Raw genomic sequence first — 72,089 nt, 5'->3', positions numbered from 1 at the left:
AGAGTTAATAAATCTGAACTAGCATGGCAGCAGTGAGTATGGAAAGCACAGGAGAGTGAGGAGAGATACAGTGTCCTGCCAGTCAGGGGAAGAGTCGACAATGTCAAATGCTGCAGAGAGCTCTAGCAAGCTGAGGCTAGAAAAGAGGACTTTGTTATTGGCTTTGCTATTTAGGAGGTCGGTGCTGAGTGTGAAAGCAATTAATATAGGCACAGGGAGTGGAAGCCACATTGCTCCCATCAGGAGTGCTTCCACTTTCTTAAAACTTTTATCAAGTTTCCTTAAAATGGCTAATTCATTTCAATGTATGACAAAAACCACTGCAATGTTGTAAAGTAATTAGCCTCCAACTAATAAAAATAAATGGGAAAAAAAGCATAGATTTCAATATGAAAAAAAAATGTTACCAAATTTTATCCGAATAATACATGAAAATGAAAGTATTAGTCGCTCAGTCGTGTCTGACTCTTTGCAAACCCATGGACTGTAGCCCTCCAGGCTCCTCTGTCCATGGGATTTCCCTGGCAAGAATACTGGAGTGGGTTGCCATTTCCTTCTCCAGGGGATCTTCCTGACACAGGGATCGAACCTGGGTCTCCTGCATTGCAGGCAGAGTCTTTACCATCTGAGCCACAGAGAAGTCCAAAATAATACATTTACAATGGGAAAACATAAAATAGAACCAAAGCGCTTTCCAGATAGCAGGCCCCTGCCTATTGCCTCCTTCCCTTCACAACCAACCTGCTAGAAAGCTAAGCCCCTCTTGACTATTTCTTGAGGTATTTTCACTTGTGTAAATAATAGACTTTCAGTGCTATTTCTTGGTATATGGTCTTCAGGCAACATTCCACTGATATTCTATTATGAATTATGAAGATTTAGCATTTTACATTACTCCATGCTCATCTTCTCTTCCCCACATACTATCAATATAATTAAATTATCTTTGTTCAAGTTTGTATTCAGCATTTGCCTTATTATAGCTATGTAAGTGTGGTTTTACTGTTGAGATGAGTAGTGGTTTCACTATGCTGATTATGTATTTCTGTGTACAGCTTTTTGTTTATCCTGGAGTTAATAACTGCTTCACTTTTTTTTTGCTCAATTAAAATAATTATTTTAATAAAAATTCATACTAAGATAAATGTATATGAATGTTCTAAGAAATAATAAAGGGTCTTCCCTGGTGGTCCAGTGGCTAAGACTCTGTGCTCCCAATGCAAGGGGCCTGGGTTCAGTCCCTGGTCAGGGAACTAGATCCCACATGCCACAACTAAGAGTTTGCATGCTGCAACTAAAGATCCTGCATGTCACAATAAAGATGAAAGATACTGTGGGACACAACTAAGACCCACCACAACCAAATGAAATAAAACTTAAAAATATTAGTAAAGTGGAGTAATACAGAGACAGCCCATGTAACCTTTATCCAGTTTCTCCCAATGGTAACATCTTGCAGAACTATAGTGTACAATCAAAACCAGTATTTTGACATCTACACAGTCAAGATACAGAATATTTCCATCACCACAAGGACCATTTGTGTTGTCCTTTTAAAGCCACAGCCACTACCTTTCTGCCTCCACCTGCTCCTTAACCTCTGGCAACCACTAATCTTTCCCCCATTTCTAAAATTTTGTCATTCTCAAGAATCTTAAATAAAATATTAACTTTTGAGACTGATATTTTTCTTTTCACCTGGCATAATGCCCAGGAGATTCATCTAGGTTGCTGCATGTATCAATAGTTTCAGCCTGTTATTGCTGAGTAGTATTTTATGGTATGGATATATCATTGTTTGTTTAACCATTCACTCATTAAAGGACACCTGGATTGTTTCCAGTTTTTGTCTATTATGAATAAGGCTGCTATAAACATTTGTGTACAGTTTTTGTGTCAACCCAAGACTTCATTTCTCTGGGGAAAATGCCCAGGAGTACAATTTCTCGGTTGTATGACAATTACATATTTTCTTTTCTTTTTTTTTTTTTACATATTTTGTTTAGAAGAAAGTGCTCTTTACCACAATGGCTGTTCCATTTTGCATTCTCACCAGCAACATGTAAGCAATCTAGTTTCTCTGCATCCTCACCCGCATTGGGGTCATTATTTTTTATTTTAGATATTGTGACAGGGGTGTAGTAATATCTCATTAGAGTATTAATTTGCAATTCTCTAATGGCTAATGATGTTCAATACATTTTCATGTGCTTATTTGCCATCTGTATATCCTCTTAGATTAAGTGTCTCTTCATGTCTTTAGCTCCTTTTTTAATTGTATTATTTTTTCCTTTGAGTTTTTAACAGTTCTTAATATATTCTAGATAGAAGTCTTTTGTTGGATATTGTACTCTGCAAGTATTTTCTCCCACTCTGTAGCTAGTTTTTTCATCTTCCTTAATAGGGTCTTTTGCAGAGCAAAAGTTTTAAATTTTGATAAAGTTTGATAAAGTCCTAGCTTGTTGTTGATCTTTCGTGCGTGCTCAGTCGCTTCAGTTGTGTCTGACTCTTTGCAATCCTACAGACTGTAGCCTGCCAGGCTCCTCTGTCCACGGGATTCTCCAGGCAAGAATACTGGAGTGGGTTGCCACGCCCTTCTCCAGGGGATCTTCCTGACCCGGGGATCGAACTCTGCATCTTCTGCATCTTCTGCATCGCAGGTGGATTCTTTACCGCTGAGCCACTGGGGAAGCCCCTTCTTGATCTTAGGAGGACATCATTTAGCATTTCATTATGAAGTATTAATATGATGTTAGCTATAGTTTTTAATGTAGATGCTCTAGATCAAGTTGACAAAAGTTCCTCTCTATTACTATTTTTCTGAGATTTTTTTTCATCATGATGTGTGTTGAATTTTGTCAAGTGCTTTTTTTGAATCAATTGATATGATCATGTGATTTTTCTTCTTTAACTTATTAATATAGTAGATTACGTTGATTGATTTTTTCCTAATATTGTACCAGCCTTGCATCCTGATATAAACTGTACTTGATCATGGTGCATAATTATTTTTGTGTGTTACTGAATTATTTTTCCTAATATTTTGTTAGGCATTTTTGCATCATGTATTCATGATGAAAATTAGTCTGTACAGTTTTTTGTGCTGTCCTTGTTTGGTTCTGGTATCAGGGTAATACTAGCTCTATAAAATCAATTGGGAAGTGTTCTTTCCTCTTCTGTTATCTGGAAGAAATTGTATGATATCGGTGTTAGTGTATTAAGTGTTAGTTGCTCAGTTGTGTCCAACTTTTTGTGACCCCATGGACTATACCCACCAGACTCCTCTGTCCATGGACTTCTCCAGACAAGAATACTGGAGTGGGTAGCCATTCCCTTCTCCAGGGGATCTTCCTGATCCAGGGATCGAACCTGGGTCTCCTGCATTGCAGGCAGATTCTTTACCGTCTGAGCCACCAGGTAAACTGAAATTGGTGTTAATTCTTATTTAAATATTTGGTATAATTATTCAGTGAAACCATCCGGGCTTAGAGATTTGTTGTGGGGGAGTTTTGAAATTACTAAGTCAATTTTGTTATAATGCCATTCAATTTATCTATTTAATATTGGATGAGGTTGTGTGGCGGGGCTTCCCAGGTGACGCTAGTGGTAAAGAACCTGCTTGCCAATGCAGGAGATGTAAGAGATGTGGGTTCCATCCCTGGGTTGGGAAGATTCTCTGGAGGAGGGCATGGCAACCCACTCCAGTATTCTTGCTTGGAGAATCCCATGGACAGAGGAACCTGGTGGGCTACAGTCCATAGGGTCACAAAGAGTTGGACACGACTGAAACGACTTAGCATGCATGCACACACAAGGTTGTGTGGCACTGTATTTTCTTAAGAATCAGCCCATATCAACTAAGTTGTTGAATTTATGTGTGTAGAGTTGTTTATAGTGTTCCCTTATGTCTGTAAGGTTTGTAGTGATATCTCTTGATTCCTTATACTGCTAATTTGTGTTTTCTCTTTTTTTGGTCATTTTTTCTAGAAATTTGTCAACTTTATTGCTGTTTCCAAAGAATCATCTCTTTTTTAATTGATTTCCTCCATTGTGTCTTTGTTGTCCATTTCATTGAATCTGTTCTTTATTATTTCCTTCCTTCTGATTTCTTTGGTTTTATTTTCTTTCTTTTTTTCTTGATTCTTGAGTCAAGAGCTTAGATTATTGATTTGAGACTTATTTTTTGTAATGCATGCTTTCAGTGCTGTAGATTTCCCTGTAAGCTATGTCCCACAAACTCGAATATGTTGTGTTTTCGTTTTCATTTATTTTAAATTATTTTTGAATATACCCTCAGATTTCTTCTTTGACTCATGGATTATTTAGGAGTGTGTTATTTAGTTTCCAAGTGTTTAAAGATTTTCCTGTTATTTTTCCATTATTTGTTATATAACTTCCTTGGTAGGTTAGTCACTCTTTTATGTCTGACTCTTTGCAACCCCATGGACTGTAACCCACCAAGCTGCTCTGTCCATGGAATTCTCCAGGCAGAAGGTTGCCATACACTTCTCCAGGGAATCTTCTTCACTCAGGGATCAAACCCAGGTTTCTTGCATTGCAGACAGATCCTTTACCATCTGAGCCACTATTTCTTTTAAATTTGTTGAGACTTGTTTTATGGCCCATGATATAGTCTATATTGGTATATGTTCCTTGGGCACTTGAAAAGTGTATGTGTCTGTTATTGGTTGTAGTGTTCTGTACATTACATTAGATCCTGTTAGTTGTTTGTGCTGTTCATTTCTACATCCTTGTAGATTTCCTATCTAGTTTTTCTATCAATTGTTGAGACCTAGAGTGTTGAAGTCCATTACCAGAGTTGTAGATTTGTCTGTTTCTCTAGAGAATGAGTTCTGTCTTTGCAGCTTTAAAATGAGTTCATCAGTTTTTGCTTCATATATTTTTCAACTTTGTTTTTTGGTAAATACACATTTGATATTGCTATGTATTTCTGGTGGATTAATCCTGTTGTCATTATGTATTGCCACTCTCTGTCTCTAGTAATTTTCTTTGCTTTGAAGTTTACTTCATCTGATATTAATGTAGCTATTCCTAGTCTCCTTTGATTAATGTTTACATGATATATCTTTTTCTCCTTTAACTTTTAACCTGTCTATATCATTATATTTGAAGTGAGTTTCTTATAGACATCATAAAGTTGAGTCATATTTTTACATCTACTATTCTCATCTCTGTCTTTTAATTGATGTATTTAGGCCATTTACACTTCATGTGATTATTGATATGTGAGGGTTTAAGTCTGCCACATTACTTTTTTGTTTTCTGTGTGTTCTGTTTTTTAATTTCTATGTCTAATTAATTAATTACTTTGCTTTTCTGTGGGTTACTGGAATTTTTTTAGGCATATGTTTTAACTGTTCCCCATCTGACCTTCACTCACACTAAAAGTATGGGGGTGATCTCATTACTGCTGGGCAGTGGTGAAAGTCCTGCCTCTCCTCTAGTCTTCCTCTAACACCACTCCAGTGGAGAGGGGGAGGGACATGTTATTGCTGGGAGTGTGTGGAAATCCAGGCATCATCACCAACCAAACAAGAATGAAATCCCAGCTCCCTACATGGTCTTCTTTTTATTTATTTATTTTTGGCTGTGCTGGGTCTTCATTGCTGTTGCATGGGCTTTCTCTAGTTGTGGCAAGTGGGGGCTACTCTCCAGTTGCAGTGTGAGGGCTTTTTATCGAGGTGGCTTCCTTTGTTGGGGAGCGTAGGCTCTAGAGTGTGCGGGCTTCAGTAGTTGCGGTGCATGGCCTCAGTAGTTGTGGCACACAGGCTTAGTTGCCCTACTGCATGTGGGACCTTAGTTCCCAGGTCAGGAATCAAACCCATGTCCCCTGCACTGGCAGGTGAATTATTAACCACTGAACCATGAGGGAAGTCCCTACATGATCTTCTTTGGTGCCATGAGAGTGAAGGATTGGGGGCAGTACCTTACAACCTTGTAAGAAGTTGAGGCTTCTCATTCAGCCTTTGCTGGCATAGGTAGGGGTGGGGCTACATTTTTTTCTGTGGTGCTTGACTGGAGCAGAGTGGTAATTGACTGAAAGTTTGTATCTTGGTAGCTTTCCTGGTCCTTGGGCCAATGAAAGCAGGCTTCAGTTTGTGCTTTCTTTTTGTTTACACTCATTCATGCTTCTGGGTTGCCAGCTTCTTCATCTCCAAGTCTGAGATATATGAAGCAAAAGAAAACTCAAGGAACTTGCCATGATGTTGTTCTTTAGCTCCTGAGGTCCCTAGCTAGTTTACCTTCTCTCCACCTTCAAGAATCTTCCTGTTTGTTTTATATGTACTTTCCAGGATTTTTAGTTGTAATTAGTGTAGGGAATAAGGGGAAATATATTTACTCCATCTTCTAAGAAGCAGAAGTTGCATGTTATTTTTTTTAAATAAAATTTATTTGCATAGTTTAAAAAGTTACAGAATATATGACAAAAATCTGCAGTTCCTTGCCCCTTCCTTGTGCACTCCTGGGTTTAATGTTTTGGAAACAACCAGTTCCAACATTTCAGCTCTTTTTTCTATTATTTACTTCCATGTTTCTAAACAATATGCTCACTCTGCTATTTACTGAACTAAAAAAATTTAGTATCTATTGATTTTCTGTGGTGGTAGATAATGATTTAGGTTTCTCATATATTTTACATCATTTTTGTGATCCTTTGAATATAGTTATATCACTATTTTTTTAATCAATTGGTATCAGTGATTATATCATTACAATAATGTCAATAGTATTCTTTAATTTTTCCCAAGTTTTTCCATCAAATATGCCTCACACCTGTCCTTTTCTCCTTCCTCAAACATTCCATTGTATTAACTCATCTATCATAATATCCTCTTTACTGAAAATTTCCCTCCTTTAATGTCCTTTTCTTTCTTCTTCCTATCTGGACTGATCACTCCCTTAGCTTGCTTGGCTAATTAGCCTATCTACCTAATTTTATACTTACCTACTTACCTATTGAAATTAAGCAAATTTAGCAGAATACTAGCAGTTGTTTAATCTAGGTGAATGATACATGGGTATTCCTCCTACTTGTCTTTCCCTTACTCTGTGTGTTTAACATTTTCTTTTTTTTCCCTTTTTTTTGGTATTTCTCTTTTTGTGAGAGAGGCAACAATTTTTGAGAGGCAACAATTCTCTTGTCCACAGAGGCTGTACCAGTTACATGTCCATCATTCATGTACCTGTTGGCCGTTTGTATGTCTTCATACAAATGAAGAAATGCTTTTTCAGGTCTTTTGCCCATTTTTACTTGGGTTATTTGTTGGTTTGCTATTAAGTTATGTGAGCTTCTTATATATTTTGAAGATGAACCCCTTATTGGATATATGATTTGCAAATATTTTCTCCCATTTCATAGGTTGCCTTTTCATTTTATTTATTGTTTCCTTTGCAGAGAAGAAGATTTTTAGATTGATGTAGTCACACTTATTTTAATTATTATTTTTGCTTTTGTTGCCTAATTCAAAAAATCATAGACGAGGCCAGTGTCAAAGAGATTAGTCCATGTGTTTTATTCCAGGAGTCTTATAGTTTCATATCTTATGTTTAAATCTTTAATCCATTTTGAATTGATTTTTCTGTATAGTATAAGATAGGAATTCAGTTTCTTTTTCTTTTTTTAAAAAATTTTTTATTTATTTTTATTAGTTGGGGGCTAATTACAATATTGTAATGATTTTTGCCATACATTGATATGAATCAGCCATGGATTTACATGTACAAAATGTTTTGAGGAAGAGTCCTATGCCATTTTGATTCTTATTCCTTTGAATGTAATTCCCCTTACCCTTCCTGTGTGAATCATGTATGAGTTTCCTTTTAGAAACTTTTCTCTTCTCCAGATGTTCTGAAGTTTCAGTGCTGTGCCCTAGGTTTAGGGTCTTTGAACACTCACTATGTTGGACCCTTTGTGAGCACTTTTAATCTGAGACTCATGTTTCTTGGGACTGGGAAATTCTCTTATGGTATTCATTTGATAATTTCCTATCCTTCAGTTTCTCTTCTTTCTATTTTAGGACCAAGAATTAAATATTTGGATATTAGATTTCCTGAATTGATTTTATAAGACACTAATATTTTCTGCTTTCTAACTCCTTATCATTTTGTTCTACCTTTTGTAAATAAATTTTATGTTTTTTTCCCTCAATTTCTATTGAGTGTTTATATCATGAAAAGATGTTGAATTTTGTCATATGGTTTTTATTTTTTATTCTCTTAATGTGATATATCACATTTATTGATTTGTGTAGATTGAGCCATTCTTGCATACCAGGAATAAATCCCACTTGATCATTGTGCATGATCCTTTTAATGTGCCATTCAATTTGATTTGCTACTATTATGTTGAAAATTTTTGCATGTATATTCATCAGGGATGAAGTATTCTTTTCTCACAATGTTTTTCAAAACTCTTTTGGCCACGCCATGTGGCATGTGGAATCTTAATTCCCCGACCAGGGATCATATCCTTTGCATTGGAAGCATGGAGTTTTAACCACTGGACTGTCAGGAAAGTCCCTCTCATAGTGTTCTTTTCTGGCTTTGGTATCAAGGTACTGCCAGTCTTATGTAATAGTTTGAAGGTGTTCCCTCCACTTAAATTTTTGGAAGATTTTGAGAAGGATGATCATTAATTCTTTAGAGGTTTGGTAGAGTTCACTTGTGAAGCCATCTGGTCCTGAGCTTTTCTTTATTGGGAGGTTTTTGATTAGTTTCAGACTTTTTAGTCATTATTGGTATGTTCAGAATTTCTATTTCTTTATGGTTCAGCCTTGGTAGCTTATACATCTCTAGAAATTTATCTAATTCTTTTTGTCCAATTTATTGGTGTATAATTGTTCACACTAATCTCTTATAATCCTTTGTATTTCCATAATATCAGTTGTAATGTATTCTCTTTCCTTTCTGCATTTATTTATTTGAGTTTTCTCCCTCTTTTTCTTGGTTAGTCTAGCTAAAGTTTGTTAATTTTGTTTATATTTTCAGTGAATCAAGTTTTAGTTTTCTTAACTGTTTCTGTTGTTTTCCTGTTTTCAATTTCATTTATTTTTGCTCTAATCTTTATTATTTCCTTCCTTCTGCTTACATGGGACTTAGTTTGTTCTTTTTCTTGTTCCTTGAAGTGTAATGCTATTAACAGGTTTTTTTTTGAGATCTTACTTTTTTCTTAATGTAAACATTTTTTAGCTATAAACTTCCCTCTTAGAAATGCTTTTGCTGCATTCCATAAGTTTTGGTAGGAATTTTTTAAAGGAAAGGAAAATATAACTTTACAATTATATTAACTCTATAATATTATATTTTCTCAAAGAAAAACTGCCACTCTTATAAAAATACCCAGTCAACAGTTTTGTACCCTGACTTTGGTGCTGTGCTGTGCTTAGTCACTCAGTCATGTCTGACTCTTTGTGACCCCATGGACTATAGCCTGCCAGGCTCCTCTGTCCATGGGGATTCTCCAGACAAGAATACTGGAGTGGGTTGCCATGCCCTCCTCCAGGGGATCTTCCTGACCCAGGGATTGAACCCATGTCTCTTGGGTCTCCTGCACTGGTCAGTCAGTTCAGTCACTCAGAATTTTGTGTATTATCTCATCAATGTCTCATAATAGTTCTCAGTGGTCAATACCATTATCACCCCATTTAACAAATGAAGAAACCAAAGCTTTGAGAGATAACTTGCCTAAGGCCATATATTAATAGCTAGTAAGTTTCAGAACTGAGATGTAAGCTGAGGTCTATCTAATGTCTAAAGTCAAGTATTTTGGCTTTCACTACATTAATTCTTCTAACAACCCCATCCTGATCAAGCTTAGCCTATCTTTTTTCTAGTTGCTGAAATGTCAGCTCCCTGAATATTGAATTTATTGTTCCAGATAGGTACCTCAATGGTTCCCATCAGGATGACTATACACCATCAAAACTACTTGCTCAATCTTAGTCTCCATTCTAATAATTTCCAAATTCTCCACATTTATTTTATTATCTTCTGAGATTTCCTTTGATTTCCCAAATTCTTCCTGTGTCTTCTTTCACTACAGAGTAGCTGCCAAGAGCTTTCACCACTTATAGAATTTTTCTACTAGCATATTTCCCTTTGGCTTCTATATTTATAACTTTTCACTTTGTCTGACTCCAGCTTCTCCGGCCTTCTGTGCATAGTGCCAGGTTGATTTCATCTGAAAAATATGTAACTGGCTACATATAAACCATCCAATTTCATCTTTACATTCTGCTTCTCTCACACATGGCATCATTTTCCATAAGAGAGGTGTGCGTGCGTAACAGACCACATAAAATGGTAGCTTTTCCTTGCTCTACTATTACATCAATTTCTTCCCTTACCCACCCATTGCTATGTGCTATCTCCTTCAATTTTATCAATAAATCTGGCATTTCATTTCTCTGCAAGAGTTTGAGAAGAAAATCATATACCAAAGGCTTTTCTTCATCCAGACACATTTTGCAGCCTTTGACATTTAAAGAATTTCAGAGAAATGCTAGTACTTGTCAGTCAAATATTGCCTATTCTTTGTTACTGTTTCCAGCACTTTGAGGAGTATGCATTCTGCCAATTTTAGCACTGTCTGCAGCTAGATTTCTTGTGTCACCTTGATGATCATTTCCTCTTCCTCTCAGGGGCCATTGAAAACAGTAGCCTTCAAAGCTTTGCTGAAGCTGCTATCCTCCAAAGTCATGTTGAACTCAGCAGTGAGGCTGGCAGGGCTGGGAGCATTTCTCTACTTCAACAACTGGATCCTGCTGCTGCTCACTTCTGGAGCTGTCATATCAGTTCCTCTATCAGCTGTCTCTTTCTCCTTCGATTTGGTGCCTCAACATCCCTTCTCTCTGCTCCTAAAAAATTCTGAAAAAACTCTATGATCCAAATTTCTCTTTTTGCACTGTCTGTCCAATTTGTCCACTAAGGCCACCACCAGCCAATATTCTTCTTTATTACTCACCCATTTTCAAATGTTCAGAGGTCCCACCTTTAGTTTTGCTTTAGCCTTTTGTTTTTCACCTATGTCCTTGACTCTGTGTATAACTTATCCTTACTTGTTCTTTGATTTTTGCCATTTTGCTTTTGTTCTTTCTCTCTTTGCTCTCCATTACGACACACCTGTATTTTGGAATTTGCATTTGACTCTATAAAGCCATTGGTTTGGCCCTTTCCCTTGGAGACTTTCCTTGAAATGTTATTTTGCAGGTCTCTCCTGTCACATCCTAAAACTGGCATGAAGCTTCTGAGAATTTATTCTGGAAAAAATAGTAATACATGTGCATGAAGATATAGATGTACAAGGTTTTCAGCACAATACTGTTTACTGTAAAAAATTAGGCATGACCAAAATTTATATCAAAAAGTTATTAAATAAATTTTGGTACTGCCTTACAATGAAACACTAAAAGTGCATTTGAAATAACAATGTAGAGCTATATTTATTGACATTGAAAACTTCTTCAAAAATTTTCGCGGGCAGGTTACAAAGTATCAATACACTATGATTATATATATCATATTATATATATATATTTTATATATATACATAGTATATTTGTTAAACTCTACTGAATCTAGTCAGGAAGATTTCATTGTGAATATCAGCTTGATGATTTATTAGCTGTCTGACTGAGAAAATTATTAACTTCCCTGTGTCTTTATTTGCACATTTGTGAAATGAGGATGCCCCTTCACAGATCACTGCCTTGTCATGGAGAAGGGACTTGCATAACTCAGTGAAGCTATGAGCTGCCATGGAGGGCCACCCAAGATGGATGGGTCATGGTGGAGTGGAGAGTTCTGACAAAACGTGATCCACTGGAGGAGGGATCACCCCAGTATACTTGCTGTGTACAAATCACCCCGGTATACTTGCCGTGAGAACCCCATGAACTGTATAAAAAGACAAAAAGATATGACACCAAAAGATGAGTCCCCCAGGTTGGAAGGTGTCCAGTATGCTACTGGGGAAGAGCAGAGGACAATTACTAATAGCCCCAGAAAGAATGAAGCAGCTGGGCCAAAGCAGAAATGACACTCAGTTGTGGATGTGTCTGGTGATGAAAGTAAAATCTGATGCTGCAAAGAACAGTATTGCATAGGAACCTGGAATGTTAGGTCCATGAATCAAGGTAAATTGGACGTGGTCAAGCAGGAGATGGTAAGAATAAACATCAACATCTTAGGAATCAGTGAACTAAAATGGATGGGAATGGGCAAATTAATTCAGATGACCATTATACCTACTACTGTGGGCAAGAATCCTATAGAAGAAATGAAGTAACTCTTCCCCTCTCAGAGGGTGAGATGGCTGGATGGCATCACCGATGCAATGGGCATGAACTTGGGCAAACTCTAGGAGATGGTGAGGAACAGGGAGGCCTGGTGTGCTATAGTCCATGGGGTCACAAAGAGTTAGACACAACTGGTGACTGAACAACAACAACAAAAATGAGGATGATAATAGTGTCTAACTCGTAGGATTTATGTGAGGATTAAATGATATAATTCATGTTAAGTGCACAGGACAGCGACTGGATATTATTTACAGTCCAATTGACTGTTGAACAATGCAGGTCCGCTATACATAGATTTTTTTCCGTAATAAATCCTACAGTACAACATGGTCTGATCCATGGTTGGTTGAATCCACAGATGTACAACTGGGGCTACAGAAGGCTGACTGTAAGTTGTACATGGATTTTTGACTGCATGAAGGATCAACACCTCTAACTCCTGAGTTGCTCAGGGGGACACTGTATTTGAAAATTAAATAAAAATGTATATGAAAGTGCGTTGAAGAGCAGAAAGTGACTGAAAGGTGATTGATAAATATTGAAACGCATTATGGCTTTGTACTGATCATTTTGAGTATAGGAGAAAGGTCTCCTAAACTCTGAGATGTTCCATCCTCATGATATGCCACAGAAGGATGGGAGGACTTCCCCTCATAATAAGGAAGGAGAGCAAGGGCATTGCTATCCACAGGAAGTTACAGGAGTTTTCTCAAAACTCCAATGTTTATGCCTATCATTTTTGACAAAATCATGGCTTAAGTAATTTCTTTTGTGCCATCTCTCAGATGCCCTCCCTTTTTTGCAGTGTCCAGTTAGAAATCAGGGCCTTCAGTATCATCACAGGACAAAGTGTTTGTGGGGATTTCTGAGAGTTTCTTTGTGTAAGGGGAACTTCGGGCTGTGTGTGAAGAAGACACAATCAACCTCAACTATTTCAATATTTGAAGTTGTTATCATAGCTAAAGAGGTTTGTCAGAGGAGGTCTTCATGGAGCGCTCAGGCCATCTTCTTGAGCAGGAAGCCATTTCCCATGGGTGGGAGAACTGCTGTTTCTTGTTTTCTCAGCATTCTTGGTTTGGCCGTTTCTTTTCTTACTCAGTTTTCTAGACCTTAATTGTTCCTAGACATTATAGTTAGTTCCTAGACTTTACAGTTCCTAAACTTTAACTATTCTGACATACTCATTTTTAGGGAACAAATTATTTTATTAAAAAACAATGCTTTTGTGTGGGGGGAGGGGAGCAAGAAGAAGCCTATTTTCGCTCAGCTTAATTTTTCTTTCAAAACAAGGCAAGCCAGCCATTGGAATCTTGCTGCCATCCCTCTGGTCCTCCCATCCTAATAAGGGACTTTTCCCATACAACCCCAGAGACAGGAGGGACTATCACACTGGTGCTGAGGGACCTAGGGGCTGCTGGGAGTCCTTATTCTTTTCCAGAACCATCCATCTCTAGACATGCTCAGAACCTGAGGGCTAGGCCAAGTCCCTGGTCTTTTCTTACAGTTCACAGTTTTTTTTTAAGCCCATCTAAACCCAGGAGAGAAGATGCAACAAAACTAGAATGTGAATACAACTTTAGTGGACCAATACTAAAATGCAAGAAGCCACCCCCACAAATGATTTTTTATAACCAAAGGAATAAGGAATGCCCAGCTAGTGCTCAGAGTTATATGGTGGGTATTTGCCAATTTTCTGGATATTTGCTAAGAATATATGACAGGGAAACATCAGTTGAAGGTACATACATTAACCCAGTGAAATTTTTGTGTTACATATGAGTAAAGCTTTATTCTTCATTTATTCAATAAGCACTGTAATATCCTACAATGTAGGAGGCACAGTGTTAGATACAAGGAACTGAATACATAGTTGAAAGAGATACAAACTGTTTGTAGAGTCTGGTAGGGGATACATGATGTGTAGGATGTAATGAGTATCACAGAACCAAGGAAATTAATTGTTCTAGGAGTTTCAGGAGATACAGTGATCTCTTCTGATTGAAGGATTCATGAAGGAGATAGCATTTGAACATATTGAAGTAAGATGGAGAGGCATTTCAAGGGAATGAAATGGCGTGAGCATACACTGGAGAGAAATAAGGCTTTTTTCCAGAAACTATACACAGTGCTGGAGAAGACACTTGATAGTGCCTTGGACTGCAAGGAGATTAAACCAGTCATTCCCAAAGGAAATCAACCCTGAGTATTCTTTGGGAGGACTGATGCTGAAATTGAAGCTCCAATATTTTGGCCACTGATGCAAAGAGCTGACTCACTGGAAAAGACCCTGATGCTGGGAAAGATTGAAGGGGCAGGAGGAGAAGGGGGTGACAGAGGATGAGATGGTTAGATAGCATCACCAACTCAATGGACATGAATTTGAGCAAACTCCGGGAGACAGTGAAGGACAGGGAGCCTGGCATGCTGCAGTTCATGGGGTTGCAAAGAGTTGGACACAACTTAGTGACTGAACAACAATAGTGCACAGTACATACGAATAGGAGGGGCCAAATATCTAGATTGATCAAATCACAAAATGTCTGGCCCTGAAAGGACATTTGAGATAATTGAATGTCATTTTATAGGTGAGGAAGCAAACAACTTTTTTTTAAAGTAATCAAGCTGATTTTTACTACTTTGAGGTTAGATTATACATAGCTTTAGATATTAAGTAAAAGATATTTCAGTTCATTTGATAGGCAAAGGAAAACACTGGGGATTTCTGATCAGCAAATTGACAATGGATATAATGATAATAGCTCATTATAATAAATGTATTGTACATTTACTATGTACCATGCCTGGGGCTAGCTTATATGTGGTACTTCATTTGCTGTACTCTGTAAGATAGATATTATTAGCCATATTTGATAGATGAATGAATTAAAGATCTTCGAGATTAAATGATTCCCCCAAGTTCACAGAGCTCATAAATAGTATAGCTGAGATTTGAACCCAGTAGTCTGGCTGAATGACAGTGCTAAACTACCACCAAGGTGATGGATGTATTAGGAAGTGGTAGTAGGCCAGAGGAGGAACTGGAATAGGAAAAACAATAGATCAGTTGGGAGACCATTGTAATAATTCTGGCAAGAGGTGTTCAGTTCAGTTCAGTTCATTTCAGTCTCTCAGTCATGTCTGACTCTTTGCAAATCCATGGACTGCAGCATGCCAGGCCTCCCTGTCCATTGCCAATTCCCAGAGTTTACTCAAATTCAAGTCCATTGAGTCGGTGATGCCATCCAACTATCTCATCCTCTGTTGTCCCCTTCTCCTGCCTTCAATCTTTCCCAGGTCTTCAATCTTCATCAGAGTCTTTTCAAATGAGTCAGCTCTTCGCATCAGGTGGCCAGAGTATTGGAGTTTCAGCTTCAACATCAGTCCTTCCAATGAATATTCAGGACTGATCTCCTTTAGGATGGGATGGTTGGATCTCCTTGCTGTCCAAGGGACTCTCAAGAGTCTTCTCCAACACCACAGTTCAAAAGCATCAGTTCTTCGGTGCTCAGCTTTCTTTACAGTCCAACTCTCACATCCATACGTGACTACTGGAAAAACCATAGCTTTTACTAGATGGACCTTTGTTGGCAAAGTAATGTCTCTGCTTTTTATTTATTTTATTTTTATTTTTATTTTTTTTAACTGTAGTCTTTCCATTTATTGTATGCAATTTTATAAACCCCCAAAACCCCTTTGTGGGGTTATTTTAAAAAAGTATATATGTAAATGTATATAAATTAGCACTTACTTTTGTCTTTGAGATCAAATCCCAGAGCTAGAAACATAGTGAATATCTTTATCTTCATAATAAAATTTTTCTTTTCATTTTAATTTGAGTCCTCATGTGAAAACTTTATGCCAAAACAAAAAACAGATGCTAAAATATCTGGAGTCACTAGTTCTACTGGAAGATTTGATTTTTTTTCTTTTTTATTAGTTGGAGGCTAATTACTTTACAATATTGTAGTGGGTTTTGTCATACATTGACATGAATCAGCCATGGATTTACATGTGTTTCCCATCCCGATCCCCCCTCCCACTCCCCTCTCCACCCCATCCCTCTGGGTCTTCCCAGTGCACCAGGTCCGAGCACTTGTCTCATGCATCCAACCTGGGCTGGTGATCTGTTTCACCCTAGATAATGTCTCTGCTTTTTAATATGCTATCTAGGTTGGTCATAACTTCCCTTCCAAGGAGTAAGTGTCTTTTAATTTCATGGCTACAGTCACCATCTGCAGTGATTTTGGAGAACAAAAGAATAAAGTCAGTCACTGTTTCCCCATCTATTTCCCATGAAATGATGGGACTGGATGCCACGATCTTAGTTTTCTGAATGTTGAGCTTTAAGCCAACTTTTTCACTCTCCTCTTTCACTTTTATCAAGAGGCTCTTTAGTTCTTCGCTTTCTGCCATAAGGGTGGTGTCATCTGCATATCTGAGGTTATTGATATTTCTCCCGGCAATCTTGATTCTAGCTTGTGCTTCATCCAGCCTGGCATTTCTCATGATGTACTCTGCATTTAAGTTAAATAAGCAGGGTGACGATATACAGCCTTGACATACTCCTTTCCCTATTTGGAACCAGTCTGTTGTTCCATGTCCAGTTCTAACTGTTGTTTCCTGACCTGCATACAGATTTCTCAAGAGGCAGGTCAGGTGGTCTGGTATTCCCATCTCTTTCAGAATTTTCCAGTTTGTTGTGATCCACAGAGTCAAAGGCTTTGACATAGTCAATAAAGCAGAAATAGATGTTTTTCTGGAACTCTCTTGCTTTTTTGATGATCCAGCAGATGTTGGCAATTTGATCTCTGAGTTCCTCTGCCTTTTCTAAAACCAGCTTGAACATCTGGAAGTTCACAGTTCACATACTGTTGAAGCCTGACTTGGAGAATTTTGAGCATTACTTTGCTAGTGTGTGAGATGAGTACAATTGTGTGGTAGTTTGAGCATTCTTTGGCATTGCCTTTCTTGGGGATTGGAATGAAAACTGACCTTTTCCAGTCCTGTGGCCACTGCTGAGTTTTCCAAATTTGCTGGCATATTGAGTGCAGCATGTTCACAGCATCATCTTCTAGGATTTGAAATAGCTCAACTGGAATTCCATCACCTCCACTAGCTTTGTTCATAGTGATGCTTCCTAAGGCCCACTTGATTTCACATTCCAGGATGTCTGGCTCTAGGTGAGTGATCATACCATCATGATTATCTGGGTCATGAAGATTTTTTTGTTGATTTCTTCTGTGTATTCTTGCCACCTCTTCTTAATATCTTCTGCTTCTATTAGGTCCATACCATTTCTGTCTTTATTGAGCCCATCTTTGCATGAAATGTTCCCTTGGTATCTCTAATTTTCTTGAAGAGATCTCTAGTCTTTCCCATTCTATTATTTTCCTCTATTTCTTTGCACTGATCACTGAGGAAGGCTTTCTTGTCTCTCCTTGCTATTCTTTGGAACTCTGCATTCAGATGGGTATATCTTTCCTTTTCTCCTTTGCTTTTCACTTCTCTTCTTTTCACAGCTATTTGTAAGGCCTCTTCAGACAGCCATTTTGCTTTTTTCCATTTCTTTTTCTTGGGGATGGTCTTGATCCCTGCCTCCTGTACAATGTCACGAACCTCCGTCCATAGTTCTTCAGGCACTCTGTCTATCAGATCTAATCTCTTGAATCTATTTGTCACTTCCACTGTATAATTGTAAGGGATTTGATTTAGGTCATACTGAATGGTCTAGTGGTTTTCCCTACTTTCTTCAATTTAAATCTGAATTTGACAATAAGGAGTTCATGATCTGAGCCACAGTCAGGTGATTAGGACCAAATCACATGTGGGAGTTATTCGAATACAAGAGAGGGAGAGACTCAAGAGCTGTTTTTTTTTTTTTTTAAAAAAACCTGATAGATTGGATGCAGTGATGGGAAGGAGGAATAAAAGGGGTTGGTAGCTCAATGAGTCGAGAATATGAGATGATTTTCAAAGAAGAGGAATGCAAATTTTAAAAACCATCAATAGAAACTTAATATCTAGAAAAAGAAAAATAACAGCTTTGCCTTAATCAGTTATGATCAAGTCAGCTTGGGCTTCCTCAGTGGCTCGGCAGTAAAGAAACCGCTTGCAATGCAGGAGAAACAGGAAACGTGGGTTCAATTCTTGCTTCAGGAAGATCCACTGGAGGTGGCATTGCAAGCCACTCCAGTATTCTTGCCTGAGAATTCCGTGGTCAGAGGGGCCTGGTGGGCTACAGTCCATAGGATTGGAAAGAGGTGGACACAACTAAAGTGACTGAGCATGCATGAATGCAAATCAAACTTAAAACATTTAGTCCTGAGACTTGAAGAGTGAGATTGATGAGCCAAAGCATGTTCAGTAAAAGCTGACTAGGATAGTGAAGGGGCTTGATGGCTAACAGTCATAGAAATAGGGCTTGATTAACTTGGAAAAAGGAAGGCAGAGGAATGGTCATGATAGCTGTTCTCAGACATCTCAAAGGCTGGAAAGAAGAACAGATTCCTCTTCTTATGTTTTTCTTTAGTAGGATATCATGAAGCAGATCCAGGGCCAATGAGTAGAGGGAACCAGGAGAGAGGTTTTTGGCAGAATACAAGGAGGAAATATATTGAAGTGGGAGGCATGCCAACATGGAAAGGCATAGTAGAAGATGTTGGTGGAATGAAAGCTTTGGGAAATAGTGGTTACCCTGGCCTTGGCTCTGTAAATTATCTAACAATTACTGAATGACAACTTGTTGAAGAGGCTGTGAGGGACACCAAGTGATAGGTGGGTAGCTGGACTAGGTAAATTTTACAGGTCACCACAGCACTGAGATACTTTGGAACTGCAGTTGGAGAAAGTTTGAGAGCTTATTGTTTCTCAAGTATGATGAAATGAAAGCTTTTGGTAGAATTGAGGACCAGTTGTCTTTGTAAAGACAGTAACTATAGTATATGTGGTTCTAAAATTGAAAAGACACAACTCAGTAAGATGCTTTCCAGTGACTGAAGGACATACCCAGAAAAGTAGGGTGCCAGTGTGGGCTCAGTCACCACTGTTGGTCAGTCATTTCTAGGGGATGGTAAAGTCAGTTGAATCTTTTGAATTTTTTTGAGGGAGGGAGATTTCTCAGTGGCTGTTCATAGAAAACAAGAGGCTGAAAGTATTCAGTGACTCAGGCAGCAAAAGGCAGAAAGAGGTGCAAATATATCCAATTGGCACAAAACCATGTTACTTCCAACAGTATGTAAATATAGGACTAGAGCAGGTGGCCTGGAAATAATACTTTCCTGTCTTCTCCGCATCGCTCCTAAGGCTGCCTGTGTCCACAGGGGACTGCTTATACACATGTTTTCATTTGCCTCAGGTCCTACCCTTAAGTTGATTGCTCCCTTCCTCTGGCCTCAAAAAATGGTCAGAACCATAATGATCCTCTTTCCAGGCACAATCTGCTGCTTGGTTCGTGGATCTCTCTGGAACAAAGATAATAAATAGGTTTAATCTTTTGGGCCAATTCTGATTGAAAGATAGTGACTGCATAGGGCACTGTGGTGAGATGTCATTTGAGGTCTCATCTGAACACAGCAGGAAGGAAAGCCAGGACTAATTCATGATATGTAGGTCTGGCAGGGGAGCTGGACAGCATGCATGCCTCCAAATGTACTACTCTTGGGGTAGAAGAGAAGGTTGTACAATATATTTCTGCCCCCAAATATTATTATCTGTGTCATGCTAGGCTTAAGGGTTAGAACACAAAACTACTGATCCCTAGGCCTCATGTACTTTCTGGCCATCAGAATCAAATATAAGTTGAGCATTGATTCTGGCCACAATATTTCCTAAGTGTAGTTAAAGATGAGTCCTGGCTCTGGTCACAGATTGAGCCCCAAATCTGGCCACAGATGGCACCCTAACTCCAGACACAAATGATCATTATCAAAAGGGTTAAGACAAACCTCTTCTTACCACTGGAGACACAGTTCAAGGCCTGTATTTTACTAGAGGTGGGTCAGTAGCTGTGCTTTTGTCAGTGAAGGACAGTGCATTATTGATATAGCAATATGCCTGTCAGTGTTTCTTCTTCAATTATCTAGTTGCAGAGAACACAAATGCTTTATTGCTGGGCTAGACAGTCTTTTCCTGAAAGAGAAGAAAAAAGGAAAGAAAGAAATGAAACTCAAGTGAAAGAAGTCATTTCCTGTGACTGTGAAAACATAAAGCAAATGCCTGAACATGGTTTTAGATGGGTCTGTGAGTGTGGCTGATGGAAGGAAGATTTCTTGGAAAGGACGTCTACCGTTAGTACTGCGGGGTACAGAGTACATTAGCGGGCAAGGAAGCCAGGAATCATGTGCTGGAAATCAGTTTCTATTAAATGAATAGGTTCATACAGCTACCAAATCCAGTCTGGATAAATGGTTTTGTAGAATAATAATTTTTTTAAAAAATCATGAAGTGACTTGATAAGGTAGTAATAAAGCTGTCAGAGTCTCTACTTGGACTGAAGTTGAAGTGTAATAGGGGATTTGAAAAAATGTCTAAATCTTTGGAGGGTGTGGAAGAGGGAAGCTCAGGAATGAGAACTTCGTGTGAATCTTGCACTTGCGGAGCTGGGGAGGTGGGAGCTTTAGAATGTGTGAAAACAGCTCTGCCCAATAGCACTTCCTGCAGTGTTGGAAGTAAGCTGTATTTACACTGTCCAATATATTAGCCACTGGCCACCTATGGCTATTGAGCACTTGAGATGTGAGTCGTGTTATAGATGACTTAAACTTTTAATTTTAGTCATAATTAATTAAAAATTACATAGTCACATATGGCTAGAGGCTACCGTGCTGAATGGCATAGCACTCAAATGTAGGTCAGTATCCAGATTCAGGAGTGACAAAAGTCTAAGGAAAAGACAGAACAACCAGCAAATCCATATGTCTGTGTGCAATTTGTATCTCTGTTGAGAATAGGCTGTTGTTAGCTGTAGACAGACAGGCCCTGCACCTTGATTTAAAAAAAAAAAATCGTGTGTTGTTTTATTTTATTTATTTATTTAGTTCTTTGGCTGTGCTGCGTGGTATGTGGGATGCCACTACTCAGACCAGGGATCGAACTTGTGCTCCCTGCATTGAAAGTGGGAAGTCTCAGTCACTGGGCCACCAGGGTCATTCCTGTACCTTGATTTTACATGAGAGCATGCCAGTCTTGGTGGAGCATGTGTCTCTGTGATTAGTCTAAGGATATGGAAAGTTCAAGTACATTATTTTTTACTAAAGGGCATTAATGACTTTAATGAAAGTAATCTATCTTATTTGGTGCAGAGGAATGAATGTTTCACAAAAGAAATGTAAATAAAATTTTGATGAAACAATTTGGTAATATTTCTTCTCTGCTCTGAGTATAATAACCCAAGTTCTATCTTTATGTGGGGCATTTATAATCCAGTCAAAGAAAAAAAACTTAATATCTATTTCAATATCATTGGGTGACTTGGACTACAGAATGAAACAAGAAAAAATGATATGCCAGAGGCCAAATTAATGTCTTTGGCTATAGTTTGGCTAACAAAGCAGATCTTAGACTTGATTGTCTATTTGTCCCACTGTCGTTTAGTGATTATAATTCTGAGGTTCAGGTCTTGCATTTGAAATAGTTGCCCTGTGTGTTACCTTCATGCTTTTAAAAATTTCCCACTTTATTATAGTGCATTCATTCAGAAAACTTATAAAAGTCTAGTGTATATGGTGGATTGAGGATAATGGGAAATCATAAAAGGCAATGCTAGGGCCTGATCATGCAGGACTTTCAAGCCATTTTGAAATATTTAGACTTTGTCGTAGGAGCAGTGAGAGTGACATGAGAATTTTCAAAAGCTTAGGTGCTTCTGTGTGAGGAATGATTTGGAGAGCAGGGGAGATGAACCCCTGAGAGGTTAGAAGTTTAGTGCTATGGTTAAGGTGAAAGGTGGTGATGATGATAATCTAAGACAATGGGGGCAGGCAGTATAGTTGGAAGGGAGCAGACAGATTCAACAAACAATTGACATAGCATCAGTCAAACTTGGTGAGTGACCAAGTTCCTGGATAAAGAAGGATCAGACTGTACTCCCCTTGGGTAACCTCTGCTCTTGACATCTGCTCTTCCTGGGACAAGATTAGGTGCTCTGTCCCTCGTCCCCTGCAAAATAAATCCACCCACTTCCCAAAACATTAATGGGGAATGAACTTTTTGCTGAATACGTCACTATGGAATGGACAGCCTGGTGACATTGCACACCAGAGTGAAATTGAATCTAATTCTCTCATTGGACATATCTTTCCCAGTCTTTCCTGGTCATTCCTTTTCCTTCCTCCACTTGTCCTGTCTTCTCAACTCTGTTCTCTTGCCTCCTCCTAGATTCTATTTCACATCTATCCTCTTACTGATAGAGAGCAATTTGCCTTTTTTCTGGGTTTCTTTAACTTACAGCCTCATATGGCAGCCCACACATTTTGCTTGAGAATCATCTTTAGAAGGCAGGGACATGATAAATAGCAACCAGTATTATTAATATTTTTCTTTTTCCTCAGGTTTCAATACAGCTAGATACCGGCCTGTTACTGATCCTATCTTTATTTAATATTTGGACACTTTATTCAGTGTGTTTTTTACATTATTTTTAGCTCAAAAATCTTGCATTAAAATATTATTAATCTTATTTCTGAATCTTGTTGCTCCTTACATTTTTATAATAAATTTTTGTAAATTTATATTTTGTTAAAAATATAACAAATAGCATAAGTAATTTAAATTATAATTGAGAAGCAAGAGTGAATCTACAAAACAGATAGTGTCCAATAAGTCTTCTTTTTCTTATATAGCAAGTAGAAAAGAAAACAAAAATTCCTGTCACATTGAAATATAGTCTCTTGCTGTTTAGTTATGTACTTAAATTTGCCCCTTAAGTTTTGTGTTCAAGGGCAGTATCTTGCTTGCCCTGGCCTTTGATGACTTGTAGGGAATTTAGAAATAAATTTTTGTGCTTTATATGAGTATAATTTTCCAGAAAAATAGATTTTCGTGGGCCACTCAGTCTGACCTTTTGCATATGCATGCTTCTTTCTACCCACCAGAAGTCTAGTGCAGTGGGAGAATTCACTTTTACTCATTGGACAAACATTCTTTGAGCTCCTATTTTATTCCAGGCACTGTGTGATGAAGAAGATCTTTTTAGTGGATGAAACAGAGAGGAAGAAAATAAACATGCAAAAAAATCACTTATGACATTTTTTTTTTTACCAATAGGTACTAAGTACTTACTATGCTAAGTGTCAGGGATAATATGGCTTCTGGCCCTATGGAACTGACATTCTTATAGGGGAAAAAAGAGAAAATGTTCAGCTCGTTTTTGTTGTTGTTGTTGATGATGATAAGGTGATTTAATTGTAACATTACTTAGAGAAAAGCATACAGAATACTGCTTTGCTTTTATCACTAGAAAAATGGTTTTCTTCCAAAGCTTAACGCAATTAATGTCTCACCTCCCCCAATATGCCAGAAGCACGAATCCTGCAGGGTGTTAGTTATGCATTAAATTCACCTTCTCATATTCATGACGGCTAAATCATTTTTACTTTTATATTGCCTTCTTCCTGATATTTTGCCAAATTCACATATGCACAGGAAGAAAGTTGATATTTTCTCTCTGTTAGCACGAGATGCTTTATTGCTGAACTCAATGGCACCACATTAATTCAAAGGGAGAGAGGCCAATGAGACTGGAAATCAAGCCCTTCAATTCCAAATTTCCACATTTATTGCATTTGAGGATGCCAAGGCATAATGATAAAGTATTTCAGCAGGCAGAACTCACAGTTTTAAACCTATTTACTCTGCTGTAGCTGAATGTCGCTGCGTATGACAAATGTTGTGAATAAGTATGTTTCAAGGCCAAAGAGCTCTATGAGAAATCCCATCATTCTAAAGATCACAAAATCATTTCAGAAATTGAACAATATTACAGCAGCTTGATAGCAAATTTGAATCTTGTGTCTCCAACAATCAAGTCCTTTAAAGCAACCTGTGGGTTGTTTATGCATAACAGCCAGCATTCTTTTCCTTTGGACCTTCTAGTAACTGAAACTTAAATTCTCCCAAGAAGAGAATCAACTCATGAGTCGGTTGTCAACAAAATGTTCAAGGTTTTCATGGTGGATGAGCTCAAGAAGTGAGGTGTTGTTATCACGAAAGAATCATTTTGAAGGACCAGTGGACCCATCATACGGTTTGAGATTAGGAAATTCATTTCTGGCTTTTAGAACCCAAATCCTTCATGTAAATCAGTAACAATCATTACCTGAAAAGCAATGATTACCTCCAAAATTTAAAAATGCAACCAAAGCCTAATAAAACAAGTGCCTGAAATCCCTGCTATTTTTTTAAATTTTTATTTTGTATTGGGGTATAGCCAATTAACAATGCTGTGATAGTTTCAGGTGAACAGTGAAGGGACTCAGCCATACATATACATGTATCCATTCTCCCCCAAACTCTCCTCCCATCCAGGCTGCCACATAACATTGAGCAGAGTTCCATGTGCTATACAGTAGGTCTTTGTTGGTTATCCATTTTAAATATAGCAGTGTTATTTTATATGTATACATCAGCCCTATGTTCTAAATTTTCTGGGATGAGATCTTTTAAAAAAAAAGCAATTGTTCTCTTACGCTCATTAACTATTGACATTTCCAAAACACTCCTGCATTTTCTCATGCAGATTGTTATCTCCCTGACAGCTTTTTATATTCTGAGGCAGTATAAACATCTTTCATAAGATGGCATGAGCCAAAGTTGGTGTCAGCTTTGTTTACCATAATTGGGATTTTCAGTTTCAGAAAATATAAGGGAATCATTGCTTTGGAGCCTCTCTATGTCAGGGGGGTGCAGACAGAAGGCAACCCCAAACTTACTTGGCTTTCCCAGACCTGGCTATGATCGAAGGGACTCAATATTTAAGTCTGCTTTTGGGAAGAGGGTTAAATAGGAGGGAAAAGTAAAACCACCTGGGAAAAGATATGGCCTTTACTGTGTGCTTTAAGGAAGAAATGTGATGCATATTCCTCACGTGCCTTGTTTTGACCTGAAACCAATTGCAGTGGTCTATAAAGTGCTCTTTGGCTTTGCCGTCCTGATTTTTTAATTTACTGATGATAAAGTCTCCCCCCAAGCGTCATCAGCTTTTAATTGTGAAGGCGTCTCAGGGTTGGTGGTGTGGTTTGCACAAACCCTAACTGAACTGCTAACACACCCTGAAATCTCGGCAGGATTAATTTTTTCACAGTTTGAGCAATTTTTTTTTATCAGATTAATTACCACCTCCTGTAGTCCAATCCCTCACTCTCTGCCAACCCACCCTAAGAATATAGATCTATTCCTGGAGCTGTGAGAAATCTGTCATGACGCATTTAGTTGAACACAATTTTATTTTATTTTTTTTTTTATTTTGCACAAAACTAGGTTCCTGGAATAATCTTTGCTGGGTTGGTGGTTGAAAATTGAGATGTTACATTGAAATAGGTACAGTGCTTTCAAGCAAACAGCAAAGTGCTTTTGTTCGAATTTTGGGTTTATTACTAAGAATAGCTGCATTTAATGGGCATTTTGTCTGGTTTAACCCTGCCAGAAGGACTTTCTATAGGTCTACTAGGTTTTTTCCCCCCTTTATCACTGGATAATCATGCCTTATTTCTCTCTTAAAATGTGAAAACTCTTCTGCATATATATGGAACCTCTGCAGGCTTCTACCATAATATTCTAGCCAGTCCCTATTGTGACTAGCAAAGCCAGATGTAGAAACTATTAAAGTTCATGCCAAAAGCAAATAAATAAACAAACAGATAGTGGAGAAGGGATTCCTAACAACAGAATGCCAACTGATAGACGTGGAGGGAGTGGTGGAGTTGGGAAATCATTGTAGTAGAGAAGGGCTCAGGAAAGAATCTTCCATAGATGCTAACTTTGGCAGGGGGAATCTCAATGAGGAGCTAGATATATGTATGTTCTGCAAGTGTTTCCTCCGAGATTGCTTTTTGGTAATGAAGTGAAAAAGAGTACACATCTGGAACACTGAACAATGCCTTGACCAGTTTTCAGCCTCACAGGTAGACATTGTGTCCTGCAAACATGATGCTCTGAGTGAGACACATCACTTATGTGGTTTTCTGGCTGGGAATGCATGAACTAAATCAAATCCTAAGGAAGACCCAGACAAACGAAAATTGAGGAACAGTCTATAAAGTAGTAGGCGTCTACTCTTCAAATATGTCAGTGTCATCAAAGACAGAGGCTGAAGAACTGTTTGAGATGAAGGGAAACTAAAGGGACATGACAAGTAAAGGCAATCATGACGCTAGGTTGCTTGAGGAACCGAAATGCTACAAAGGACATTATTGGGACAATTGATGAAATAATATGAGCAGTAGATAAGATAAAGGTATTGTAACAATGTTACATTTCGTGAACTTAATAACTGTGCTATGGTTATCTAAACAAATATCTTTGTCCTTAGGAAATACAAACTGAAGTATTAGGGGGTTAAGGGAATTGATAGATGTAATCTACCTTAAAATGGCTCAGAAAATAAATTATATATGAGTATGTTAAATAAATATATATAAATTTCTATATGGAAATAATTTTATGTAACAAATTATATATACGTACGTGCTCTATATCAGAGGGCATCAGAGGATGAGATGGCTGGACAGCATCACTGATGCAATGAACATGAACTTGGGCAAACTCTGGGAGATGGTGAGGGACAGGGAGGCCTGGTGTGCTGCAGTCCATGGGGTCACTAAAGAGTCAGACACGACTGGGTGACTGAACAACAACAACAACATATGCTGCTGTGCTGTGCTTAGTCACTCAGTTGTGTCTGACTCTTTGCGACCCCATGGACTGTAGCCTGCCAGGCTCCTCTGTCCATGGGGATTCTCCAGGCAAGAATACTGGAGTGGGTTGCCATGCCCTCCTCAAATATATACATATATGTATGTATATATACAGTCTATGCTTTTATTCACTATTTTATCTGCATTCCAAAACAAAGCTGTGTATATATACATATGTATATGCATATATACACACATACGCACACACTCATAGAGAACAAGATGAACCTGGGGAGAGTATCTATACATATACTCTATGTTTTTGCAACTGTTAAGTTTGGAATTGTTTTTCAAGAATGATGAAAGTGATTAGCCTCCAACTAATAAAAGTAAAAGAAAAAAAAAAAAGAATGATGGCACTGATTCCCTTGTATACTGTGGATTCCTACTGTCATTCTGTCCTTGACATCACTCCCACTACCATTCTCCCTAACCTGTCAAGTCATCTTCCTCGATTCCTACCTGGATTTCCAAGTCCAGCTCCAGTGCGGCATCCTTCTATGCACCACTTCCTCTTCTGTGTCCCTCTAGCATGACTGGTCTCAATATCATTTGGCACGAGGCCTGAGCCTGTCAGTTGGCCCTGTTTGGGATTCAAACAGCATAGTGGCTAAAACACAGACTGTGGAGTCAGATTGTCTGAGTTCAGGTCTCATTTCTGCCACTTACAATCTAAGTCCTGTTTCTTTGACAGGAAGCAGCATTTCAAGAGGACAAAAGAGCACTCTCTGGGGGTCCAGAGGATTGATTCTAGGTGTCCCTTTGTCACAGGGGAGTGACTTTCTGAGTCTTAGTCTTCTCACCCATAAAATAAGGGTGTTGGATGAATAAGTGGTTTTCCACCCTGGCTGACATTAAAATCATCTGGGGAGCTCTAGTATATACATAGAATATATCTTTAAAAATCTGATTTGATATTGTAAAGTAATTAGCCTCCAACTAATAAAAATAAATGGAAAAAAAAAATCTGAATTGAATGGTCAGGAGTGAGTCCCAGGCATGATAGCTTTTAAAAGCTGGCAGGCGATTTTAATGTGTGGGTTAAAATTCACAGGCTGAGAACCACTGAGGCAGGTGGTTTCCAGCTTTACAAGTCTATGACTCTATATAGAAGTACTGCTGTAAAATCTTTGTTGTTGGTATTGAGACCCTTTTTGTCTCCCCCACAATGTGTAGCCTCGGGCTTGATCGCACGGCAGGGACACGCAATACCAATATGTTAACTGAAATAATAATCAGTTAAGATTTCCCTCTCTTTCTTTTCTCCAGCTAGAAAGAGACATCTTTGACAATCTTAGCATCTTGACAGAATGATTACTGCCTCCTAGAATCCCCCACTAGCCATAGGAAATTAGCTGTAGCCGTTTATGCTCTTAATGGGAATCTAGCATGTCAATGGGCTATTTCTGTCATTGTGGTTTAGTCTGATATTCCAATATGCCCCTGCTGCTTTTCATGATCTTAGCGAAAAAGAAGAGGCAGCAGTTCCCCCTTGGTTCACATTTGACCAATTGCTGTGCTTGAGGCAATCACAAAACACCATAGGTGTTAAAAATGATTAGGGACAATTAAGATAGTGCAGCCTCCAAGGAAAAAGCCACTATCAAGTCTTCGATCTCCTGAATGCATGAGTTGTGTGTTCCTGCAGCTGCAATGACCTAAAAATATCTAATACTTAATTACTTCCAAAGTGTCAGTCTTCATAACCGGGTATTAGAATGTTCTAATTGATAGCACAGCTGCTGCTTCCCTGCCTGATGCTGGCATATGGCTTGCAGTACTCTACCTTAATCAGTTTTCTTTCTTCGCAAAGCTCATTTACTGCAATCTACCTAGAATTGGAATTAATGCACCTTTTTTGTTGTTGTTGTTTTTGCAATTTACTGTTTCCTTCTTTGAGTGAGATGGAAAAATACCAAGAAAGAGACAAAGAGAGAAGGAGTGGGGGAGGGAAGGAAGGAGAGAGAGAGAGAGGAAGGTCGGGAAAGAGAGAGGGGGAGGACAGGAGAGGGAGGGAGGAGAGAAAAGGAAAGTAAAGAAGAAAAAGAGAAAAATAGCTCAGAGGACTATGGCAACTGAATTGTGTTGGAAAACATTCTATTTTGCTTTTGCATTTCACTTTAAGAAAATCCTATACATTTCCAGTCGTCAGCTAGGGTCACCCTCATTATCGTTAAAATTGAAATAAGTTTGGCTGGAACCTCTATCAGGCTTCCGTCCGGTGGCTCAACTGTAAAGAATCTGCCTGCAATGCAGAAGATGATGGCTCATTCCCTGGTCAGGAAGATCCCCTGGAGGAGGGCATGGCAAGCCACGTCAGTATTCTTGCCTGGTGAATCCCATGGACAAAGGAGCCTGGCGGGCTACAGTCCACAGAGCCGTAGAGTCAGACACAACTGGAGCGACTTCGCACACATGCACAGCAACTCTATCCCAGAGATCATGGGAAGTCCAAAGCCCTGTGTAAGCTGTGAATTTCCAGGGTGCTGACGCCATACAGTTGCCTGAAGCCCTGAGTGCTTGCTATTTGGGAAGCTTTTTTATTTCAGGGTCTTCTTACTGTGCTGTACATACTCTTTCTCTTCTGTACCATGTTGACTCAAACTCAGAACACAACTCCTGTTCTTCACTTCCCAACAACCCACTGACACAAGGAAAGTGTGGCAGATGTTACTGAAGCTTGGGGGGTGTGGAGAGATGCTATCACAGTTGCAAACAACTTCAGATGGACCAGTGGCCATCCTTGTCCTTTCAAGTCCCTAAGCCATTTCTGCAACTTGAGCTCCAGTCTCTCGCCATGTGGGTTAGCTTCCTTCCTCTCTCTTCATGGCCTCATCTCTTTTCTTTTACTTTTTGCTTTGGACCTCTCAGGAGGAATATAAAAGTATGACAGATTTTCTTTGTGCAGAACAATTTGTCGGTCTCGAGGGTCAATACTAACTCCAGAACTTAGCTCTGGGTCTCCCTGCGCCTACTCCTAACTGTGCACTTACTGCTTAAAAGGGCCCATTTGATTGGGTTTGTTCTATAGCATATACATAATTAACGGCCTTTCCTGGTGGCTCAGATGGTAAAGAATCTGCCTGCAATGCAAGAGACCCGGGTTTGATCCCTGGATTGGGAAGATCCCCTGGAGAAGGAAATGGCACCCCACTCCAGTATTCTTGCCTGGAGAATCCCATGGACAGAGGAGCCTGGTGGGCTACAGTCCTTAGGGTCACAAAGAGTCAGACACAACTGAGTGAGTAACACACACACATAAATACACACACACACACACACACATCTCTCCAAATTTATTAAATGTATATGGTATAGCAATTACAACTTAATCTTTTATTTTGCAATTGAATTTCCTATAAAAACAGAGTCCTAACTTATGTGCAGGGCTGTGGTGTCTTTCTAGCCCTAACTGATTCTCTACACAGCTGTCAAATGAATCTTCTGGAAACTTTTTTCATGTTAAGTCTCTGCATACCACTCGTCATTAATATGGTGATCTGATGAATATTTAAATGTGAGTGGTTGATAATGGATTAATGTACTATGCTCAGATAACATGCATTTTATCAGGGACTTTTAAGTCTTGAACTAGAGAAGTGAGTCATAATCTAAATATACGATATAATTAGAAGAGCTCCTAGAATAGAATAAGTGCTCAGTAAGGGTTAGTGACTAATATGGTTATTGTTATTATATTATTGTTGGGGATTTGGTGTGGTGGTGGCTGGGCCAGTGAGAGGAAGGTATTGATAAGTCAGGGGGACTTATAGGTGCTGCTTTATTTAAACAGCTTACTGTGCCTGTGAGTGATGTCAGAGCTAGGATTCACAAGTAGCCTCTTTGCTGTTGCCACTGCTGCCCATCAACTTTCTCTGACCTAGTCAGGTGTGTGTGTGTGTGTGTGTGTGTGTGTGTGTGTATGTGTGCTCATGCAGTTGCTCAGTCATGTCTGACTCTTTGTGACCCCATGGGCTATAGCCCGCCAGTAGCCCGCCAGGCTCCTCTGTCCATGGAATTTTCCAGGCAAGAATACTAGAGTGGGTTGCCATTTCCTCCTCCAGAGGATCTTCCCAACCCAGGGATCGAACCCAAGTCTCTTGTGTCTTCTGCATTGGCAGGTGGATTCTTTACTACTAGCGCCACCTGGGAAGCCTGCCCCAGATATTAATTACCATTAAATGAACTTCCAAACTCTTCAGTCTTCCACGTAACATCTTGCATGATCAGACCCCTCTATTTCTCCAAACTTCAATTCCTCTGCACCCATACACAGAATTTTATGTTCTACTTATTCTTGTTTTATACCTGCAACCTATTATACTTGCCTCCCTGGTAGCTCAGACGGTAAAGAATCTGCCTGCAGTGTGGGAGACCTGGGCTCGATCCTTGGGTCAGGAAAGGTCGCCTGGAGAAGGAAATGGCAACCCACTCCAGTATTCTTGCCTGGGGAATTCCATGGACAGAAGAGCCTGGCGGGCTACAGTCTATGGGGTTGCAAGGAGTTGGACATGACTGAGTGACTAACACTAAGGGAAACTTAACCGGGAATTCTCATTTGGAGTTGAGGGAATTACTACACTGGGATCTACCAAAGGGACGGCAGTAGTTGGGGGCAGGAGATTCAGGAGTCAAGCACTGTTAAAGTTCCCCATTAGTATTCATTTCCTATTTTCTAAAGGTGGCTATGTTGGACTTCCCTGGTGATGTAGTGGTTAAGACTGTGCTCTTCCACTGCAGGGGATGCAGGTTCAATCCTTGATTGGGAAACCAAGATCCCACATGCCACGTGGTAAGGCTGAAAAAATTAAAATAAGAAAAATTAAATTTAAAAAAATGAATGTGGCCATGTGGTCGTGATTTGCATCCCCCTTTACCTTTCATTGAGGACTAGTGTTCCTCAAACTTGAGATTAAAAATGTTTTCTTAGCTCCTCCAATGACTGTACTGTCTCATTGAGCAAGGTTGCTTTCTTCTGCTCTGACTTTAGTCCCCTCCATAGTGAGGACAGATAAGACCAGGGTAGGTGATCTTCCCCAGAGCAAGGCAGAGTTATGTGGGGGCCAGAGGCAAGCCTCAAGTCTGTTAGCTGAACCAGCAGAGGTGAGGCTGTCTGTGAAAACCTCCAAGCACTGGCAGGTGGGAGGTGGAGCATTTGGATATGCTTCAGCAGACTCAGTCTCCACCTGAAGTTTGTTCCAAGGACAGTTACATCCTGCAGAAGTCTGGCTCATTTGTTGGTCCACACTTTAATGAATGCTATCAATCAAAAAGCATGCTGCTTGCCCATAATGGAGTTTATTATTGTCTTCCTGAAACGCTTTCATTGGCCATCCAGTCCCCAAACAGAATTCCATATTGGAGAGCATATTGAAAACACTGTTTTTTGTGAGATGGTGAAATTGGCCCATCTGTTTCTCTCTCTGCTTACCTGTAGACCGGGAAATGGTCAGAACCGCCCCTTGCCATGGTCTGTCCTTACACCAACATGCTGCGCCAGCAGGAGAATCTCACCTCATTTATTTCTGGAGATTGTTTCCTTTCACAGAAAAGAAAATAAGCTGCTTTGGGAAAGGTCACTGTCCACTCAGAGGTATCTTTTCTGAGCAGACCCAACTGAGTAGAGAAGTCTGGATTAGGAGGAGAAACTGATGGCTGGGTTGTGGGGCCTGATGGGGCTGGAACACATCAGTATCAATGCCCGAATGCCTTTTTTTTTTTTTTTTAGCTGCATGGCACGGCATGCAGGATCTTAGTTCTCTGACCAGGGACCGAACCTGTGCCTCCTGCACTGGAAACATAGAGTCTTAACCACTGGACCACCAGGGAAGTCCTCTGAATATCTTAAAGGGACTGGGTGGCAGAGGGGGGCAGGGGTTTGGAACTGGGAGATGATGATTATCTCTGTGTGTGCTAAAGGGTCAGACTGCAAAGATGTTCTCCTCACTTGTTACCTCTCCTGTATCCTGGCCTGAAGTATGAAGTTGCTTCCTCATCTGTATCAACACCTTGCCTTGGAAATTCCACAAGGTTCTGGTGAAGATCCAGAGTGGTAATCGTTGTGAAAGTCTTTGCAAACAGGAAACTGCTGCACAAAGGTAGGGACTTGGCTGGAAAACCATAGTATCTTAAGATCTGGTGAGACTTGAAAGGTCATCTAGTCCAATCTTCTATCCTATGCTTAATGAATCCACTCTTGTTATATTGACTTGAAGATTTACAAAGAAAAGCATTACTTGGGGAGTGACTGAGTCAGTCAATGAGCATTTATTGAGTACCTATGGCTTTTCAGATGCTGTTCTAGACACTGTAGGTAAAACAGTCAGTGAAACAGACAAGGTCTCTGCCCTCAACTAGCTTAAACTTGGACCATATAATCTGAAAAAAATTATATATTTTATATATATTAAAAATATATAATTATATATATATATATATATATATATATATATATAGAGAGAGAGAGAGAGAGAGAGAATTTCTCAGTGATACTTGGTATTCTTGCTTGTTGGTGTTCAGTCGCTCAGTCATGTCCAACCCTTTGTGACTCCATGGACTGCCAGGCTCCTCTGTCCATGGGATTTCCAAAGCAAGAATACTGGAGTGGGTTGCCATTTCCTTCTCCAGGGGATCTTCCCGACCCAGGGATCGAACCTGCATCTCCTGCATTAAAGGCAGATTCTTTACCACTAAGCCACTGAGGAAGCTCAATACATGGTATAAAGGTAATTAAAACAGGGTTTTGTGATAGCAGACGATGGGGTGGGTGGGCGGGAAGCAACTTAAATTATGTTGTGCAGGAAAGTTTCTCTGAGAAGTGACACTTAAACTTAATTTTGAATGACGAAATGCAGCCAGATTGTGATGACCAAGTGGAAGAACATTCCAAGTAGAGGAGATAGCCAATGAAAAGGCCCTGGGGCCTGGGGAGAAGGTAAGTTTGAGGATCAGCCTGGCTGGAACAGATTTGTGAAGAAGAGAGTGCTGTGAGACCATGGGCAGGGACCAGATGATGAAGCAAATTTTGGAAAAAACAAACCAAGAATTTATATTTGATCCTAGATGTGGTAGGATGCCGTTGGAGGGTTTTAAGCAAGAGAGTTATGTGATCCATTTTGAATTTTAAGAAGAATCCTCTGTGTTGAGAAAAAAATTAAAGTGGATAAGAGTGGAAACTGTGGATGGCCATTAGGAGGCTGTGGTCATTTTATATTTGTTCAAAAATATTTTTTCCTTCCTTGCCAAGGTTTCCTGTACACTGAGTGTATTTTCCTACCCCCTTAACATTGGGTTTGGTCATGTGACTTGATTTGGCCAATTAAATATGAGAAGACATAACGTAAAACCCATCAGAGCAGAGCTTCAAATGCACTTGTAGCGGTTGACTCTGTTGCCTGTAGACTTCTGTTCTCCACCACGAGGACAACATAGCTTTCAGCCTGGGTCCTTTGTACACATGTGGAACTCAGCTCATCTCAGTGAGCTCAGCTAAGTTCAGTCAAGCTGCAGCCCTTTATATAACTTGAACAAGAAATAAATATTTATTTTTGGAAATCCCAGAGATTCTAGGATTGTTTAAGGGTAACAGCCAAAACCCCAAACCTCAAACCAAGAAAAACAGTAGCAGTACAAGTGATGAGAAATGGTTCGATTTAACATATATTTGGAAGTCTGGAGTAGCAAGAGCTGTTGATGTTTGCAAGATGTGAGATGAAAGGGAAGAGTCAAGGATGACTTTTGAGAAACTGGGTGAATAGGGCCTCCTTTACTGCCATGGGGCAGACTCGCGGAAGAGCTCGTATGAGGGGAACCAAGAGTTCATGTTTGGCCATCTTAAGTTTGGGTGATTATTAGAGATCCATATATTGGCCTACTTGTGCTGCCTCCCAAGTCTTATTTTATTTATTTCCTTGTTTTATTTCATTTTCTCTCCAAAATGAATATTTGATCACTGACATTAAAGTACTAGTAAATCCATTAATGAAAAGGGGTCCAGAGGGAAAATTATATTGAAAAATTCTGGCAGAGGAAAATTACTACAAGTCAATACAATTAGTTTTGAGCTTCTTAGTAACCAAAATGAAGAGGTGGAAGCAATGAGTTATAAAACTCTCATTTTCTCATGGAGGCAGTTGCTCTCCATCTTGGCTGCAGAGTATACTGCTGCAGTTTGTCCAAGCACATGGTGAATGGTGACCCCCTGGAACTGCACAACTCAGCATCCTTGCCCAGTGCCCACCCCCCAAACTCCAAATTTAACTGGGCTACAATAGAGCTGGCAGGGCATTGTGTTTAATATTAGATGATTCTAATGTGCAGTCAGAATTGAGAACTACTAGTTTTGTGGAAGACAGAACACCCATTGATATGAAAAGATAAACTTGTTCCTGAGCTCTAATTAAAGCTTCCTCAGGCATCTTTACAAAGGGGGTACTGAGCTATGTCATGAACAATGCTATGGATAGCAATTTCACATGAGATACAGAAACTTTCCTCCTTTGCTGCTTGTTGTATATACCCTCCATGAAAGCTGAAGTCATAAGGTTAAAATTATAGTCATGTAAAAGCAGAAGCCAGGCTGATAGGGTCCAGTTATGTAGCTTTCTGATAACGTGGCTTTTTGTTGTTGTTAAGTCTCCAAGTCGTGTCTGACTCTGTGTGACCCTGTGGACTATAGCCTGCCAGGTTCCTCTGCCCATGGGATTTCCCAGGCAAGAATACGTGCCCTCCTCCAGGGGATCTTCATGACCCAGGGATCGAACCCGCATCTCCTGTTTGACAAGCAGATTCTGTATCACTGGCTTAGCAGAGTAATAAAGCTTGGAGAATCATGAAGAAAGAGTTAATGGAGTTCTCATGAACACCCTTAATTTCAGCAAGACTTTGCTCAGTTTGGCCATCAAGCCACTCTGGAAGTTTGCTCAAGGGGTTGAGCTTTTTGGCTTTTCTTTCCCCCTTAACTGAGGCCTGCCTGTGCTCGGATAAGGAGTGGTTTGTATTCTCCCTCCTTCTCAGTTTTGTCACTATTATGCTTTCCCATGCCAAGCAGGTTTTTCCTTTGGGGAAAGAAACTTAGGCAGAGAATGAAATTAAGAAAGAATGTAATGATGATGGCGGCCATTCTTCGCGCAGCCTAAGAGCAGTCGGCTGCTAATTGTGGAGAGGTAATAAGGGGGGCCCTGGGCCATAAGGTTTGCACTTGGAACACCTGTAGTTTTCATTTAACACCATGGATCATTAAACAGCTGCTCAGAATGGCCTTATTAAAACAAACACAGTTGCACTGTTTTATTCATGTCTTACATTGCAGTGAGCAGATCACAAACAGAGGGATCTTGTAAACACACACACACAGAGAAGAGACACCCAAAGGCATATTTAAAGGTGCTTTTTCAAGAAGGCAAATCTAGTTGGGTATTTTTCTGCTTTTGTGAAGCTGCAACTGATGGAACTGGTTGGACTTTGCCTTAAATCCTCTTGCTGGGGCTGAGGGGCATGGAAAGCCAGCTGCTGAGTCTTCTGGGGAGGAGGCCCTCACTGAAGTCGCCGGCATTCCCTTAGACTGGCCTGTCAGGTGTGCTTCTTTCATGGATGAAAGCAAAATGTGCTGTCACCTGTTTTGTGACGATGACCTTCCAGGAAGAAGATGAACTTTCTGGAGTGTTTCCATCATTGAGTAGGTGTCTGTTCTCTGTCACCCAAACTGTCACACTGATGTCCCCTTACGGGTTTCCTCACACATTTGTAAGGTAGCTAATTAAAATTAGATGCTGAGTTTGTGCCCAGAGTCAGGGTGCAGACTAGAGCTGAGATGTAGAATTTTTCTTGATGTAAAAATAATTGGCCTTTGGTGGAGATATTTTCTAATTATTTGTCAAATAATGTTTTGGATGCTTTAAGATGCAGGAGTAGTAGTTTGGATAGGGACATGTTGTTTTTTTCCGGTATATTTTTATGAGAATGACAGTGGAGGATGTATGAGAACTGTGTGTGTGCATGTCTGTGTAAGCAAGAGAGAGAAAGATTGAAAGTTCGATCCATCAGCATGAAGTGCCAAATGTGCATTAATCCCTTCTACAATCCACACATTTATGCCCACAAGTGATACTTGGTATCTTATCCTAATTCTGTATAGGAAGCATTTCATAGATATTTTGTGGCCTTGATTTCATTAGGTGGCAAAAACCATACCCCTTGTGCCTTCTTGTTTTATAGTCCCACAGTCCCAAGTGGTCTACAGACTGGAAAAGACATCTTGGTATGTCTGGGGACCTGTCCAGGAGTGAAGGGAGGTGGGAAAGGGAGGAAAGACATTTTTATCCATGGTCTGAATTACATTTACCGTAGAGAAAATTAGGAACAACCATGTGAACCTTGAGCAGATGAGTTTGGCTTTATAGTAACCACTGCATAGGCTTCCCTGGTAAAGAACCCGCCTGCCAAGGCAGGAGACTCAGGTTCAATCCCCAGGTTGGGAAGATCCCCTGGAGAAGGAAATTCTTGCCTGGAGGATCTCATGAACAAAGGAGCCTGGGGAGCTACAGTCCGTGGGGTCGCAAAAGTCTTGGACACAACTTAGCAACTGAACAATGAGCATCTCCACATACCTGTCTGTCTCCTCTCTTCTGTAGGTACCCTTTGGTGCCCCACTGCCCCTCCTCATTTTCTGGCTCTGGTATCCATTGCAAAGTCAATCCTTGGCAACACTGGTAACCCTGGCAGTTTGTTCTCGGTGTTCTTCACTTCTGCCTGCTGTCTTCCTTCTTTGTGTTTTCTCTTGATGAGCCGGCCTTTTCTTCCTTTCCTGTTCCCTTATTCTCCCTGACAGGTTCCCAGAACTCTTCGATTATCTTCTATCCCACCTCTATGAAATCCTGTTCTGGGAGAGGATGGGGAAGCTCTGCAACATGATGGGGAAACCTCTGAAGCTTCTCAAAGGGTCACTGCAGCGAGAACTTGACCTTTAGTTAATGAGACAAAGTGCTACTGTTACACATGTAGGCATCTGTTAGCTGAAGGTGAGGTTGGGAGCAGGGATAGGGTGGGACATTTTCGTTCCTTCCTGTTTTATTCTGAGATTCAATCACAACAAGCAAGTGGTAATTTTCTGTGTTCTTCTCTTGCTATGCTCAGTTTGTATCTCCCAGGGCAAAGCGTAGGCAGTGGTAGCTCCTCAGTTAATTTTTTGAACAACTGAATGAATGAATGGGCAGGAGGGTCTTTCCCAGACCTCATTACCTCACAGTAGTAGCTCCGCCCACTTGTGAGCTAGACTTTGGACATAAAGAGCAGTGCCTCCATGCCGAAGAGTATGATGCTGCTAAGAGCATGCAATACTGTGTTGTCAAGAGCATTGTCTGGGGCTCCAGTCTATTGTCACAGTTCAGTGAAAGACACTTCTTTGCTGATCATATGGCCCACAAAATGCATCTGATTCCTTTTCCACAATAGTTGAAGAAGCAAGATTTCCCTTCCTCTAAAGAGAAGCTGATCTCTTTATTAAGCTTTTTATTTTTAAAGTAAGACTTTATTTTCTTACCGGAGTATAATTGCTTTACAGTGTTATCTGATGTACAACACTGTGAATCAGCCATAAGTATACATATATTCCCTCCCTTCTGATAGCTCTCCAACCTACACCTGTTTCACCCTCATATAGGTCATCACAGAGCACCAAGCTAAACTCCTGGTGCTCTATAGCAGCTTCTCACTAACTATCTATTTTACACATAGTAGTGTAAATACGTCAATCCTACTGTCTCAATTTGTACCACCCTCTCCTTACCCCACTGTGGCCTCATGTCCTTTCTCTAAATAAATGAAGACTTTACTTTTTAAATGTTTCAAGCTTATAGTAAAATTAAGAGGAAAGTACTGAAATTTCCCATCTAGCCTCTTCCCTTAAATAGATATAGACTTCCCCATTATCCAAATGCCCCAACACTGGCACATTATTTTTCAATTGATGAACATACCTTGACACATCATAATTACCTACAGTCCATAATTTGCATTACAATTCACTCGTGGTGTATTCTGAGTTTTGACCAATGTATAATGACATGCATCCATCACTGTAGTATCATACAGATTAGTTTCACTGCCCCCAAACCCCTCTGTGGTCTGCCCCTTCATCCCTCCCTCCCCCTGTAAACCCCTGAGAACTAGATGTTCAAACCTCCTTTAAGAGTACTTAATCCTAAAGAATCTAATTGACCCAGCCCACTCTATTATCAACAGACCTACTAGGAGTCCAGAGATAACGGAAGGAAGAGATCATATCAGTCTTAGTTCTCAATTTTATTTGCATGGAGGCTGATTCCTATCAGTTTTTGCCTGTTTCTTTCAGACCACAGATCTTTGGCTTCAAGTCAATATTTTTTAGCTTAAAAGGGTTCAGGATGGTGGGACACATGTACACCCATGGCTGATTCATGTCGATGTATGGCAAAAACCATTACAACATTGTAAAGTAATTAGCCTCCAATTAAAATAAATAAAATAAAAAAATCCAAAGTTACACACACACACACACACACACACACACACACACACACACACACACACACTTCCCAGGCAAGCCACACCTTACTCCTTGAGTTTGCTCTAGGTTTCTAATCCATAAAGCTTGATTTGGCTGCAGGGATATGTATAAAGTATTCAAACCACTGGTATTCCCTTTCCCACATATTCCTCATCACTTCTGCTTAAAAGCTTCCAGGCCATTTCGGAAACACTAGGTTGACCACACTGAGAATATTCCTGGTTCCAGGAATTACTGATTGATTAGCTCTCAGAGAGACATGTAAATAGTCTGTGTGCCCATCAAGAGTTTTCTTTCTTTCATCCTTAAAGTATTGCAAGTAGGATTATTTCTACATAGTGCTATATAAGGAAATTTAGTTATTAGCTTATTTATTTTTTTCTCACTCATTTGCTCACTCCTGCCAGGGTGTGAGTTGGGCACCTAGGTTACAATGGAGAACCAAGCAGACAGGGTTTATGCCCTCAAGCCCTGGGAGGATGTGTTCATTCTCTTCTGCCTTGGCAGAAAAATTTGAAAAGCACTGTCACCCAATCCATGAATTCCCTCTAAAGCAAGCATGCTGCTTTCAGGCTATTCCTTAAAGGAAATGAATGGTTAGATGAGAAAAATTCACACGCAATACCACTCACTTGGAATCTTTGTTGAGAATAATTAAAGTAGAAGAAAGTTTCTATTGGTGAAAACCCTGATTTGTAATATCATATCTAGAGAACTATGTTGTTTTATTGTTTCAAGTATATGTAATAAATTGACTTAAAAGTATTTGCATAGGTAGATGTTCTGCAATAGCTGTGATGAATAGGTATTAAGATGTTTTTATAATTATAAAGATGATATATATATATATATACATATATATATATACTATAAAAATATTGAAAATACAGAAAAGTATAAAGAAATACAGTGTGTGATTCTAGTATTCAGAAGCAACTGCTTTTAATTAAGGTCCACATCGCTTATCTTCTTCTCAGCGTTTTGAAATTCAGAATTTTTCAGACCTTAGTAAAGTAATCCAATGCGTTAGTCAAAGATTTTATGGCATCCTCAGCAGAGTGTGGGACAATGCTTTATAATCAAACACAGTAACATTTCTGCAGCAACCTGTATAAATATTTGTTCTATGAAGAATATAGACTATGAAGAATATAGACTCACGATTGTTCCTATCAGATTTTGCTAACAAATGAGCTATAAGTATCTTTCCATCCAAGAGCCCTTTGTATTTTGGAATTGCATATAAAGGATCACAGACTTACATTTTAGCACGAACTTAGACAATTCCTGAGCACTTACTACCTTCTAGGCATCATGGGAGGAGTTTAACATGCACAGATTCGTGCTCTTGAAACTGATAGAGGCATGTCTAAAAGATTGGGGTCTTGTTCCTTCAAAATATGCCTTATACCAAGGAAATGCTGTCCATAGGATTTGTTGTATCCACCCTCCTTGTCAGGCCTTTTATAGCTTTGGCTTCAGTTTTGCCCTTGAATGTTGACTCTGGCATTCATTCACTTGGATCTGTCATCCCCTGCTGGGATGACCCTATATTTGATCCTAACTCTGCTTCCACTTCTCTTAGGCTCAAAGGCCAGATCATGGCAAAAACAACAACAACAACAAAAAAGCCATCCTACCCTTGGTTTTGCTTTTGCAAAACTATTTTGGCCCTGACGTTTCACAGTGACCCTCCCTGCTCTACTTGGTCAAGTTAAGACAAGCATGGCCTGAAAAATGGTTGAGAAAAAAATAAAGGTGAAGGTTAAGTGCATGCAGCTTTCATTCAAATCAAAGAGATGGCTTGAAAGGCAAGTGTCAGAAATTAAGTAAGTAAATAACAAGACTGTGAGTCACTGGTTTATATCTTGATGGCCGCCTGCCTGTACCTTTTTCTGTGTCTGTGTACTAGCTTTCAAAATTCTACCAGATAATGAGTATTTTGCAGAAGCAAATGTCACAGCTCTTTCTTTCATGCAAGTGAAGACAGGAAAGTTGGTGGAATGATAACTAATGGAATAAAAAATGTTGAAAACCTGTAATTACCTGTGATAAACAATATGTTATTCTTTCTTTTCTCTGTTCTGAGTCTGCCACTGTATTTTTTCTTGCCCAATGCAGTATTTCAGGCCAGTATTGCCTTGCAATTATGTATCTCAAGCTACAGTTCTTGCTGATAGTGAGAATGAAAGCACATTTTGGTTATTATGTTTTTCCTTCCCTTCGTCATGGACTCCAAGTGCCTATATGCTAATATAAGCCCCAGTGACAGGAAGTCTAAACGGAAATGTTATTACAAAGCTGTGGATATATAGTTAATGAAATATGTATGATTACGATATTGCAGGACGTGTGTAATATTGATGGGAACTCAGCTGATCTCAATATTTAATAAAGGTTTAATTTAAAATATGGATATTTGAGGGAATAGGTTGTTTTATCCTTTTGCAAATGCATCTCATGTTAATTTCTTGCTGAAAATTTGTCTGGTGAATTCAGTTTCCTTCTGTAATCTGCTGTTTTGAATGTCCCCCCCCCCCCTTTTTTTTTGGAAGCATACTTCTTTATGTTGGTCTGGACTCTGGTATTCCAGAATGCCTGAGGGTGAGAGAAAGAATGACAATATGCTTTGAGGATTCTGGAGCAGCTGCATGGCCCATTCACGATTCCCTATAGTTTATTTTGATTGACATTTGAACCCACTCTCTGGAAATTTGGCCCAATGACTCAGCTTTAGACACTGTTCTCAAAAAACCTGAGTCTTTAGGCATTGGTTAAAATGGTGGATACTTGGAATTGAATTTAGGAGGATTGAAATTGCTGGTGTAGTTACTGAAGACTGTGTTCAGAGATTGGTTGAGCTGTGGACTTTTTTGAATGCCAAGAAAATGATAGGCTATACAGATCATTAATACGGAGCAGTGAAGGGTCATAGATAGACAACTGGAAGCTATGACCCAGCAAAACTCTGTCTCCTTGGATTTATTGTTGTCACCTTTGATTTCAATTATTTGACCATCTGAGAGTTTAAAACAAAATGGTAATATATTTTGTATCCTTTTTGCCAAATATTTTCACATGTATGCTCATTTTCCCCTCATAAATCCCTTGTGAAGAGACATCTGTGTACCCATTTTAGAGTGAGAAACTAAGTCACAGAAAGGTTAGGTAAATTGCCCAAGGTTGAACATGGAGCTGGGAAATGGCTGAGGTGGGATTCCAAGTTAGGTTTGTCCGTACAGAAAGAGAAAATGAAAAATGGTTAGATCATCAGATGTGTGATATACAATGATATAAAGCAGAGGATATAGAAGAAACAGTTTTGATGAATTGCTTAAGAATCGTCTTCAAGATTTATTTACCCTTTGTGGCCAATTTCCTTGTGAGACTGAGCCTTGGGCTGGAGTAGACAATGAGGATGATTTGGCAAAAGCCATCTCTTTGCTGGAGGACCAATTTACAATCAATGTTCTAGTAACAGCTGGTTATGGGAGTCATATCCACACATGGGATAGAGAAGTTCTGTCTTATAAGCCTGATTAAGTACCTTAAGCTGGTGCTGTGAGAATTATGCTGCTCACCCATTTGCTGGAAGTAAAAGAGTGTGGATTTTCAATCAAACAGCACACTTACTTGACCATGAAGAGAACTGTCTGGATGGACAAGTTCATGAACAAGTACATTTTTGTTTAGCCTATTTTCCGTGTTGTATGGTGCTTGCCAGGATGGGCAGGCTGTGATGGAGTACCATTCTGAAGGACTCTGGGAAGCCAGGAGTTGATGCAAGCAGTAGGTGCACATGAAACTGGAGCCCATTATACAGAGCGAAGTAAGCCAGAAAGATAAAGACCATTACAGTATACTAACACATATATATGGACTTTAGAAAGATGGTAACGATAACCCTATATGCAAAACAGAAAAAGACTCAGATGTATAGAACAGACTTGTGGACTCTGGGAGAAGGCGAGGGTGGGATGTTTCAAGAGAACAGCATTGAAACATGTATATTATCTAGGGTGAAACAGATCACCAGCCCAGGTTGGATACATGAGACAAGTGCTCGGGCCTGGTGCACTGGGAAGACCCAGAGGGATCGGGTGGAGAGGGAGGTGGGAGGGGGGGACTGGGATGGGGAATATATGTATTAATCCATGGCTAATTCATTTCAATGTATGACAAAAACTACTGTAATGATGTAAAGTAATTAGCTTCCAACTAATAAAAATAAATGGAAAAAAAAAAAAAAGAAAGCAATAAACTTAAGTTCATCTCTAACGTCAGATGTCTTGGATTGGAACACTGGCTCTGCCACTCACTATGTAAACTTTCTGAGCCTTATTTTGCTTAACTACAAAATAGGAATAATAAGTACTTACCTAGTAGGGATTTGGGGGGACTGGATGCATTACTGTTGTTGTTTTTCAGTCGCTAAGTCGTGTCCAACTCTTTGCAGACCTCATAGACTAGATGTGTTATTACATGTAAATATTTAGAATGGTAAGACCATATAGTAATGGTCTTACTATAGAATGGTATCTAGCTTATATTAAGTATTAAGTGTTGGCCATTATTCCAGTTCAAGATCTGGCTTAAACTGGAAATATGATTCTATAGAAAAGTGACTTTAGGAGATTCCATGGTTGTGCAATGGTTAGAACTCCACACTTATGGGGCACAGGTTTGGCCCCTATTTGGGTAACTAAGGTCCCATATGCCACATGGCATGGCCAAATATTTATAAATAAATAAGAAGAAAGTGATTTTAATTATATAAAAAGCACTTTGGGAAAAAAGCATTTTGGGAAATGTTTGCTTATCACTAAGAATTCAGCCAACAAGATGACTGACATTACCTGTGATATCCAGTGGAATGCCTATATTTATTCTACTTTTTAATGTTTATTTCTTTGGGTTTATATGTGGTTCTAGGAATCTTATTTTAATGCCTTATTTCTGTCCTGGAACTGATGAAGAACATGTTCCCTGATTATGTCCCAGTGGAAATAGGTTTTTTAAAAAAGTGCAGTAACATGCTTTGAGGAGGAAATTGATTAACCAAAGACTTCAATTGACTTGTCCATGTGAGTTTGTCATTTTAATTATTAGCTTTTTAATACTAGCAAATCAGTTAATGGCACCAAGGAAACAACTGCTGTTGTCACAGAGTAAATAATGGTATAGTCATTCTACTGTGAAGGTTATTTTTGTATCACATTTCACTGTGCTAGCCTGTCTGATTTATGGCTGTAACCATCTGACCCTGGCTCTGGCCCCTATCTGCTTACACAGTAATTTTAAGCCCGTCACTCTCCCAAAGACCCTGCCAAAGTATTTATGGGAGTCCCTGGAGGTTATCTTACATGAGCTCTGAATTAGCCAGACCACCACCACTGCTGCTGATACTGTGCCCTGGACCCTCAGTGATGTGGCTGCTGCCTGGCCAGCCTGCTACAGCCTGCTGATTGGCCTGGCTATCAACACTTTTAAGGCTCACAGAGCAATAAGATCTTGGCAATCAACTGCAAAGTCAGAAAGGGCAGAGCTTTCTCTTTCTCGCATTATGCTCCCTTAGAGAATCTCATGGCATGGTTATTTGGGTCCTGGGGTGTTACAAAGTTTAGTCAGCTCATTTGGCTTTTACTCACAGTCCTTATATCTCAGAGTACACATTTGCCCAGTCAGAGTAGTTGGGATGAAGTGGATTTAGGCAACAACAACGATCCTGTAATTGGAAACTCTGCCTGCCCCTCATTCTCAGCCCCCCTTGCTAAATCCGATTCACTATACCTGACATGCTCCTTGGTGGCTTAGTTCTTAGGGGCCTTACAATCTGTTCAGAAACATATCTTTTGCTGGGGTCTCCACTTGTTAGAAATCCAAGAAAAGATATGGCTGGTATCCTTTATATGGAAGATTTTGTACCAGTGCAAATCAGTTGATGTAACTGGCTTGTGAGTGGGGTGATAAAGAAAGCATCACTTAATTCCACCTGCCAGATGTAATTGAATTTTAGATATCGCCCAATTGGGACCATGGTTTTGTGTTTACATCTTTAATCTGCATTAAAGATATGAAATTGACACAGTCTGGAATGGTATATATAATGATGGTGTGTGTGTCTGTGTGTGTGTGTGTGTGTGTACGTGCGTGCATGTATGTGTATACCACATATTATTTTTTCACATATGCCCCCCCCACTCCTGAATCCCCCTCCCATCTTCTTCCCCATACCACATGTTCTTTATCCATTCATCTATCAATAGACATTTACGTTGCTTTCATATCTTGGCTATTATAAATAATGCTGCAATGAATATAGGGGTGCATATATCTTTTCTAATTAGTATTTTCATTTTCTTTGAATAAATACCCAGGAGTAAAATTGCTGGGTTTTATGGTAGTTCTATTTTTAATTTTTGATGAACCTCCATACTGTCATTCAAAGTGCCTGCACCAATTTACATTCCTATCAACAGTGCATGAGTGTTCTCTTTTCTTCACAATTTTGCCAATACTTGTTATTTCTTATCTTTTTTTTTTTTTTTACAATAGTCATCGGACAGATGTGAGGTGATATCTCATTGTGGTTTTGATTTGCATTTTCCTGATGATTAGTGATGTTGAGCATCTTTTCATGTGTCTGTTGGCCATCTGTATGTCTTCTTTGGAGAAATGTCTACTAAATTTCTCTGCCCACTTTTTCTTTTTTCTTTTATTTATTTTTTATTGAAGGATAATTACTTTACAGAATTTTGTTGTTTTCTGTCAAACCTCAACATGAATCAGCCATAGGTACACATATATCCCTCCCTTTTGAACCTCCCTCCCATCTCCCTCCCCATCCCACCCCTCTAGGTTGATACAGAGCTCCTGTTTGAGTTTCCTGAGCCACACAGCAAATTTTGAGAAATGTCTACTAAGTTTCTCTGCCCACTTTTGAATCAAATTGTTTGCTTTTTAAATATTAAGTTGTGTGATTCTTTATATAATTTGGATATTAACACATCACATTATCAGACATATCATTTGCAAATATTTCTCCTGTTCAGTAGTTTGCCTTGATGGTTTTCTCTTGTTTGATTTTTCCCGTACAAAAGATTTGTAGTTTGATGTAGTTAGATTTGTTTATTTTTGCTTTTGTTGCCCTTACCTGAGGAGACAGATTCGAAAAGATATTGGTAAGGCCACTGTCAAAGAGCTTACTGCCTGTTTTCTTCTAGGAATTTTATAGTTTCAGGTCTTACATTTAGGTCTTCAATCCATTTTGAGTTTATTTTTGTATATGATGTAAGAAAATAGTCTAGTTTCATTCTCTTGCATTTAGCTGTCCAGTTTTACCAACACCATTTATTTTAAAAGAGGCTATCTTTCCCCCATTGTATATTTTCCTCCTTTATCGAATATTAGTTAACCATATAAATGTGGGTTTTTTTCCTGGGCTTCCTATTCTCTTCCATTGATCTATATATCCCTGTTGGTGCCAGTATCATACTGTTTTGTCTACCATAGCTTTGCATGTGGTACTTCCAGTTTTGTTCTTTCTCAAGATTCATTTGGCTAATCAGAGTCTTCTTTGGTTCCATACAAATTTTAGAATTATTTGTTCTAGTTCTGAGAAAAATGTCATTGGTATTTTGGTAGGGATTGCATTGTAGCTATAGACTGCTTTGGATTGTCCACTGAGTCGGTGATGCCATCCAACCATCTCATCCTCTGTTGTCCCCTTCTTCTCCTGCCCTCAATCTTTCCAAGCATCAGGATCTTTTCCAATGAGTTGACTCATATTAGGTGGCCAGTGTATTGGGGCTTCAGCTTCAGCATCAGTCCTTCTAATGAATATTCAGGGTTGACTTCCTTTAGGATTGACTGGTTTGATCTTCTTGCTGTCCAAGGGATTCTCAAGAGTTTCTCCAACACCACAGTTCAAAAGCATCAATTCTTCGGTGTTCAGCCTTCTTTATGGTCCAACTCTCATATCCATACATGACTACTGGAAAAACCATAGCTTTGACTATATGGACCTTTGTCAGCAAAGTGATGTCTCTGCTTTTAATACATTGTCTAGGTTTGTCATAGCTTTTCTTCCAAGGAGCAAGCGTCTTTTAATTTCATGGCTGCAGTCACCATCCACAGTGATTTTGGAGCCCAAGAAAATAAAGTCTGTCACTGTTTCCATTTTTTTCCCCATCTATTTGCCATGAAGTGATGGGACCAGATGCCATGATCTTAGTTTTTTGAATGTTGAGTTTTAAGCCAGCTTTTCCACTCTCCTCTTTCACCTTCATCAAGAGACTCTTTAGTTCCTCTTCATTTCCTATCATTAGGGTGATGTCACCTGAATATCCTAGTTTATTGTTATTTCTCCTGGCAATCTTGATTCCAGCTTGTGCTTCAACCATCCCAGCATTTCACATGATGTACTCTGCATATAAGTTAAGTAAGCAGGGTGACAATAAACAGCCTTGATGTACTCATTTCCCAATTTTGAACCAGTCCATTGTTCCATGTTCAGTCCTAAATGTTGCTTTTTAACCTTTAAACAGGCTTCTCAGTTATTAACTCTGCTTTAAATGTTTGGTAGAATATGCCTGTGAAGTCATTCAGTCCTGAATTTTTGTTTATTAGGCATGTTTTGATTACTGACTAAATTTACTACTAATAATCTCTCTGTTCAGATTTTCTATTTCTTTGTGATTCAGTCTTGGAAGATCATATGTTTATAGGAATCTATGTATTCAATATTTTTTCTAGGTTTCCAATTTTTTGGCATATTGTTTTTTGTAGTAATCTCATAATATTTTGAGTGACTGTTGTGTTAGTTTTTAACTTATTCTCTTTCATTTCTGATTTTATTTATTTGGGCCCTCTCTTTTTTCCTGATGAGTCTGGCTAAAGGTTTGTCAATTTTGTTTATCTTTTAAAAGAACCAGCTCTTAGTTTCATTGATCTTTTCTATTTTTTGTTTAGTTTTTAAAATTAATTTTTATTGGAGTATAGTTGTTTTACAATGTTGTGTTAGTTTCTGTTGTACAACAAAGTGAATCAGTTATGCATATACATATATTGACTCTTTTTAGATTCTATTCCCATATAGGTCCTTGCAGAATATTGAGTAGAGTTCCCTGTGCTATACAGTAGGTTCTTATTAGTTATCTATTTTATATATAGTAGTGTGTATATGTCAATCCCAATCTCCCAATTTATCCTTCCTCCCCTTTTACCCCTTGGTAACCATAAGTTTGTTTTCTACATCTGTGATTCTATTTCTGTTTTGTAAATAGGTTCATTTGTACCATGTTTTTATATTTCACATATAAGTGATATCATATGATATTTTTCTTTCTCTGTCTGACTTTATTTCACTCAGTATGACAATCTTCGGGTCCCTCCATGTTTCAGCAAATTGCATTGTTTTACTTTTTATTCTTTTTTATGGCTAAGTAAAAACAGTGACAGACTTTATTTTCTTGGGCTCCAAAATCACTGCAGATGGTGACTGCAGTCATGAAATTAAAAGACACTTGCTCCTTGGAAGAAAAGCTATGACAAACCTAGACAGTGTATTAAAAAGCAGAGACATTACTTTGCCAACAAAGGTCCATATAGTCAAAACTATGGTTTTTCCAGTAGTCATGTATGGATGTGAGAGTTGGACCATAAAGAAGGCTGAGCACCAAAGAATTGATGCTTTGAACTGTCTGACTCATTAGAAAAGACCTTGATGCTGGGAAAGATTGAAGGCAGGAGGAGAAGGGGATGACAGAGAATGAGATGGTTGGATGGCATCACTGATTCAATGGGCATGAATTTGAGCAAACTCCAGGAGATAGTGAAAGACAGGGAAGCCTGGCGTGCTTCAGTCCATAGGGTTGCAAAGAGTCGGACACGACTGAGTGACTGAACAACAGCAAATGTCTTTTTATTTAATGTGAGCTTCTTGTAGACAACATGTAGTTTGGTCTTATTGTTTTATCTACTGTGTCAATCTCTTTATTGTAATTGATATATCAAGATCACTGATATTTGAAGTGCTATTACAATGTAAATTGATATCTATCATGTTTGTTACTGTTTTCGATTCATTGTATCTGCTCTTTGTTTCTTTTTGTCTTCTATTTTTCTCTGCCTTCTTTGATTTTCATTGAGCATTTTGTATGATTCCATTTTCTCTCCTCTCTTAGTGTATCAATTATTCTTCTTCAAAAAAATTTACTAGTGTTTCCAGTATACATTTACAAATAGTCTAGGCCCACTTTCAAATTTTCATAGGTAGTACAGGTATCTCTTAACAGTATAACAGAGTGTTCCCAATTGCTTCCCCCTGTCCCTTATAACATTGTTGTCACTTATTTCACTTATTCATATGCTACAATCTCCCAGTATATTATTGTCATTATTACTTTGAATAATTAGATCTAATTATCTATTAGCTCAATTAAGAATAATAAAAAGGATACATTTTTTTCCATTTATTTTTATTAGTTGGAGGCTAATTACTTTACATCATTGCAGTGGTTTTTGTCATACATTGAAATGAATTAGCCATGGATTTACATGTATTCCCCATCCCGGTCCCCCCTCCCACCTCCCTCTCCACCCGATCCCTCTGGGTCTTCCCAGTGCACCAGGCCCGAGCACTTGTCTCATGCATCCAACCTGGGCTGGTGATCTGTTTCACCCTAGATAATATACATGTTTCAATGCTGTTCTCTCAAAACATCCCACCCTTGCCTTCTCCCAGAGTCCACAAGTCTGTTCTATACATCTGAGTCTCTTTTTCTGTTTTGCATATAGGGTTATCATTACCATCTTTCTAAATTCCATATATATGTGTTAGTATACTGTAATGGTCTTTATCTTTCTGGCTTACTTCGCTCTGTATAATGGGCTCCAGTTTCATCCATCTCATTAGAACTGATTCAAATGAATTCTTTTTAATGGCTGAGTAATATTCCATGGTGTATATGTACCACAGCTTCCTTATCCATTTGTCTGCTGATGGGCATCTAGGTTGCTTCCATGTCCTGGCTATGATAAACAGTGCTGCGATGAACACTGGGGTGCACGTGTCTCTTTCAGATCTGGTTTCCTTGGTGTGTATGCCCAGAAGTGGGATTGCTGGGTCATATGGCAGTTCTATTTCCAGCTTTTTAAGAAATCTCCACACTGTTTTCCATAGTGGCTGTACTAATTTGCATTCCCACCAACAGTGTAAGAGGGTTCCCAAAAAGGATACATTTTGTTTTACTTTCATTTATTCCCTCTCTGGTGATTCTTTTTTTATGAAGACCTGAGTTTCTGACCAATATCACTTTCCTTCTCTCTGAAAAACTTCTTTAACATTTCCTTCAAGCATAGTCTACTGGCAGCAGATTCCCTCTGAGGGTCTTTCAAAGGATGAATTTGCTAAATATAAGATTCTAGATGGATTTTTTTCTTTCAACATTTTGAACATTTCAATCTTTTCTTTTCTTGCCTGCATGGTTTCTGAAAAGTCCAATGTAATTCCAATCCTTGTTCCTCTGTAGCTAAAGTGTGTTTTCCCCTTTAATTTTTTGTAAGATTTTCCCCTTGTCTTTGGTCTTCTTTGGTTTGAATATGGTATGCTGAGTTGTAGATTTTTTTTGGTATTTTTCCTACTTATTATTTTTTCTGAGTTTACTGATCTGTGGTTTGGTGTCTGTCATTAATGTCGGAAAAGTATCATCCATTATATCTTCAATATTTCTTCTCCTCCTTTCTATTATACTTATCCAGATATTTACAATTTTTTGTTCTTCCTTTATTCCCAAGATTCCAAATTTCCTGTCAGTATTATTTTCCTTTTATCTGAGGAAATTCCTTTAGAAATTAAGAGCAGGTCAGCTGTTCATGAATTTAGTTTCCTTTGTTTGATAATGTTTTTATTTTACCTGTACTTCTGAGGGATGTTTTCATTAGATACAGAATTCTGGGAAGATAATTCTTTTTTTCCCCCCAGAACTTTATAGATGCTGTGCCACCTCCTTCTCTCCTCCATGGTTTTTAAAGAGAAATATACATTCCTTTGCAACATTGTCCCCTATAGGTTATACATCATTTCTGATTGTGTTCTGGATTTTTTTTGTCTTTATTTTTCAGAAATCTAGCTATAATGTGTATTGGAATGCATTTCATTAGGTTTATCCAATTTGAGGATTCCTCAGCTTCTTAAATTTGTATTTTTTTCTTTTGTTAAGCTTGAGAAGTTTTCAGCCATTATTTCTTCAAATATTTTTCCAAAATTTCACTATTTTTATTCTTCCAAACTCTGAGGACACTTTTGTTAACACATTTTTAATGTCCCAGAGGTCTCTGAGACTCTGTTCACTTTTTAAAACCTTTTTATTTTTGGTCTCTACATTTTAGAATGGGTATTTTCTGTGGATTTCTCTTCAATTTCACAGAATCTTTCCTCTGTCTTCTCTATTTTGCTGATGAATTTGTCTAGTAAATTTTAAATTTATTTTCATATTTTTCTATTTTAATATTTCTACTTGGTTCTTTTATAAATCTTTCATTTCTTTACAAATACCTTTATATTTTACTTTTTGCTTCAAGATTTTAAAATTGTTCATTTAAGCATTTTAAAAATTGCCACTTCAAAGTCTATCAGATAATTCCAACATCTGTATGAGCTCATGACTGACCTCTTGATTGTCTTTTCCTAGATGAACGGAAATTTTTGTTTTCCTCCATATGTCTAGTAATTTTGTATTTTATCATGGACATTTTGAATATTACACCATGAGATTCTGGATCTTTCTTATTGAGCATGTTGAAATTTTTGTTTTTAATCAGGTAATCCATCTGGCTCAGTTCAGACCACAAGTTCCATTGTTAGTTTTCTAAACGTTTGAACCTGAAATGGCAAACCACTCCAGTATTCTTGCCTGGAAAATCCCATGGACCCATGGGGTCGCAAAGTGTTGGACACGACTGAGCAACTTCACTTTCACTTTCACATGTGAGCCACCCAGTGGCCAGACTGGGACCTGGGTAGGTCCATCTTTTAGTTCTGTTCTGGAAATCATTGGTATGCTGATGCAGACCAGATCAACATGTGCACAGTTTGGGAGTTCATAAGCAACTTTACAGGGTTACATTCATGAGCTCCTCCCTCTTCGAATTCCCCAATATTTCCTGGTTCCCTGGGGCTCTCCTTTTTGGTCTTTTAGCTACCTACTTTCATAATTATACTGTCAGGGCCAAGCAGCAAGAGAACAGAGAGAGTATACAAAAGTAATGGGTTTAGCTCTGCTCTCTTGGAGCGACATCTCAGCCTACTGGAGAGAGAAGTTGCCTCCTTCGGAATTTTGGCTCTTGCAAGTTGCTGAGCGAAGTGCTGCTGCCACTGCCATTGCTATAGCTGCATGATCACCTGGAGGCTGATATGCTGAAAATGAGAAAAAAGCAAAAGAAACTAGGGTTTTCCTCCACTTTATGAACATTACTAGTTTCCTTTTCTGTACCTCTAGCCAGGATTAGAGAGCTTCATTTAGGACTTTCTCTGTCTGTACAGTAGTGCTTACTTGTGGGTTTCTGTCTGCCTTGATTTCTGGCCAGGAGATATAGGAGGGGCTAAAATGGGAAACTCACTGCTGGGTTGGTGATGGCTCAAATTCTGGTATTCTTCCTTGCAATCCCTGCTGCTATTTACCTTTCAAATAGATGCTCCTGCGTTCAGCTCAGGTCTTGTGGTTAATTTCAGTGAGAAAAAATGTCTTACTCCAACTTACCTGGGGTCAAACCTCAATTTCATTTTTTAGAGCAGTTTTGGTTTCTTCTAGCAAATGATTCCTTTCTCTTTGAAATCAAAGCAAAGTTTAAAAAAAAGCTAAAAATTAACTGAAACTCTTGAAAATGTTTCTTCTTTTATTACAGCAATTTTAATATTTTATGGGGTGCTGCCTTAAGTACACCAAATATTCTACCTGTTTTGACTACTTTCTCTTGCCCTATTCTCCAGCTGACACATAAAAGATGGTGATTGAATGCAAAAGGCCAGTACACTAAATGGAGAAGTGGATTTTAATTTAAGTATGCCTAATGTCATGGCCTAAGTTTTTTGCCACCATGCACTGCTGTCTTCTTAAGTTAGTGCTGCCCCACGCCAGCAAATTTTACACATTGTGGTACATTAACTGTTAATTTGCTTGACCTTCCTTTCCAGTCTCTTTAAGAGGAGTATATTTCCTTACCCCACTAATGATGAGCATGGCCATGTGATTTTCTTTGGCCTAGTGATGCTTAGCGAAGAAGAAAAGGAAAGATATACCCAAATGAATGCAGAGTTCCAGAGAGTAGCAAGGAGAGATAAGAAGGCCTTCCTCAGTGATCAGCACAAAAAAAGAGGAAAATAATAGAATGGGAAAGACTAGAGATCTCTTCAAGAAAATCAGAGATACCAAGGGAATATTTCATGCAAAGATGGGCACAATAAAGAACAGAAATGGTATGGACCTAACAGAAGCAGAAGATATTAAGAAGAGGTGGCAACAATACACAGAAGAACTAAACAAAAAAATCTTCATGACCCAGATAATCATGATGGTATGATCACTCACCTAGAGCCAGACATCCTGGAATGCAAAGTCAAGTGGGCCTTAGGAAGCATCACTACGAACAAAGCTAGTGGAGGTGATGGAATTCCAGTTGAGCTATTTCAAATCCTGAAATGATGATGCTGTGAAAGTGCTGCACTCAGTATGCCAGCAAATTTGGAAAACTCAGCAGTGGCCACGGGACTGGAAAAGGTCAGTTTTCATTCCAATCCCAAAGAAAGGCAATGCCAAAGAATACTCAAACTACCGCACAATTGCACTCATCTTACATGCTAGTAAAGTAATGCTCAAAATTCTCCAAGATGGGCTTCAACAGTACATGAACCATGAACTTCCAGATGTTCAAACTGGATTTAGAAAAGGCAGAGAAACCAGAGATCAAATTGCCAATATCTGTTGGAATATTGAAAAAGCAAGAGAGTTCCAGAAAAACATCTATTTCTGCTTTATTGATATTGCAAAGCCTTTGACTGTGTGGATCACCACAAACTGTGGAAAATTCTGAAAGAGATGGGAATACCAGACCACCTGACCTACCTCTTGAGAAATCTGTATGCAGGTCAGGAAGCAACAGTTAGAACTGGACATGGAACAACAGACTGGTTCCAAATAGGGTAAAAGGAGTACATCAAGGCTGTATACTGTCACCTTGCTTATTTAACTTATATGCAGAGTACATCATGAAAAATGCTGGACTGGATGAAGCACAAGCTGGAATCAAGATTGCTGGGAGAAATATCAATAACCTCAGATATGCAGATGACACCACCCTTATGGCAGAAATTGAAGAAGAACTAAAGAGCCTCTTGATGAAAGTGAAAGAGGAGAGTGAAAAAGTTGGCTTAAAGATCAACATTCAGAAAACTAAGATTATGGCATCTGGTCCCATCACTTCATGGCAAATAGATGGCGAAACAGTGCAAACAATGACTTTATTTATTTATTTTTTTGTTCTCCAAAAATCACTGCAGATGGTGACTGCAGCCATGAAATTAAAAGACGCTTACTTCTTGGAAGAAAAATTATGACCAACCTAGACAGCATATTAAAAAGTGGAGATGTTATTTTGCCAACAAAGGTCCGTCTAGTCAAGGCTATGGTTTTTCCAGTAGTCATGTATGGACGTGAGAGTTGGACTATAAAGAAAGCTGAGTGCCAAAGAATTGATGCTTTTGAACTATGGTGTTGGAGAAGACTCTTGAGAGTCCCTTGGACTGCAAGGAGATCCAACCAGTCCATCCTAAAGGAAATCAGTCCTTAATATTCATTGGAAGGACTGATGCTGAAGCTGAAACTCCAATACTTTGGCCACCTGATGCGAAGAGCTGACTCATTTGAAAAGACCCTGATGCTGGGAAAAATTGAAGGCAGGAGGAGAAGGGGCTGACAGAGGATGAGATGGTTGGATGGCATCACCAACTTGATGGATGTGAGTTTGAGTAAACTTGGGAGTTGGTGATGGACAGGGAGGCCTGGCATGCTGCGGTCCATGGAGTCGCAAAGAGTCAGACATGACCGAGCGACTGAACTGAACTGAGTTGAGTGATGGTTAGAGTGTGATCCCCCTTGACTTTGGTCTTGGTCGTATGACTAAGCAGACATCACAAGAGCCGAGGCTTGGAATGTGCTTTGTGCTTGGCCGTGTCCTCTCGCCCTTCTGCTGTTACCATGAGAAGATCATGTCCCAGGGAACTTGCTGCTCCAAGGAAGGTGAGAGAAATATGGTGCATACCTGGACCCAACCTGCAGCTTTGTGCCGAGCCCACAGAAGCCTAACCTAGGTGATTGACATGGGAGTATAAATAAAATGATTGATGTTTCAAACTTTTTAGTTTACTGGTGGCTTGCTATGCAACATTACTGCAAGTGATAGACTGATTCTGACCATATAAATATTTGGTTGAGGACTCTGTGTTTTCATATGGAATTTAAATGAACATATGGTTTTGATTTAAATTCAAAAGCCTAGGATTCCTTTTAAACCACTACTCTCCTTACTGCTTATTCTATTTTCAGGCCTCTTCTCCTAGAAGGTAATTTTTACTAAGGAATGGGATCTTCTTCTTTTTTATTTCCAGTTCTGCTAGTTCTGCCAAATCCTGCTAGTTTTATTTGAGACTTCAGGACCTGATGGGGACTTGTATGAGATATCAGACTTCCTACTTCCCTCAACTAAGTTTGTTATTCTTGGTCTCCCTTCCAAATGCAACATCAGCGACTATAGGTCTCTTGATATAGATTCTGCTGACAGGAAGCTGCAGGTCACACGGCTGTGTGCTGGTGCATTCCTCGTGACTCGTGGTGAACTTTAGAATAGAATCTAGACAGACTTGGGCTTGGCTGCTATTTGCATGCTTTAATATTTGCAAGACTAAGGGCAAGCTACATACCATCTTTAAACCTCAGTTTCCTCAAATGTGAGGTGGGATGATAATCTCTGGCTAGCTTCCCTCATAGCAGTGTAGTGAACCTCAGGATCTTAGTAAAGTTTAAAGGAATCTTATGATTCTTGTTATTTCCCCTGAGTATGTTCAGCAAGCTAGTAGCTAGTAGCTAGTAGCAGTCACCACCCTACGGAGATGGAGTCATCAGGGAACTGTGGCAAGGAAACTCCATTTCACTCTCTCTGGCTTTTGACACAGCCTAGACACAGCAATCTCTCACTCTTTCCTTTGCACCCTTCCACCACCTAGGTCGGAAGAGACTAACCATACACGCCATCTGCTTAGGGCTCAGAGGATCCTATTTTCTTGACAGAAATGCAGGTGTCAAAGCAAGTCAGCTTTTAGGAGCTGAAGCAATGACAGGCTGCCCTTGGCTTGACATTGCTTTTGACTTCTTAGAGTTTTCCACACTAGTTGCTTAAAGGCAGAGCAAGTGGCTTAGAGACTAAAAAAATAACATCTAGACCAGCTGCTTTCTACTGGATTCATGGGCCCCATTGTTGTTTTGCAAAGTAAGGCAACTCTTCTCCCTCATTCTTGGTGGTATTTTAGAACCACAAAACCTGAGGAGTCTGGGAAAAAAGTATGATTATTATGATATTTAGCGTTTGGTTCCTAAGCTTAGTTGATAGGACTTTACAGTGGAAGAGAACTTTTGTTATTATTTGCCATGTGCCAGGTGCTTTACATTCTTCACATCATTTATTCTGATTTAGTTCTGACATCAGCCCTTTCATCCTCCTTTTTAAAACATATTTTGCTTTTCCCATATAATATTATTTTGGCCATGTGACATGCGGGATCTTAGTTCCCAGACCAAGGATTGACCTGTGCCCCCAGGAGTAAAGGCTTGGAGTGTTAGCCACTGGACCTCCAGGGAAGTCCCCTCATGCCCATTTTACAGATCAAAAACCTAGGCTTAGAGTAAGTGAATTATACGGCCAGAGATTATCACCCCACCTCACATTTGAGGAAACTGAGGTTTATAGACAGTATGTAGCTTACCCCTAGTCTTGCAAATATTCAAGGATGGAAATAGCAGCCAAGCCCAAGTCTGTCTAGATTCTATTCTAAAGTTCACCACGTGGGGAAAACAGAGTCACGAGGAATGCACCAGCACACAGCCGTGTGACCTGCGGCTTCTTTTCAGAGTCAGAGCAGAGTCAGACTTTATACACAGGTCTGAATCCAAAGCTTGTGTTTCCTATGACATTGAGCAGCCGCTGCTTACCTTTCGCTTGTTTTGGAATCAGACAGCTCTAGCTTTGAATTCTGGCTCTATCATTTATCAACTGTGTGATCTTGGAAAAAATTATTTAACCTGAGTCTCAGTTTCTTTGTGAGACCAATACTGTGTTTCTCTCATGGGGTTTTGGGAAGATTAAATAAGGTGATACAAGTGAAGGGCCTTGTGCAGTGCCTGGCACATATTATGCAATACACACACACACACACACACACACACACACATATATATGTTGAGCTTGTGGTTGGTCTTTACTAGAGTTAGGAAATACATACATATGTATTTATGATCAAATACATCATGAATTAACATTGGTACTCCCAATTCAAGTTTAGGACTATAAAGTTTTTACTTTAGCTTATCTATTTTACATTGATTTCTTCTTTTCTTGATATTTTTAAAATAATTAAATTCTAATTGGAGGATAATTGCTTTACAGTATTGTGTTAGTTTCTGCCATACGGCAACATGAATCAGCCATAAGTACATATATCCCCTCCCTCTTTAACTTCCCTCCCACATCCCAGCCCATCCTACCCTCTGGGTTGTCACAGAGCATCAGGTGTGAGTCCCCTGCATCCTACAGCAAATTCCCGCTGGCTATCTGTTTTACATATGGTAGTGTATATGTTTCCATGCTACTCTTTCAATTCCTCCCACCCTCTCCTTCCCCTACTGTATCCACAAGTCTGTTCTCTGTGTCAGTGTCTCCACTGTTGCCCTGTAAATAGGGTATCAGTACCATCTTTCTAGATTTCATATATATGCTTTGTTGTTGTTGTTTAGTCACCAAGTCATGTCCGACTCTGCAACCCCATGGACTGTAGCTCACCAGGCTCCTCTGTCCATGGGATTTTCCAGGCAAGAATACTGGAGTGGGTTACCATTTCCTCCTCCAGGGGATCTTCTTGGCCCAGAAATAGAAAGAATCCAGGTCTCCTGTTCCAAAGGCAGATTCTTTACCATCTGAGCCACCAGGAGAGCCCAATATATGAGTTTAAAATGCTATTTATTTTTCTCTCTGATTTACTTCTCTCAGTATAATAAGCTCTAGGTTCATCCACCTCACTAGAACTGACTCAGATATGTTCCTTTTTATGGCCAAGTAATATTCCATTGTATATATGTACCACAACTTCTTTATCCATTCATCTGTTGATGGACATCTAGGTTGCTTCCATGTCCTGGCTATTGTAAATAGTGCTGCAATGAACATTGGGGTACATGTGTCTTTTTCAATTATGGTTTCCTCAGGGTATATGCCCAGTAGTGGGATTGTTGGGTCATATGATAGTTTTATTCCTAGTTTTTTAAGGAATCTCCATACTGTTCTCCATAGTGGCTATATCAATTTACATTCCCACCAACAGTGCAAGAGGGTTCCCTTTTCTCCATTCCCTTTTCTGCCTAGCATTTATTGTTTGTAGATTTTTTTGATGATGGCCATTCTGACTGGTGTGAAGTGATACCTCATTGTAGTTTTGATTTGCATTTCTCTAATAATGAGTGATGTTGAGTATCCCTAATAATGAGTGATGAATTGTGGTGTTGGAGAAGACTCTTGAGAGTCCCTTGGACTGCAAGGAGATCAAACCAGTCAATCCTAAAGGAAATCAGTTCTGAATATTCACTGGAAGGACTGATGCTGAAACTGAAGCTCCAATACTTTGGCCACCTGATGCAAAGAACTGACTCATTGGAAAAGACCCTGATGTTGGGAAAAATTGAAGGCAGGAGGAGAAGGGAATGACAGAGGATGAGATGGTTGGATGGCATCACCGACTCGATGGACATGAGTTTGAACAGGATCTGGGAGTTGGTGATGGACAGAGAGGCCTCGTGTGCTGCAGTCCATAGTGTCAGAAAGAGTTGGACATGACTGAGCGATTGAACTGAACTGAACTGAGCATCTTTTCATGTATTTATTAGCCATCTGTATGTCTTCTTTGGAGAAATGTCTGTTTAGGTCTTCTGCCCACTTTTTGATTGGGTTGTTTGTTTTTCTGGTATTGAGCTGCATGAGCTGCTTGTATATTTTGGAGATTAATCCTTTGTCAGTTGTTTCATTTGCTATTATTTTCTCCCATTCTGAGGGTTGTCTTTCAGTATATATTGACTGAAAAAGTAATCCATTTATCAAAGTAGAAGTATCATTGGAGGCCAAATTTCTTGTTTGCTCTTACAAGACATCATTGGAGTTTTGAGAATTTAGTTATAAGATATTAGAGCTAGAGGGGATCTTGGGATTGGTTAGTCCAAGCACCTCATCTTGAATATGGTGACACTGAGGATCAGAGAAGGGGAGTGACATGAATATGTATTATCTCCCACTGCTCCCAGTTGCACCTCCTTATAAAGCAATGACCTTGGTCAAAGTTATGTTTCTTGGTCTTGCTTTATCTGTTTGAAAAGGATAAACAAAGTAAGGATCCCTCTCCTTCTATTTACCAAGGCTGAGATTTAAAAGGAAAAAAAGTGAGATTTTAGGTATTTACAATTAGGAAAGCATATATTTCCTCCAGTATCCCCCCTTTTCCATACTCCATGTACCATCATATTTCCCAGGCCAGGCTTGCAATTCAAGGGGTGTCCTCCAGCCCTGCATGTCTCTTCACCCTTTTCATCATCCTTACTGTCAAAATTTCCTTGTCCTGTGTCCCATTGCCTTTGGGACCTTTTGTCTTTTAAACTTGCTTGATAGGTTAACATGTTAATGACCTAATAATGTATTACTTTCTCCACATATTATTAGCAGGATGAGTCCCTCAAAGAAATGATGGATAGTGGAATTTTATATATGAAGGAGTTAGGTTATAGAAGATAACAATTTGAGTAGGTGGCCTTTCTTCTCATATCATCTGGGTGGCCACTTGGAAAATATCTATGCTTTGGAGCCTCCTTAATGGAATGTGGGGAATCTCCTTTGGGTGAGAATGAGGTGTGACTTTCCCTTGTTTGACTTTTGTATTAGTGGGTGGGCAAAAGTAGAAGCTGCCTCAGCTTTTGGTGATGGAGCCTGGACTGCTTGGGTTCTAGGCTTGGAGGTTGGTAGTTGAGACCTTTTATAGAGTTTTTAATGGGATGAGGATTGAGATGTGTTTGAATCTGGATAAACCCAATAACAAGAATCCTGTTATTAATCCAATCAAGGCTAGGGCATCTCCTGTCATTCTTTTGAAGGCAGTAGGTTTCCACAGGTCACAAGAGAGCTGGTGTTCATCTTCATCATCTTCTCCACGCTTATCAGGAGAGACCTTAGTGTACCGTCCTGGTTGAACCTAAAGGCTGGGCCAGCCCTGGTAATTGGCATGGGGACTGATTCTTCCCTATTAGTATGCCCAGTGAGGCACTGAAAAAGGGACTCTTATAGCATTGCTGTTAGTGCTCCGTCTCTTCCTATTATTAGTCTCACCATACGAGAGGAAGGGTTTGTGGGTATTTTCTAGTCCATCACTGCTGGGGCTAACTTGCCAAAGGTTGCAGAGTGAACTCATGGCTTAGTGAGGGCTATAGCTCAGGGCTCCTGCTGCTCTGCTCTGCCCTTTCTTGTGTAGTACAATGTCTCTGTTGTGCACGTTAAGACAGCACAGGTTTTATGTAGGTATACATGTAAACGTCTTCCCAGGTGGCACAGTGCTAAAGAATCTGCCTGCCAATGCAAGAAGCACAAGAGATGCCAGTTCGATCCCTGGCTTGGTAAGATTCCCTGGAGGAGGAAATGGCAACCCACTTGAGTAGTCTTGTGTCTAGGCAATCCCATGGACAGAGGAGCCTGGCCGGCTACAGTCCATGGGATTGCAAAGAGTCGGACACAATTGATCAACTGAACACACGCAAACATATATATACATGACACACGTGACATGTGTGTATGTACGTGTGTGTATAGTGCTTAGAACAGTGGCTGCCAAATATCCTCATACATTTTATCTACAGTCACTGATAATAATTTACATACACAGAGCTCACATGAAAGCCTTGAGACTAAGTAGCCCACTCTTCTTAGTTCATTGGTCAAAGCTAATGAAATTCTCTCAAATCCCTTAAGTCCTCAGAGCAGCCTCACAGAGCCAGCATTATTATTGCTATTATTGTGGCTGTTGTTATCCCAACACACAGATGAAGTAGTAGGCTTAGAAAAGTTGAATGGCTGGACCAAGACACACAGAAAATCAGTGACAAAGCTGAGCTGACTGAGGCCAGTACTCAGGCTCCTTCACCAGACCCTCCTTCCCAAGAGCTGCAGAAGAGATAGTGCAGTAGGAACATGTCTTAAACACAGAGCAGGTTGGCACCTGACCTGCAAGACAAGTTTCAGGGAAGAAAGGAGGCTGTTGTGTGTAAGCAGAAGATGCCTGGAAGAAGATGCAGAGCGTGGGGGCCCCTTACAGTATTTTTGCTTAGCAACCACTTCTGTGGCTAGCCATGCTCACGAGAGTACTTCTCATCTCAGTTCCCTCTCTATGTGTGCTTCAGATATACCATCTAACTGGAATAAATCTGATCAAAAAATGAATTCAAATCAAACTGAGAGTCCCAGCTCTGCTGTGAGAACATAATATTGCAATGCATCCCAGAAAAAGAAGGTGGACATAAGGAAAGAGAGAACATGAGAGAGGGTGGGAGAGAGATATGAAAGCATTTCGCAGGCAAGATCTAAACACATAAAATATAGAGGTGAAAAGCAAGCAACTGTGTGAGAACAAAAGAATGTTCTGCCCCTCCTTATTCTGCTGGCTGCCCAGACTCTTCAACTGCGGCTTCTGCTAAATAATCATGTGGCCTCTCTCTTTGCTCCCAGCTCAAAGAGAATGCTAAAACAGCACAACACTCAAAGTTACACTACAGCCACATATAAAAGTTGATGACATGGAAATAACACCATTCGCCAACACACACACTTTAGCAACCCCTACTGGAGAAACACAATAACAAATATAATGAACAAAGAAGGAAAAAGACTGTTGAGCTAAGATGGGGAAAGGAGCCTTTCTTTGGTTCCTGCTGGGCTGTTTTGATGACTGCTAATGTTTGTAGTGCTCAGTTTTGTAGAAGAAATTTGGAGTGGAAGGAGAGGCTAGTTACTCTGGTGTCTCAATTCTCAAAAGACTACAACTATCTTAGAAATGAAAGTCACACATCAGATACAATCACAGACTTTAATTTCTAGGTTCTTCTGCAGACCATAAAAGTTGAAGAGGAAGTTGAATTCTGAATTCTACCCATTTTCAGGAAGTCATGAGATGACAAAAAGAAATTCTAGTTTTTAGAAAGGACACAATGATGGATTGGTTGTATGAAATGCAGATTGGCAAACTTGATGTCTGTTTTGTTGAAGTAATATACCCAGAAGGTATGGGTACAGATCTGGACAGTGTTAATATGATGATTCCTAGTTACAAAGTACAGGATTCTGCCCTCAACCTTGTCCTGTTAAACATTTTTATTAATGACTTTCTTGAAGTTATTAAAAACATGCTCATCAGGTTTATCAGAGGGATAGTAAATACAATGGAAGCCAGAATTAATATTCTGCAAATTTTGACAGGTTTGGTAGTTGAGCTGAATCTGCAAAATGAAAACTAACAGATGTAAGCATAAAATACTCTGGGGGAAGGCCAAGAAACTGGTTACCTAAACACAGAATGTGGCTTAGCAGAGTTCATGTGAAAAAGGTTTGGGGGTTTTACTATACAGTGAGCTCAAATGGAAGTTAGCTATGAGATGTGTCTATACATTTTTTAAGATATATTAATATGGTGGGTCATACCTTTGGCTTCCCAGGCTTCAAACCAGATTAATTGAATAAGAATCTCTGAGGGAAGAGCCTAGGACTCAATATGTTTAAAGTTCCTCAGGCTATTCCAATGGGAAAACTTAAGTTGAGGATCACTGTGATAATAGAATATGAGAGAACTTAAAATCCTATTATAATGTGTATTGGTCAAACTACTGCTAGAATTTTTCTTTTTTTATTATTATTTTTTTCATTTATTTTTATTAGTTGGAGGCTAATTACTTTACAATATTGTAGTGTTTTTTTGCCATACATTGACATGAATCAGCCGTGGATTTACATGTGTTCCCCATCCCGATACCCCCTCCCGCCTCCCTCCCCATCCCACTGGGCTGGTGCACTAGAATTTTTCATTTAGTCTTAGACAACCCCTTTTACAAGATTGAACCAATTCAGAACAGTGTGGCCAAGATGGTAAGGGGACTTGAAGTCATGCCTAGTATGCCATGAGGAACTGAATATGAGCTGTCTTAGGGAAGGAAAAAATTGCCCTCAAATGAATGTGCCAGGGGCATTATCATTGCTTTGTTCGGCTCCAGAGATAAGAACTAGAACCAAGAAGATGAAGTAACGTGGAGGCAAATTTTAATTCAATAAAATGAATATTCCATCAGGGCTGTCTAATGGGCCACCTCAGAAAGAAATGATTGTCTTGTAATTCAGGGATGCCAAGCCATTTGGCTGCTTAACCAATGAGTGAGGAGAGTGTAGAGAAGGTTTTTCTTATTCAAGACTCTTGGTATACGACAGAAACCCAATTCAAAAAGCTTGGAAAATAGACTCAATTGCATCATATAACAAGGAAGTGACTTCAGGGGCTCCAATTAGAAGGATCAAAAGTGATGTTCTCAGGCTCTATCTCACCATTTTTGTGGCCCTGTTTGTTTTGGCTTTCCTTTATTCTGCATTCAGGCTCTACAAATGGTATCCTAGCAACACTAGGAGAGAGAAAAGTTTTTTTCTGATACTTCTAAAAAAAAGTCCTGGGAGAAACACTGATTCTAAATGGACCAATGTGGCCAGAAAGAGGGCAGAGGGTGGTGTGTGTGTGTGTGTGTGTGTGTGTGTGTGCGCCTGTGTGTTGGAAGGAGGGTGGGGAAATGAGATGCACGAAACAATAGAGGCCTTAGGCGTTGGATAAGGTTGTGTAAGTGAAGAACCTCTCAGCCCTGAGATTTTCATATTGCTTGACAGTACGGCCAGAATGCAGCAATAAGTATAGAACAAACACTAAGGCTTCTACGGCTCATCAAATATAATCTTTTCTCTGGTCAGGCCCATCTGTTCTTCATGTCTTTTCCCATCTTCACACCTTTGCTTGTGCTGCTCAATCTTTCTAAAAAGACCTCCGCTCACTACACTCTAACTCAGAGACATCTCAAGGCCTGCTTCTTCCTCCATCATAGCTGTTCCCGCTGCACTGATCTGAACCTCCTTTGAACTGCTCCAGTACTCCCCACTATTACACATTTCCTGACGTCATGTGTTGAATGTTTTTCTATTTTCAATATGCTAGTCTTATAAATAGATAACTTTATTGGAATTGTAAGGTTTTTTGAGAACAGGGACAATGCCTTCTCCTTTTCTGTTCTTCCCATGCCTAACATACAGTTGAGGACATTATATGGGCTTGTTCACTAAAATGTATTGATTGACAATTGTTTTCATACACACCCATCCCTTTACTACTGTGTCTGGAGTCTCTGCCATGCAACTAATAATGGATTAGATGGCAATGATGGGAGCATTGTCATCCGAGGGTCTCTGTGGAAAAAAAGTAACACCACATGAAGAGAGCATTGTAACCCTTTCCTACTGGTATAAGCTTTGCCCTGTGCTCATGGTGCCAAGCTGGTCTCCTGGCTTTTAGATTCTAGAAATTGGTAGGTTTCCTTCTTTAGGGCTTTTACTCATTCACTTATTACAGAATAATTTATTAATCACCAAAGAAAGGGTAAAGAGTAAGCTTCACCTCTCACCCAACTGTACCTGGGGCACCCTAATGCTGCTTTTTAGCCCTTGAAAAACTACTGTTGCCTTTTCTGCTGGGAGTTGCTTTTAGGCACGTAATCTGTGGGCCTTGTTTAATTTTTCCTCCCAATTAGAATGCCGAAAACTTCCCCCAGTCCCGCCAGTGAGAGGGTTTCCTGGTGATTGGAATTTGAAACAGATCACCAGCCCAGGTTGGGTGCATGAGACAAGTGCTCGGGCCTGGTGCACTGGGAAGACCCAGAGGGATCGGGTGGAGAGGGAGGTGGGAGGGGGGACTGGGATGGGGAATACATGTAAATCCATGGCTAATTCATTTCAATGTATGACAAAAACTACTGTAATGATGTAAAGTAATTAGCCTCCAACTAATAAAAATAAATGGAAAAAAAATTAAAAAAAAAAAAAAAAAGAAAACTACTGTTGCTTGGCATTTTCAAAGAGGTCCATGCTTCTGAATATCTGAGGAGACACAGATATGCACAAAGACTCATGTCTATGTTTTACCAGTTTCAAATATTGACCATGACAAGAGAAATGTGGTGATTTTTCACTGGATCACATTAGTGTTGTTTTGTCACTTAGTTCCCAAAGACACACATAGCTATCGATCCTTCCACGTATCAGGGGAAGCTCATAAGTTATTGGGGAAATGTCAACAAAAATGAAGAAAATGACAGAAAACTCTTCCAGACCTAGAGAAAGACATTATTTTCAAATTCATGTCCCTCAGTATTAGGAAAAATCCCAGAGGCAATAGAAATTTGTGAGAGCAAATAAGCCACTGATCATATTGCTATTTATCACAGTGCTCAATTCTGCTTCAACTTTCAGACCTTGTTGAATCAGGAGAATTTTAAAAAGTGAGCATTTGTGAGATTAAAGGGGTTTTAGAGTTAGAAAGTAAAGTTCTAAGAATAGTCTTATGATTCTAGAAGCTACCAGCTGGCCTTCAGCCAAGTGGTTAAGACTGGTCTTCTTTTTTGAGAGTCCTACTCCCTACTTTGGGTAACAACCTTCCAAGATGTTCATGTTGTCTGTGCAGGGTCCCCCCGACCTCTTTTCCATTAGAATTCTCTATCCTCTGCCATCTCGAGAAGCAAAATGACCTTCATGTTCAGACCACCAGTCTTTGTGAGCAAGTGGGAAGCCCATCAATAGTATAGCACTTTTATTTGCCTTGATTTGAGAAACTTAAAGGAATCTGAAGCTAGAGTCTGAAGTATTACATTGAATACGAATAAAGCTTCATAGGTGGCTCAGTGATAAAGTGGTCATAAAGAGTTGGACACGACTGAGTGACAGAACCACAGTTTTAGAGAACCTGCCTGCCAATGCAGGAGATGCAAGTTCAGTCCCTGGGTTGGGAAGATCCCTTGGAGAAGGGAATGACAACCCACTCCAATATTCTTACCTAGGAAATCCCATGGACAGAGGAGCCTGGTGAGTCACAAAGAGTCAGGCACAATTGAGCGACTAACACTTTCTTTCAATGGCTAGCATAGAAGACAGAGCTCATATCTATGAGCAAGCAGGCTGTCCAGTACCTTGCCCCTATGTAACAGAGACTTATCCCCTTGGTCACAAGCTGTGCCATACCACTGCAGGATATATTTCAGGGTCAGATCCCTCTCACTGTTTGGCAGAAATCAGAGCAGAACACAACTCGTCTCTTGTCTTCCATGTACTGGGCCTAGCTCTGTATGAACAGTGCCTTGTCCCAAGCTTCATCAGTGACAGCTCTTCTCTACAGGTATATCAATATATTGAAAGAAACATCCACTGGGATACTTCACTCTGTATAATAGGCTCCAGTTTCATCCATCTCATTAGAACTGATTCAAATGAATTCTTTTTAGTGGCTGAGTAATATTCCATGGTGTATATGTACCACAGCTTCCTCATCTATTCGTCTGCTGATGGGCATCTAGGTTGCTTCCATGTTCTGTATGACAAAACCCACTACAATATTTTAAAGTAATTAGCCTCCAACTAATAAAAATAAATGAAAAATAAAGAAACATCCAGAGTGGGGAGAAGGGTCTCCCCTAATATTCCTCCATTTATTTTTTTAATATTTATTTTATTTGGCTGTGCCAGGTCTTACTTGCAGCACGCAGGACCCTCAATCTTTGTTTTGGCAGGCGTTATCTTTAGTTGTGGCATGTGGGATCCAGTTCCCTGACCAGGGATGAAACCCAGGCCCCCTGCATTGGGAGCATGGAGTTTTAGCCACTGGACCACCAGGGAAGTTCCTCCCCTGTTTATTTTTCTCTTAACTCACTGCATTTAACCATCAAGCCATCTCCATGGAGGTAGGAAGTCAGCAGTTTGATGGTCCTCTCCCACCTTGAGGAGGCTCCTTCCCCAACAGCAATTACTGGGACCACTGATGGGCAGCATAAATAGATGGTAGTGCACCCAGAAGGTTCTGGAAAGTTTTCAAAGACTATATTAATGAAATTAATATCAAGATCACGCCATGCTCAGGATGAAAATGTATTCCCCATTTTATTTCCCTTTTCAAATGGTGTCCAACTGCATTGTCTTAAGTTGCCTAAGGGAAGATGATCAGTATGATACAGTATGATCAAAGGACCGCTAATAATAGTTGTGTGCTACAATAGTAATATGCAACAATAAGATGCCACTCATTTGAATATAATCTACTGTTATCACATTTCTAGAGGATGTTAATATCCAAATATCAAACTTCCTTGTACTTTTCAGTTAAAATCCAGAGAAATTAAAGTATACATTTCTTTTTGTTGGTTATGCAGTGTGGCATGAGGGATCCTAGTTCCCTGACCACAGATTAAACCCATGCCGCCTACAGTGGAAACTTGGAGTCTTAACCACTGGACTGCCAGGGAGGTCCCAGTATACATTTCTTAAAATCCAAAGAACTTAAAATTCAACATAAAATTTTCTTGTCCTCATGAGGGAAAACACAAAAAAATTAAAGACCAAAAGCTCAACCTTATCTGCTCAACCTTAACTAGGAAAGTTCTCAAGACCTGTGCAGGCTTGGTGTTCTTTAGCAGCTTTAACCTGTGCTATTTCTAACTGGAATAGATGCGGTCATTTCAGGGCCCCAGAATTTGTATTGGTTCAATGCCAAGTCTCTGATGTTTCACATAGTTCAGTGTAGAACTGATGAGACAATCATATTGCATGCATGCCTGCTAAGTCGCTTCAGTCATGTCTGATTCTTTGTGACCCCATGGACTGTAGCCCACCAGGCTCCTCTGTCCATGGAATTCTCTAGGCAAGAATACTGGAGTGGGTTGCCATGCCCTTCTCCAGAGGATCTTCCCAACCCAGGGATCGAACCCACATCTCTTATGTCTCCTGCATTGGCAGTGGGTTCTTTACTACTAGCCCCACCTGGGAACTGGCCCCATAATTTCCAGTTGGTAAACAATCACACAACAAGCTGCCTATGGTAGTCACCTCACGACTCGCATTGATTGCTGCTTCCTGGAATTTAATCCCTGTGATGTCCTTTCCCCTCGTGTGTGTGCTGGACCTTTTCTAACAAATAGAATATATCAGAGTGATGGGTGTTATTCAATAAAGGTTACAAAGGACTGTGACTTTCATCTTTGCAGCAGTCTCTCAGTCTCTGGCTCTTTTCATTTGCTTGGGTTGAAAACGTCAGCTGCCATATTGTGAGGAGACGTAAGAAGCGGCCATGTGGCAAGGAACTTGGTATTAATAGCAAGGACAAGGTCCTCAGTCTTTGAGGAACTGCATTCTGTCAATAGCCAAATGAGAGAACTTTGAAGTGGATGATTAGAATTTGTAAGCAAGATTAGTTCATCTAATCTTGAGGTGATTTTAGCCATGAATAACATTTTGACTGCAGCCAGTGAAGGACCCTGACATGGACGGTCCAGCTAAGCTGCACCCAATTCCTGACCTACAGAAACTGAGATAATAAATGTTCTCATTTTAAGTAACTAAGTTTGGGGATAATTTGCTGCGGAGTAACAGACAACTGATACATACATAGGCCAATCCACAGCCCTTAGAGAAGTTATCCCAGGCCCAATTACATTGTCCATATCCAGTACTCAGACTTGCTAAAGACTGTGGTGGAAACTCAATACTATCTGAAGGAAAAATGATAGATGGAAGAAATCTTGGTTTTGCCCTTGCCAGGAAGGGCAGTCTATTCAAATATCTGGAGTCCATAGTCTGTAAAACCTCAATTTGGAGAAATTTCTCACCAAGAAGTTAAATTTGGCTTTGTATATTTAAAGGCCAATTGCATAATTATAAAAATCAGACTTCTTGGCCCAATGTAAATCTCAACAGCCTGCCAAATTCAAAATATCTTATCTAAATTCTGAAGTCCAAGGCCTACAACCAAGTACCCTGGCTCTACCCAGAGAGTCTCATTTGATTTTAGTCTGCTATTTCTAGTTCTTGTCTGTTTCTCCATGTTCTAGGTCCAATGCATCAGGTATTTGGCTTTGCAGAAGTCTGATGAATAACACCTGGAATTCTGAACGGACAGATATTTAAGAGAAAGAGCAAGGCAGATGGGAAATGAAATTAGCCCCTTTTATTGCCAGGTGAGCTGATATTAGAAAATGTAGCTTAGATCTGTGGATAAGTAAACTTACTAACCCTGCATCCCAGATGTATACAACCAGAGGTAGCACTAGACCATTGCATGGCCCTTCCCCTTCCTGTGGATATTTATGTCCATGTAAAACTTTATGTTTAGGAGAGTCGAGCAGGACACACTCTCTGTAGAGAGCTTTAATCCCAAGAGCAAGGGTAGGTAAAGGGGATGGGACAAATAGGATAGGATTTTTCTGACCGCTTAGGTGTGTCCCTCTTTCTGGAAGTAAGTGAGAACATAGAGTTATGGAGAGTTATCAAATAAGGCTAAGTAAATCCCTAGTGTGGTGATAATGAGTGGTTATTATTCTTTAGGGGCTAGTGTAAAGTAAGAAGGAATTATGTGAGTCTTAGAAATGGGGAAAGCCAAGAAGCCTGGCTCTTAGCAAAATTGTTTAGTTGATTATGTAATTTTATGTCCACAAGTCCTTTTAGCACCTGGTCTACCCCCTCTAACCCCTAAATCCCAGAAGCCAGGAATTTCTGCAGACCTGTATTCCATTGGTCATACCCAAATGCTCTGGTTCTACTGAGACAAGGCCCCCTTCCTGATAAACTAATATATGCACACACCTCTTTGGGGGCAATAACTTTTTTTTTTAACATTTTTGGCCACACTGTGTGGCATGTGGGATCCTAGTTTCCTGACCAGGGATCAAACCCATGCCTCCTGCAGTGGAAGCATGGAGTGTTAACCACTGGACCACCAGGGAAGTCCCTGGGGACAATAACTTTTAACCAGTTCCTCTGTGTTTTACTCCAAGGGAATGAATTTTGATACAATATGACCAGCTGATGAGGAATTATAAACATAGCTAATGATGCTGGCTCCAGTTTGTACTTGAAATTTTCTGAATTAATTGTTGTATTAATTATGTCAAAAGTCTGACATAGTACCTTTAATTTCTAAAACAGACTCAGCCAGGATCCATGGGAAAGTCCATCTTCTTGGGAAAACCTTTTCTTGTTTGGAAGGCTTATACTACTGCACAGCCAAGAGGATTTGGATTTGGGTTCTTTGGAAAATTACCAAGGATGACAAACCCTCCTGGAAGAGATTATAAATTGAGGAATAGAGTGGCATTTTGCATTGCCAGTTTCACTTGGACAAACATATGACACAGCCTTTTTGTCTTATACAAAAATGCTTTACCAATGTCTGAATGAAATGTAAAAACCCATGGCAGCCAGATGCCCTAGCCGGGATCTTCTGCTCCTTTGGAAAAGATCAACTTAACATCTAAAAGAGTTTATCACACCTTATGGGCCACCAGAGTGTTCAGAAATAATCATGGCACATCAAATATTCTCAGGAAGAGAAGCTTCTGACCGATTTTGTTCTGTGTTCAGCCTTTTTATGTTTATCAATTCTGAGAAGCCTAGAAGTATTTTTACACATTTCTGACAACACCTGTGCTCCCTTTCTCATGCATTATTTCTTATCAAATGCATTTGACTACAGCACAACACAGCGTTTACCCTTGGCCCTACTGTGACAGAACAGTATGATCTTTTGCACAGCTTACTTGGTGTTTAGAATTATTTGCTTTATGTGTGTGTTTGTGTTGTGGGGTAGAGGACTAGAATGCAGGAGGTCAGGGAGCTAGGGAGATTCAAATGACA

The sequence above is a fragment of the Odocoileus virginianus genome, unplaced genomic scaffold, assembly GCF_023699985.2.
Source record: "Odocoileus virginianus isolate 20LAN1187 ecotype Illinois unplaced genomic scaffold, Ovbor_1.2 Unplaced_Scaffold_2, whole genome shotgun sequence".
Lineage (NCBI taxonomy): Eukaryota > Metazoa > Chordata > Mammalia > Artiodactyla > Cervidae > Odocoileus > Odocoileus virginianus.
This window is presented reverse-complemented; position numbering follows the sequence as displayed.